The 72,089-nt window shown below is 42.5% G+C and overlaps 3 protein-coding genes and 1 long non-coding RNA gene across 4 annotated transcripts; 3 read left to right on the top strand and 1 right to left on the bottom strand.

The window, feature by feature from the left end:
- The first annotated feature begins 27,931 nt into the window (after window positions 1-27,931).
- LOC120044618 (ras-related protein Rap-2a-like) lies at window positions 27,932-29,287 on the top strand. The gene has a single exon (XM_038989289.1). It carries the CDS (start codon window positions 27,961-27,963, stop codon window positions 28,585-28,587), a length of 627 nt encoding a protein of 208 aa, XP_038845217.1. The 5' UTR covers window positions 27,932-27,960; the 3' UTR covers window positions 28,588-29,287.
- Window positions 29,288-31,467: 2,180 nt separating this feature from the next.
- On the top strand, window positions 31,468-35,517 carry LOC120039142. The gene is made up of 3 exons (XR_005475309.1): window positions 31,468-31,546; window positions 32,826-32,906; window positions 35,209-35,517. It is a non-coding gene; the product is annotated as an uncharacterized LOC120039142 (long non-coding RNA).
- Window positions 32,325-43,448, bottom strand: LOC120039132 (phosphoribosyl pyrophosphate synthase-associated protein 1). The gene is made up of 10 exons (XM_038984656.1): window positions 43,087-43,448; window positions 42,470-42,522; window positions 40,320-40,386; window positions 39,741-39,913; window positions 39,121-39,236; window positions 38,951-39,006; window positions 38,700-38,845; window positions 35,608-35,678; window positions 35,267-35,413; window positions 32,325-34,557 (listed from the first exon to the last, which is right to left on the bottom strand). Exons 1-10 carry the CDS (start codon window positions 43,167-43,169, stop codon window positions 34,399-34,401), a joined length of 1,071 nt encoding a protein of 356 aa, XP_038840584.1. The 5' UTR covers window positions 43,170-43,448; the 3' UTR covers window positions 32,325-34,398.
- A 3,114-nt stretch (window positions 43,449-46,562) lies between these two features.
- LOC120044617 (cytoglobin-1-like) lies at window positions 46,563-54,770 on the top strand. The gene is made up of 3 exons (XM_038989288.1): window positions 46,563-46,761; window positions 53,519-53,750; window positions 53,851-54,770. Exons 1-3 carry the CDS (start codon window positions 46,619-46,621, stop codon window positions 54,007-54,009), a joined length of 534 nt encoding a protein of 177 aa, XP_038845216.1. The 5' UTR covers window positions 46,563-46,618; the 3' UTR covers window positions 54,010-54,770.
- Window positions 54,771-72,089: the final 17,319 nt, after the last annotated feature.

Genomic DNA, 72,089 nt, shown 5'->3' with positions numbered 1-72,089 from the left:
TCATCACACCGTCAATAATTTGACAAAGGCTTCTGAAGTGGTAGTACATGTACAGTTATATCTTGATTCGATAAGTTTGACATGACCCCCTGAGTCAATACATGTTAGAATCACCTTTAGCAGTGATTACAGCTGTGAATGTTTCTGGGTAAGTCTCTAAGAGCTTTTCACACCTGGATTGTGCAACATTTGCCCATTATTCTTCTAAAAATTCTTCAAGCTCTGTCAAATTGGCTGTTGATCATTGCTAGACAACCATTTCCAGGTCTTGCCATAGATTTTCAAGCAGATTTAAGTCAAAACTGTAACTCAGCCACTCAGGAACATTCACTGTCTTCATGGTAAGCAACTCCAGTGTAGATTTAGCCTTGTGTTTAGGTTATTGTCCTGCTGAAAGGTGCATTAATCTCCCAGTGTCTGGTGGAAAGTAGACTAAACCAGGTTTTCTTCTACGATTTTGCCTGTGCTTAGCTCTATTCCATTTCAGAGATGAGGTAGTCATTCAAAAACCATGTTAAACACTTTTGCACACAGAGTGAGTCAATGCAACTTATTATGTGACTTGTTTTTGGGGGGACTATCTGTTGTTCCATGTAGTGAATCTGTTATTCAATGCGTTTGAATGGGCTAATAGCAGTAAGGCCAAAAATACTTTTTCATCAATAATAATATAGATTTTTTTATACTTCAAGGAGTCTTAAAATTCTAAATCAAATAGGTAAAATATCTTAAACAATCCCATATAGCTTAGTAGACACCCCCACCCCTGTCACGCCCTGACCTTAGAGATCCTTTTTATGTCTCTATTTTGGTTGGTCAGGGCGTGAGTTGGGGTGGGCATTCTATGTCTGGTGTTCTATGTTGTCCATGTTTAGTTGCCTGTGAGCACTACGTTGGCTTCACGTTTCGTTTGTTAGTTTGTTATTTTGTTAGTTTGTTTAGTGTTCTTCGTTGAATTAAAAGATGTATTCCAATCGCGCTGCACCTTGGTCCACTCCTTTAAACGGCCGTGACAACCCCCCCTTAGACAGGGCTTAGACTCTTATGGGATAAGCACATTTTTACTCCTGAAGTTATTTAGGCTTGCCATAACAAAGGGGTTGAATATGTATTGACACAAGACATTACAGTGTTTCATTTTTAAATAGTATGTTAAAAAAAATTATAATAACATCATTCTACTTTGACATTATGGGGTAGTAGGGGTGCTGGAAGAGCACCCCCTGATAAATATATATTTTCCCCTGAACAGACATAAATAAAAGCATTCCAAATACTACACCAGAGAGCATAATATAGCCATAGAGGATCATTAGCTTCTAAAACAACAAATTGCTGTGGATTAAAGATTTATCACAAGCACTTACAGTTGGGGAGGCCATAATTTGAGCCGCACACGCGCCAAATATAGAACAGCTTGTTGTGTTGTGGCCAGAGGCATCATGCCCATAATTAATGTTTTATTAATTCATTACTATACAATCACGAGAAAAACATACCATTTGGAAAGCCTACTGCTGAAAAGAGAAGACTAATCTGTCTGAAGAAGCTAACAATGTCACGACTTCCACCGAAGGTGGTTCCTCTCCCTGTTCGGGCGGCGCTCGGCGGTCATCGTCGCCGGTCTACTAGCTGCCACCGATCCCTTTTCTTTTTCGTTTGGTTTTGTCTGTCTTGTTGTTCACCTGTGTCTAGTTTAGGTTAATTAGGTGGTTATTTAATCGCACCCTACCCTCTAGGTTTTTGTGTGGGATTGTTTGTGTAGCTTCTACACCTGCATTGCTTGCTGTTTGGGGTTTTAGGCTGGGTTTCTGTACAGCACTTCGAGATATTAGCTGATGTACGAAGGGCTATATAAAATAAACTTGACTTGACTTGTAGCTGTCATTTTTGGGTTGGGATGCGTTTGGTTTGTTCTGTTGAACAGGTGTTTTTTCTGGACTGCGTTCCTGTTGTTTAGTGGCTGCTGTTGTGGTCTGTGCCTGTTCTTGATGGACTAGTAAATAAACGCCCTTCTTGCAATTCGCTCTCTCCTGCACCTGACTCCACACCCACCTCTCCTAGGGAGAACCTGACAAACAAATGTATCCCCTCCACCCCGGTATATAAGCATTCTCTCCTCTCTATGTCTCCAATGTCTTTAGCACATTCTTATCACTCAGAGCCAGCCGTGTCTTTCATTGTGGGATGGAGGGCATTGTGAATGGCTCCTCCGGAACCTGGCTAGGTGCCCAACAATAAACGGCAACGAAGACCTTATTTAAATGAGCAGACAAACATCATTAAATTCCAAATAACAGCATGTTGATGTACACAACACTAGACTTTCCAGACTTTGGGCGTGAGGGTTTTGAAGGATAAGAGTCCTGCATGGTTATGTGCACAATGTAAGCTTCAAATCTAAGGGCAGAGGTTAATAAAGAGAAAATCTTGCCTAGAACACTTAGCTGCAACTTAACATCCTCTCACATCAGAGGACGACATCCTCTAGCTGCAAAACAGCCGTCACAACGCATGAAAGACTGTATTGCTCACAACAGCAGCACTAAATCTATCATACGTTTTTTTGTGATAATCATCAATCTCTCTTAACTGTGCCCTGGCTACATTATGCATCATGGATGAACAGCATCCATCTCCCCTGTATTAAGCTCTTGGTTGAGATGAGTTTCATTGCCTAAAAGCAGGTCTTAAATACATACACCACACAGTGGATACTGATCCTTGAGGATACTGGATGTCAAAGACAGGAACATAAGGTGATGGATAAGAGCATATACCTGTTAAAGGCCCTGATTAAGCAACACACGTGCATCCCTCTTTTCCATAACAGAGCTGAATATGTAGGTCAGAGGCCCTGACCTCTGTCAACATACTGATCATCACAAAGCCTCATAACCCACACAGGCCATTCAGCTAGGTCTATATTGCAGAGAGCTAAGGTCAAACCACATGCTTTGTTCCTCTGTGTTGAAAATCTTAAACACGTCGGTATTCCATGAGCTTCTACATCTACAGGTTAAACCACTTCAGATTCATGGACATCCTCCACCCTCTCAATCACACACAACACAATATGTCTGGCCAATGTTCTTGCGGTGGGAAGCTTTTATGAGCATGTTACAGTATTAATGACCACGTTGGAATGACACAACATCTAATTCCCCTTGTGTTATGATGGTTAAGTGACACACGTGATGCTCTCATAGCCAAATCCAGCTCCTCTGTCCTAATTGGGTTTTTTGCTGACAGCGCCTAGCTGAGCCATCTGGCTGAGTGGTTGTGAAGAGCACAGCTGGGCCGCTATCAAACGGATGCAGTAAAATGATTTATATACTTGAGCTGTATAAGTGGGGGCAAGAGACATGATAGACAGAGCATTACAACTAATATTATGCCATTTAGCAGACGCTTTTATCCAAAGCCACTTACAGTCATGTGTGTATACATTTTACGTACAGCATGGGTGGCCCGGAATCGAACCCACGACTTGGCGTTGCCAGCGCCATACTCTACCGACTGACTTCATGAAACGAAGGTGACTTTAGAAACGTATGACACCAGAGGGGATAATCCCTAAAACTCTTGATTGAGTCTACCAAGGTTCTTCACAAAAGGATGACATTCCTGCAGTATGGCAAAGAAATAAATCACATTTCTTGTTATTCAATCTAAATCAGTAAACCGCATTCAAAGGATAAGTTCAAGTAACTACAGTACCTTCTTCACACGGAGGAAAGTCTTTTTTCCAGTTATCTGTCCCTACTTTAGAACCATGCAGAAAAGGGCTACATGAGTGTACAACAATAAATCTACAATCTTTGTGGTCATAATGTCCCAACCAAGCCAACGGGCTACTGCTGATAACACAGTGTGTGGCAACAGCAACCCATTGACACATGCAAGTGGCTGACATCACTACAACATGGTTCATTATTTCGCCACATTAGACAGTCAAACAGTATCAGGTGATGTGCCTCGGAATCCAAACAAAGATCAGTTCATTATGTGTGGACAATGCACTGGAACCATAATGCACTTCAGTGTATTAGCAATTTAGTTCAGTGCTTCCAGTCTAGACCTCAACCAGGTCATGCTGACTGTGTGTGTGTGTGTGTGTGTGTGTGCATGCGTGCGTGCGTGCGTGCGTGTATGTGTGTCCGCACAGTAGGCAGCAGGCAGGCAGTCACACAAGGGGCTGCAGGTGAAAGCTCATTAAGTAAGGCTGAACTCATTGACTGCTGAGCAGAGTCAGACATGAATCATCACAGATTCCCTATCACATGACCAGGTGAGTGGGTCACTCTTAGGCCATGCTGTGACCCAGTGGAAATTGTAGAGTGCTGGCAAAATCAGTACCCTACAGCTAAATGACAGATCCTGGAGTCGTTTTTACTTTAGCCTGTGCATTGCATTGTTACACAACTAAACCCTCAAGTGATTATTTGTTAAGCTTATCATTTATATAGGCCTAGATCAAAGTCTTTAAAGTATGAATACAATAACTTGGTAACATTGCCCTCAAACCCAATGGTGCAACACCAGAGGGAGAGAAAGTGACAAGAGTAGAAAGTAGTAGGACAGAACTAACCCTTGATTACAAAACACAGTTGTCCAATGTTTCCAATTGATATTTTCCAAGAGCAAGCAAAGGCAAGGAAGGTGGCAAAGAAAACCTCTTTATGTAGGAAAAAACCTTGAGAGGAAGCAGACATTTGCAGGGGAATCTAGTCCATCCTCTTCTAGTTGACCAGATTGAGCTTTGATTAGAATGTGTTTTTACAGTGAAACTATATTCCCTGCCAATTATTACATTTTATACAAGGCATTATATAGCTATGAATAAATACATAAATATTACTAACAGATACATGGCGATGAGTGCTCATGTGGAATATAAAATATGATAACCATGTTTGTGTACTCAAGCCTAGTCCATCGATCTTGGAAGCCTCTAAAGCAGGACTTTACACTGAGTGTTCAAAATATTAAGAAACTGTGAAAAAACCAGCAACGTTGCAGTTCTTGACACAAACCGTGCCTGGAACCGACTACCATACCCTCGTTCAAAGGCACTTCAAACTTTTGTCTTGTCCATTCACCCTCTGAATGGCACACATACACAATCCATGTCTCAACTGTCTCAAAGCTTAAAAATCCATCTTTAACCTGTCTCCTCCCCTTTATCTACACTGATTGAAGTGGATTTAATCAGGGACCTTAAAAAGGGATCATAGATTTCACCTGGATTCACCTGGTCAGTCTATGTCATGGAAAGAGCAGATGTTCTTAATGTTTTGTACACTCAGTGTATATAGACATATGTATTATTTTGATTCTCGGATGGTACTGTTTGGACCTTACTCCGTAAGTTGTTTGGGTCAAACTAGAATGCTGCTAATGATCTGACCTCCAATAGCTCTCCACATTAAATGTGCCATAGCAGTTTGGCATATGCCTTCATATATCCTGCCAAGCTCTTTCCCTGAGGTTATATCTAGCAGGGAAGGAACATGGAATGGAGTAAGTCCACCGTGACCTGGTAGAACCAGGTATTTCATAACAGAGCATCAAGGGATATAGTGAGTGGATGTTATGTAGAAACAGGTCATGAGGCCTGGAGGAGAAAAACAATCTCTAATGCCCAGCTTTGCCTGCCCTGCTGTAATTCTTGGGAGTCCCTGCAATCAACATTATCCAATGTTTTCTAGTGTGGTTACAAAACATGTTGTAGACTGAGCCTCTTCAGGGCTCTGGGGTGGATCATTAGCCCCACTTCAAACTGAAAGCCAGACGTAGGTAGGTGTTGTTTACTGTATCCTAGGGTCATCTCCATGTTTATTTGTTTTTCCAAGAAATAAAAATGTAGGCCTATAGGGAAGCATCCAACTAGGGCTAGTCAGAGGGACGTGTTTTCTTTGTAAATAAATTTGATCATAAATGTGCTTTCTAGGGTCTCCATGGTGACCAACAGCAGTTGTGAGGTAACCATGCTGTTATGAAAGACCCTACTGTTGAGCCTCATTCAGAATCAGGCTTCACCCAATCAAATCTTGTTCAGTCTCTGAGCCTCAACATTCAATTCCACATACATTACATCATCCTACAAGGTCTTGCTCCACTCGATACTTGTCGAGTGGAATAAATCTTTCTTCTAGATCAACGTGAGCATTAGCGGCTTTGAAACCTAGGTCATTGAAAACTTGATGAGAGATAAGAGGGCTGTCTATAATCTTGTAATAGAAGCTCTTTAAAATATGAAATATACTTTTGTATACTTTTTAGCTAGTAACTCTGAAAGTAGCGCTCACAAGCCAAAAATGGTCCCCGAAAATTGCATACTACCTAACATATGTGCAGATAGGTGCACCATGTCATCGCTCTCTCTATCTCTTGCTCTCTCTGCTGTGTCCACTGAGCCGTTGGGCAACCCTGCAACTTCATTGGATAATGCTGGGCAGGCCTCTTGCTAGCTGTCACTCAAATGGCAAGGGGCTGAACCTCATTGACTGGAACTCAAATTGCTAAAGGGCTGGCACACGTGGTCCAAGCTCGCAGTACTCTAAATGGCGGGCACAGCTTCCAGAACACAGTCACCTTCAAACTAGGGATTTTGTGGCTAATTGAGGTTAAGACAGTAATTCCTCTCATAGAATATGCATGTACGAATGTATGAACAACACATTGAAACATCTACCCCAAAACGGGAGGTTTAAAAAAGACTTACTTAGTCGCCGAAGTACCAGTGCATGTCTTTAATTTAATTAAAACAGCATACTCAATGAACTATGTATGATATGAGGAAGTAATATGATGAGACACAGACAGTCTGGTGGTGAAGTATCCTCCTGACATTGGTCAGAGAGGAAGAGGTAAAGCGAGAGGGATAACTGGGCCCAAAATCTGTCTTCTCGAGTAGGTGGCGTTTTGAGAGTATTGAATGTAATGGCTTATTTCCTACGTGTGGCTTATTTGATCGAATAGACATTTCGTAATGCCTAGGTTGTTACGAGTGTACTGATATAAGTAGGACACGTGACATCCCGGCAACTTTTAGAAAAAAAACGTTATATCGGAGTTGTACCTGTTGTTCACGTGAATATCTGCCCTCTCATTGGCTAGAATAGTCCCACCTGATCTTTGCCTGGTCCCGAATGCCTTCCATTTTTGAAGTCATTTATTTTCATTGTTAGAGCAGCCACTTGAGTATCTGGTAAATATAATAGATAATATGTGCCTTGATTGGCTCTAGTGTTGTGATGATGCTCCTCATATGAGAACAGCCTCATCATACCCTTGTAGTCACTGACGGAACGTCATACTTCAGATAGAACTGTAGCCTGAGATGTGCTGCAGCAGCACGTGTCTGCTTTATAAAGTGGTAAACCTAGATCAGCAGATAAAAGGCCCCTGTCATGCTATAGTGCCTATGCTAACAATAAAGCAAGGATGCAAGGTCATGTTTGTGTACCTTACAGACTAACCTTTTAACAGACAGAGAAAACATGGACCATGTTTTAAAGTACAAACAGAAGAAAAAAGAAAGATCGATCGAAATGCCACCATGCAGATAGTGACATTCTGCTGAAGTGTCAACACATTGCCATTCAACCCACTGACCTTGAAAGGTGAACCTAACCACAGTCCTTTAGTTAGTAATCATAGCAACGCCTGTTTCCCATCCATGCAGAGCCAACACATATAGTAACCTTTTATTTGCTTAGGGAGTAATTCCTTTGGCTGATTTTCATTTCCCTAAAAAAGAACTGATCAAAGTCAGGTCCCGTCCACACGTCTACCTAAAACACATTCTGATCCACTATATCCCTAGTGCTGATGGTCAGTCCATGTCTTAAGACTCTAATAGAATACGGGCGTGCTGAAAACATCTGTTTCTGATAAGCAGGGCAAAATGTAGTCCCAACACCAAATGCAATAAATCGCACTGGGCCTGCAGGAAAATGTATCTCCTACCTAGAAGACTGCAGATTTGGCAGTTCCCACTCATGTTTGATTCATGACATGGACCGTCCTTGCATACCAAGCGCCTGCTGTGTGAGCTTTAGTCTGTTTACCTTTGACATGTAGACATATGCAGGCAGATTTAAACGTGAGGAGATATAAAACATTGATGAAAATCCCTCCGGTCTTTAAAAAGAATGTGGATCTTCAGGGAGTAAGGTGGATAAGGGAACGTTTGATCAAACTTTCCTTTGTCATCTGTTCTGGAGTATAACTGTAAAGGTGACGCATCTGAAATCTGGCAACTCAATACTTTACATTACCATACCTCAGGGCATAGAGCACCTGTATGTCACAAAGTATACACAATTAGAAAAGAGGGTTCCAAAAGGGTTCTGTGGCTGTCCCCATAGGAGAACCCTTTTGGTTTCCACGTACAACTATTTTGGGTTCCATGTATTACCTTCTGTGGAAAGGGTTCTACCTGGAACCAAAAGGGGTTCTTCAAAGGGTTCTCCTATGGAGAGCCAAATAACCCTTTTTGGTTCTAGATAGCACCTTTTTTTCTAAGAGTGTATGCAAGGATGATCCATATGGCTTTCTCATTTTCCCTTTGAAGAGTATGGTTGATCTTACCTGTCTGTTGTTCGTCCAAGACCCAAGGACCACGGTTACGGTGTGTCCATTCTGTTCAACTGCCTAGCCTGCTCTTGATACATTTCCTCTCCCCGTGTTTTCTAAGCAGTGCAGCTGTTGAAACTTAGAGCCTATAGGAATCAGACAAGTGGTGCTGTTATTTCTTTCATCAGCATGCTGTCACCTCCCAGACATTGAAAAATGTAAAAAAACAAGACAGCTTTCTAACTGAGGCCTGCTGTCTGTGGGGGGTGAGGTACACCTACATCAAGTTGTCAGATTAATCCCCCCTGGTCCCATTTGGTCTGTGCAGGCAATCATGGTTCTCATCGCTCAGTGGGACAGCCCATTACACAGGAAGCAGGGGATGCCATCACTCTTGGAGGGTGACCAGCTTTCAAAACACACAAACTACACAGGTTTCATAGGATATTAGAGCATTGGATGTACATAATGTATCACAGTGATATGCCTAACCCTCCTCCCCTGTGCGGTAATCTATGATCCAAGTCAAGAGTTAGCATTCATCAAAGAACATATTAGAGATAAGACTAGTATGTTTGTCAGCCTTTACTTGCCTAGCCTCTTCAAAACATATTCATATGTCAACTAATGAGTGTATTGACGTGTTGGCAGTGAGGATTGAGTCGTCTGTGTTCTTATAAACTGGATAGAAGTGTAAAATGTTGCATGTTTATGATACATCCTGTTAGCCCTTGAATAGCAAAGTTTCACCATCTTTCAAATTTTATCAGCATTCCTTTATCAACAAGGAGAAACTTTCAGAGATACAGAAATGCATTGTGCAATATATTTTCTTTGGCATTGTCAAAATCTTCACATCTATAGCAAGATATTGTAAAAGAAAATAAAGATGAAATGTTGATCCCTGTGGCAAACAGATGTTCAGATGCTGCTGCTGTTGTTCAGGTACCATGGCAACCAGTAGCGTGCCGTGGGCCTGGGGCCTGGGCCTTCAGTGAGGTCCTACACAGTCCCACCCGAATTAATCCACCTCTTATTACAGAAACGCAGTATAACCAGGCGTTGCGTCACCTTGAAATTGACATTTTTATTCAGAGAATTGCAGGGGAATAGTACAATACAGTACAGTTCAACTAATAGGCAAGAACATAGTCGAGTGCAACAGAGTTATATTAATATTCTTCTTCTATCCATTTCTGGTCCACAAACTTTGAGCTTTAAGTCCCCAAAAAAATAAATACAGTGTGTTCACTAAACAGCGCATTGTCGCACCCAAAGCAGTTTCACCGTGATGATAAAGACACATAACTATTCACTGAAAATAAAAGAAAGAAAACAAATATTTTGCAACATAGGCTATTTGCCATTTTATTTTGTTAATATATAGGGTATTTAATATTAACGAAATAAAATGCGAAACATACATACACATTTAATAAAAAATAACATGCATTGTATGCCTACTCACCAAAGACTGATTATTTGAACACAAAATCCTTCCTCCTTTCTTTCCTCAAGAAGACTTCAATGACTCTGTTGTACAGTCTATCTGTGCGTTTTAGTTCCACCAATAAGTCCTTTTCTATCGACATGGAGGCTAATGCTGAAAGCCGAGTCTGTCCAGTAGCATTTCTGGAATACGTTTTGATTCGCTTTAAGGCCGAGAATGACCGCTCGACAGAAGCCGTGGACACAGGGATAGTCACTGTCACACATGCCAATGTGTAAAGTTGCCCCATGTCCTCATTCAGATTTTTCTGCTTAAGGAAATCAAGGAGATCAGAGGGACTTTTCCCTTCAAAATCAGTCATAGCATACATTAGTCAGTTATGTTTTTAGCTTGGATAGGTCGAACAGTGTTCCGTGACTCTCTGTTAAGCTGGAGAAGGCTGTTTGCGGGAATTTTTTCCGGTAGGTCTGAAAGTGCCGGGGGTCCAGGAGGGAGAGAAACATTAATTTTTCGTGGTCTTGAAACCTGTTTCGTATCTGGCAAAGAATGTTGTCCAGAATATTGCTGTGGAGTTGTTGATAGTATGTGCGAGGGTCTCCTTGTGCTGGGCCTCTGCGTGCGTTGGGTGAACTTGAGATGCGCGCTGTGTCATCGTAGATTTGACTGAACCTGCACCTCTCTCGCTCAATTGTGTCACAAAACTCGTTCACCCTTGTCAGGCAGAATTGTACATCCAAAGTTTGTTTCTGTAGAATTCCAAAAAGCACATCCGAATAATTAAAAATCCCATTGAATGTTTCAAGCAAAAAACAAAACTCAAAATCATCCAAACGTGCATTAAATCCATCAGCCATAAGCACAGTATCCCCGTCATGGTCATCATGATGTTCCAGTAAGTGGTTAAACAGCTCCTTTAGGGCAACTCTCTTTTCAAAGACTGCATTGACCAATCTAGATGTATATTGCCACCTCGTTGGTGCAACCTTAGGAAGACGACGCTTGCAGATGTCATCCAGCAGTTGCGTGCGCTTAGGGGATCGTGAGAAAAATGCTGCAAGGCCATTGAGGTTGGCAAAGAAGACCTTGCATTCTTTAAGCTTTGAGGCTCCTTGAGTCAGTACTAAATTTAGTCGATGTGCATAGCAGTGAATGAATAAGGCCATCGGTGCCCTCTCCTTAACTTTAGCCTGCACCCCATTGAGTCCAGATGCCATGACTGCTGCGCCATCAAAACACTGTGCCACAACTTTATCCAGACTACATTCATTTTCCTCCAAGAAACGGAAAATAAGAGCGGCAATGTCATCAGCTCGCTTGCCGCTTGTCACATCTTCAAATCGGATAAATCGCTCCTTGACTCCTGTGTCCGTCACATAACGCAGGACGAGTGAGAGCTGTGCTGCATTTCCCACATCTGTTGTCTCGTCCACCATAACAGCAACAAAGGGAGCTTTTTTAATCTCCATTTTGATCTCTTCTCCCATCACTTCAGCAATAGCATAAATTAGGTCATTTTGTATTTTGCCGGACGTCCCAATGAACACTTTGTTAGTGGACAGGTGGTATTGTAAATCTGTGTTGCTTTCAGAAAGAAAAGAAAGAAGCTCCACGTAGTTCCCTTTGTTTGTGGAGTCAGCACTTTCATCGTGTCCCCTAAAAGAAAGTTCCTGTTTACCCAAAAACATGACACAATCAATGAGTCTTTTCAATATTTCCCTATTTTTCTTCACCTTTTCATTGTGCAGCTCCGTTGCCCTGCGCGATTGTTCATTGAGCTGTAGATCCACTCGGGTGTCCCCAAAAGTTTTCAAAAGCACCATTGCTTGTAAGTGCCCAGCCGTACTTTGGTGTCTCGTTGCTGCCTTGGTTAGACAACTCAAGTTTGCAAAGCCAGTGTGGCTCCAAACACCAAATCGATCACTTGCAAATAATAGGCATTCCCAGCAGTACAGTTTGCAGTGCTTCTCGGAGCCTGTGAGCCATTGGTAGCGCTCGTAGTTGGAACTTTGAAAGTGGCGAACGAACCCCTTTCCCGCCTGTGACAGGCTTTGTAGCATCGGCGTCGGGCGACCTCTCCTTACAATGTCTAACTTTTCTTGAAAAGTTCGTCTTGAGAATGGCGTTATAATTATATCCTCGACCAAATCGATATCTTCTCCTCCTTCCGCCATTGTGGGTTGAAAAAACAGCTTAGTCGTACGCAAATTAATTCGTTTATCAAATTCAGTTTCCTAGTTCTGAGGATCTGCATAGACCTGCCCATAGGACCTGCTTCTCAATATTGGTAATCCAATCAAAAGACGTGCACGCACTACGCCTGCTAGCTGGCTCCTGTGTAACACTGGAGCCAGCCAGCAGGCGTACAATAGCCAACTCTAAAGCTGATTGGTTGACACAAAATTTTCATTTCCATTCACTTTAAGCTACAAGCGCCCGCACTGTTGATTCTGAAGGCCTGAGGGCAGATTTTAGACCCCTGGCAACACATGATGGCTGAATATGATTGGATAAAAGATCTAACATTAAGACCAGCCGTCCAAATCTCAACCTGGGGCTGGAAGCAGTGCAACCAAGAGGAAAGCTATGAAATGAAGAGTATAATTCTTACTCTGGGGAATAATTTAATACATATTTGTGGGAAAATATATTTAAAAAATATATATATTCTGATGATGTTTAGGCCAGCAGAGAAGGCCTTGCTGGCCCTGACGGCCCACCACTGAATTGGCAACACAGTCCTCAGGGTCTGGGCTTGACAATGAAATCAGCCAGCAGGCACTCATTACCGATTAACACATCTCAGCACTTTATATATATATATATATACACACACACACACACACACACACACACACACACACACACACACACACACACACACACACACACACACACACACACACACACACACACACACACACACACACACACACACACAAAGTAGTACCCACATGTGAGCCAGCGTGGTGAGGGCCTGAGGTTCCACAGAGTGAGAGGGACAAAGGAAGGTCATTCATGTCTCAGAGCTCCGGTAGTGCCCTATCAGACACAAACAGACAACAACATACCATTGACATTTATGAAGTCTCTATTCCCTCGTAGGCAGTTTGGAAAAATTATTGCTCATGCCAAATTTTATGTTAAGAACAGTACTGACCCTCACGAGGAGTCAAATCAAAGAGGAGTCACTGTCAGCAAATCTCTAATCAAAAGGGGTTATATTCAGTACAGTACACCATCAACCCAAACTGACATAGTAACCTGGGGCCCATGGCATTTCCTACTGAGCTGGTGTGATGTATTTAACCATCACTGGAATGTTAAAGGGGCAATCTGCAGTTACTGCCTCCATTTTTGTACTAATAAATTAATAATATGTACCCATTGATTATTGAAGAATATAACTTAGTTCAACTGTCGTACCCCATCAGAACCAAAAATATAAGTTTGTTTTACTCCAATGTTTGTAAACAAAGTAAATGTAAACAAACACTATAGCAGGGATTATCGACTAGTTTCAGCCACGGGATGAATTTCTCTTGAGCGGAATGTCAGGGGGCTCGAACTAGCCCTGACTTTACTTTATTGAGGAAAAATATACTTAATATGGCTGTGATATGTGGTTGTCCCACCTAGCTATCTTAAAATGAATGCACTAACTGTAAGTCACTCTGAATAATAGCGTCTTCTAAATGACTAAAATGTACATTTGTATACGATCACATACAGTATATATATCTCTATTATGCGTGGGAATAGTTTGGAACAGATTTCCAAAATTAAAATCACTTGTAGCTGATTTGCTGTTTTTTCCCCCATCTTTTACGTAAAAAAAAATGTTAAAGTATAATTTTGATATCATGGAAGGTCAGTCCTTGCATCCATAGCTATATCTATGAATTTGAATGTTTACATTTCTCCAGCCCCATCCCTGAGCTTTTTACCGAAACAGTGGCAGGAGAATGGTTTGTTATTGTTTCAACTGCTGATTGGCACTGTAAAGACCTGTGTGTTGTCTGTGAGAACTGTATCTGAGCTACTATACTGTAATACTACTATCGTGATTGGGGAAGGTTTGTATGAGGACTAGGAGGGCAGAGGCAAATGGGTTTGGAAGTCCGCACACATACAGTTTTACCACTGTATGTATTTCTGTGGATTGAATAAATGTTTTGAAATGAACAATACAAAGTAATTCAAATGAAAATGGCGATGCTATGACAAACTGCTGGGCGCCATGGACACCACATCAGTTCAGATCATTATCTAAATGAAAGTGAGAGAAGCAGAGGTCACGGCGAGCTTTATCTTACGATGTCGGATCATTTAATGGCTCCTAGTCAGAACAGGCTAATTTAACGGCACAGGCTGAGATCAGTCATAGACGGAGCACTAGATTCTCTCACATTCAGAGGAATAATACTATTCTAAACATTATAATGACCTAATTATAGTGGCTCAGTGGCCACGGGGTCTTAAAGAGAACTGGGCTGCAAGACAACTTTTGATTAAATGGTAGTGAGGTGACTGTGAATTTGTCCACCTTCCGTTTAATCAGAAGTAATCTGCAGCTTTATTTTTATGTAATGATCCCAAAGTTTTGATAGATATTCATTCAAATGTTTGGGCGGAAACTAAACATTTGTCTGGTGTGCTGGAGTAACCTCTCTCAACATGTTCCACAGAAAAACTTGGGTCACAATTTGTTTAATAAAATACAATGGAAAAACAACAGCTCTGACTTTATGTTTTCAGACTTTTCTGAATAATCTCTACATTGAAATAGAGTAGCAAAACAACACAGTATGAAACTGCTGCTGGTCAAACCACAGACATTTCAGTGTAAACTTTGGGCTGCTAGAATACAGACTTTTTCAATATCAATATTTTAGCCCAAGTTCCACCCGATATGACATTCTGTGAATATTGATATAGTTCAAGGAGTCCCGCTAGACTTTACAGATTTTGCAGATGAATGTTGAATAGCCCTTTGCACTCTGTATTCAATATTGAACTAAAATATAAACGCAACATGCAACAATTTTACTGATTTACAGTTCATATAAGGAAATCAATCAATTTAAATAAATTAGGCCCTAATCTAACCTAATCTAATAACGCTGCCGTGTTATCAGGACTCCAGACTGCAACACTTATATCATACAAATCCAATTAAAGCTAGAAGTCTTCACAGGATCCCAAAGTGGGTCAGTCCTAAAGAGAGGAGCGGCTTCACGTGATGGTTCTGACGTTACATTTTGGATGATTCATACTGGGTCAATTCCCTGCCAGCGGAATAGAGAAGATTCCAGATTGTGCTTTATATCATCCCTTGCACCAAAAAGGAGATAACTACTCAGAATCATGGAGCTTCTCAAGTCTGTGACTAATGATGAATGACCTCATTATTGTATATATTCTATAGCAGGCTCTCACGCGCTCCTCATCTCGGAGTCCTGTGTGTGACCTACAGATGTCGGATGTTAATTTGACCCCTTTAATCGCAGGAGGAGAATAATGCCCCAGCAGGAAGATTTGAATATCTGGAGAAATATTTGGAATCGTCACCAGGGGGCAGCTGGAAGTAGTGTTCGTATACAATGCAGTACCATACCTCCATTGTACCTTCTGTAGGCTAGGTGCAGGCTACAGCGCGTCGCTTGTGAATTCTTATGTGGATTATAATAAATTAACATATTTGTTGGAGGTAAATGTATATTTTGGTAAGGAAAATAGTTTTCTTTCGATCAATTGTTTCATTATATGTTGAAGGCAAGCAATAAATGTTATAAATTATTGGTTTCCTCAGTGCCTGTGGGTCCAGTGGTTACAGCAACTGACCCCGGAACACATAGGCCCAAGTCAGCATGGGCTTGAATCTGGCTCACTTCCCTTTGACTTATGGATGAACGTATATTTCTGGCACATTAATTCTGTGTGGTTACAGGGTTAAAACAGAAACAACTCAAAAGGTTAACAGTTTAGGCATTTATTCTGAGTGGTTAAGGTTAGGGCTAAGGTTAGGGCTAGGGTTTGGGGAAGGCTTAAAACTTGAATAATGAATAATGAATAATAATGAATAATGTGTCCTTGAACAAAGTGGGGGTCAAAATCAAAATCAAAAGTAACAGTCAGTATCTGGTGTGGCCACCAGCTGCATTAATTACTGCAGTGCATCTCCTCCTCATGGACTGCACCAGATTTGCCAGTTCTTGCTGTGAGATGTTACCCCACTCTTCCACCAAGGCACCTGCAAGTTCCCGGACATTTCTGGGGGGAATGGCCCTAGCCCTCACCCTCCGATGGAACAGGTCCCAGACGTGCTCAATGGGATTGAGATCCGGGCTCTTCGCTGGCCATGGCAGAACACTGACATTCCTGTCTTGTAGGAAATCACGCACAGGATGTGCAGTATGGCTGGTGGCATTGTCATGCTGGAGGGTCATGTCAGGATGAGCCTGCAGGAAGGATACCACATGAGGGAGGAGGATGTCTTCCCTGTAACGCACAGCATTGAGATAGCCTGCAATGACAACAAGCTCAGTCCGATGATGCTGTAACAAAATGCCCCAGACCATGACGGGCCCTCCATCTCCAAATCGAGTACAGGCCTATCTAGAGTACAGGCCTCGGTGTAACGCTCATTCCTTCGACGATAAACGCAAATCTGACCATCACCCCTGGTGAGACAAAACTGCAACTCGTCAGTGAAGAGCACTTTTTTCCAGTCCTGTCTGGTCCAGCAACGGTGGGTTTGTGCCCATAGGCGACGTTGTTGCAGGTGATGTCTGGTGAGGACCTGCCTTACAACAGGCCTACAAGCCCTCAGTCCAGCCTCTCTCAGTCTATTACAGACAGTCTGAGGAATGATGGAGGGATTGTGCGTTCCTGGTGTAACTTGTTGTTGCCATCCTGTACCTGTCCCACAGGTGTGATGTTCGGATGTACCGATCCTGTGCAGGTGTTGTTACACGTGGTCTGCCACTGCGAGGACGATCAGCTGTCCGTAATGTCTTCCTGTAGTGCTGTCTTAGGCATCTCACAGTACGGACATTGCAATTTATTGCCTTGGCCACATCTACAGTCCTCATACCTCCTTGCAGTATGCCTAAGAAACGTTGACGCAGATGAGCAGGGACCCTGAGCATCTTTCTTTTGGTGTTTTAGAAAGGAGTCAGTAGAAAGGCCTCTTTCGTGTCCTAAGTTTTCATAACTGTGACCTTAATTGCCCACTGTCTGTTAGTGTCTTAACGACCGTTTCAAAGGTGCATGGGAAACAGTGTTTAAACCCTTTACAATGAAGATCTGTGAAGTTATTTGGATTTTTACAAATTATCTTTGAAAGACAGGGTCCTGAAAAGGGACGTTTCTTTTTATGCTAAGTTAGGTATTCTTAGTGCTTGCTAGAGCATTGTAGCACAGTGGTCTAAGCAGCGTGCTCCAGCTCCGAGCCTCATGAGTTTGCGCCCAGTGCTGGGCGATATAGGCTGTATTTACACAGGCAGCCCAATTCTATTATGGGTTTCACACCTTTCATTATGTGACAATGGATAGGCTAACGGGTAGCCGACAGAATGTAGCCTGTTGGCATATAATCAAATAACAAGGGGCCTATTGCAATCATCGATGGCACTAAATTATCATCAGCTGATGCCTCGTTATACCATCAATATCATTATTGGTCACCTCATTACCGCTCGTTAAAAGATGATGTCGGTGTTACCCTTAGTCCTGCTTGCAACCAAATTCTTAAGATATGTTTGCCCTCTGGTTGGTATTGTAATCGGAACTTACTCCTTTTTGAACAGTCTAAGGGTGATTTATCTATTTGACAAGCATTTTGTACAACAGAGCTAACGTAATTAATCGTTTACCATGGCAAATCAAAATGCTATTAAATTATTATAAAACAACGGGTGTTGATGTGTATGGCTGCATTTCATTTTTGTACAATTCAATGTTGCGGTAATAGGACCTAGGCCTAGCGTTTGAGCGAGCGAGAGAGAAAATGATTTGGATAGCAAGAGAACTGCTCTTTTTCAGGCACTCACGGGACTCATTTGAAATTCCTGATGCACCAAGTTAAGATCCGACATATGTAAGTGATCGTCCCAATTTGTTTTAAATAGTCTATTCCAATAAAGACTAAAAATCTGAGAAACATTGTTAGTTTGTCTCTAAAACGATATGTCTCATTCCACTCTTTTCTGAGTGTTCCCCCTGGAAAGGAGGGGTGGAGGTGTCTGAGTAGCAACCTGCATTGCTACTCGGATGAGTTCTGAGTGCACGATTTCTAAGGAAGTCACTAGGTTCTGATCGCCTGAGGTAGAGTATCTCATCATAAGCCGCAAACCACACTATCTACCAAGAGAGTTTTAATCTGTATTTTTTGTAGCTGTCTACATACCACCACAGACCGATGCTGGCACTAAGACCGCACTCAATGAGCTGTGTTCAGCCATACGCAAACAGGAAAATGCTCATCCAGAGGCGGCGCTCCTAGTGGCCGGGGACTTTAATGCAGGGAAACTTAAATCTGTTTTACCAAATTTCTATCAGCATGCTAACCAGCATGTCCAGATGTGCAACCAGATGGAAAAAAACTCTAGACCACCTTTACTCCACACACAGAGATACGTACAAAGCTCTCCCTCGCCCTCCATTTGGCAAATCTGAACATAATTCTATCCTCCTGATTCCTGCTTACAAAAAAAATTAAAGCAGGAAGCACCAGTGACTCGGTCTATAAAAAAGTGGTCAGATGGAGCAGATGCTAAGCTACAGGAATGTTTTGCTAGCACAGACTGGAATATGTTCCCGGATTCTTCTGATGGCATTGAGGAGTACGCCACATCAGTCACCGGCTTCATCAATAAGTGCACTGATGACGTCGTTCCCACAGTGACTGTACGTACATACCCCAACCAGAAGCCATGGATTACAGGTAACATCCGCACTGAGCTAAAGGCTAGAGCTGCCGCTTTCAAGGAGCGGGACTCTAACCCGGAAGCTTATAAGAAATGCCGCTATGCCCACCAACGAACCATCAAACAGGCAAAGCATCAATACAGGACTAAGATCGAATCGTACTACACCGGCTCCGGTGCTGCTCGGATGTGGCAGGGCTTGCAAACCATTACAGACTACAAAGGGAAGCACAGCCGAGAGCAGCCCAGTGACACAAGCCTCCCAAAGGAGCTAAACTACTTCTATGCACGCTTCGAGGCAAATAACGCTGAAACATGCATGAGAGCACCAGCTGCTCCGGACGACTGTGATCAAGCTCTCCGCAGCCGATGTGAGTAAGACCTTAAACAGGTCAACATTCACAAGGCCGCAGGGCCAGATGGAATACCGGGACGTGTACAACGAGCATGTGCTGACCAACTGGTAAGTGTCTTTACTGACATTTTCAACCTCTCCCTGTCCGAGTCTCTAATATCAACATGTTACAAGCAGACCACCATAGTCCCTGTGCCCAAAAACACTAAGGTAACCTGCCTAAATGACTACCGACCAATAGCACTCACGTCTGTAGTCATGAAGTGCTTTGAAAGGCTGGTCATGGCTCACATCAACACCATTATCCCAGAAACCCTACACCCACTCCAATTTGCAAACCGCCCCTAACAGATCCACAGATTATGTAATCTCTATTGTACTCCACACTGCCCTTTCCCACGTGGACAAAAGGAACACCTATGTGAGACTGCTATTTATTGATTACAGCTCAGCGTTCAACACCATAGCGCCCTCAAAGCTCATCACTAAGCTAAGGACCCTGGACTAAACATCTCCCTCTGCAACTGGATCCTGGACTTCCTGACGGGCCGCCCCCAGGTGGTAAGGGTAGGTAACAACACATCCGCTATGCTGATCCTCAACACAGGGGCACCTCATGGGTGCGTGCTCAGTCCCATCCTGTACTCCCTGTTCACTCATGACTGCAGGGCCAGGCACAACTCCAACACCATCATTAAGTTTGCCGTTGACACAAGTATGCCTGATCATCAACAACGACGAGACAGCCTATAGGGAGGAGGTTAGAGACCTGGCCATGTGGTGCCAGGACAACAACCTCTCCCTCAATGTGATCAAGACAAAGGAGCTGATTGTGGACTACAGGAAAAGGAGGACCGAGCACACCCCCATTCTCATCGACGGGGCTGTAGTGGAGCAGATTGAGAGCTTCAAGTTCCTTGGTTTCCACATCACCATCAAACTAACATGGTCCAAGCACACCAAGACAGTCGTGAAGAGGGCACGACAAAACCTTTTCCCCCTCAGGAGACTGAAAAGATTTGGCATGGGACCTCAGATCCTCTAAAGGTTTTACAGCTGCACCATCGAGAGCATCCTGACTGGTTGCATCACTGCCTGGTATGGCAACTGCTCTGCCTCCGACCTACAGAGGGTAGTTCCTTGCGGACCAGGACCTCTATACCAGGACCAGGACCTCTATACCAGGCACTGTCAGAGGAAGGCCCTAGTCATAGACTCCTGAACATCTAATCAAATGGCTACCCAGACTATTGCATTGCAAACACCCTCTTTTACGCCGCTGCTACTATCTATGCATAGTAACTTTAATAACTCTACCTACATGTACATATTACCTCGACTAACCGGTGCCCCCGCACATTGACTCTCTCCATTACCACCTGTATATAGTCTCGCTATTGTTATTTTACTGCTGCCCTTCAATTACTTGTTCCTTTTATTTCTTATTCTTATTCGTATTTTTTAAACTGCATTGTTGGTTAGGGCTTGTAAGTAAGCATTTCACTGTAAGGCTGTTGTATTCGGCGCATGTGGGCCAGCAGGTAGCCTAGTGGTTAGAGCGTTGGACTAGTAACCGAAAGGCTGCAAGATCGAATCCCCAAGCTGACAAGGTAGAAATCTGTCGTTCTACCTCTGAACAAGGTAGTTAACCCACTGTTCCTAGGCCGTCATTGAAAATAAGAATTTGTTCTTAACTGACTTGCCTAGCAGCCGTGCTGCTGCTCCAGTTTCAACTGTTCTGCCTGCGGCTATGGAACCCTGACCTGTTCACCGGACGTGCTACTTGTCCCAGACCTGCTGTTTTCAACTCTCTAGAGACCGCAGGAGCGGTAGAGATACTCTTAATGATCGGCTATGAAAAGCCAACTGACATTTACTCCTGAGGTGCTGACTTGCTGCACCCTTCGACAACTACTGTGATTATTATTATTTGACCATGCTGGTCATTTATGAACATTTGAACATCTTGGCCATGTTCTGTTATAATCTCCACCCGGCACAGCCAGAAGAAGACTGGCCACCCCTCATAGCCTGGTTCCTCTCTAGGTTTCTTCCTAGGTTTTGGCCTTTCTAGGGAGTTTTTCCTAGCCACCGTGCTTCTACACCTGAATTGCTTGCTGTTTGGGGTTTTAGGCTGGGTTTCTGTACAGCACTTTGAGATATCAGCTGATATACAAAGGGCTATATAAATACATTTGATTTGATTTCAAATATATATTTTTAAATGTGACTAATAAAATTTGATTTGATTTGGTAGAGTGGCCAGACAGAAGTCTCTCCTCAGTAAAAGGCACATGACAGCCAGCTTGGAGTTTGCCAGAAGGCACCTAAAGACTCTCAGACCATGAGAAACAAGATTCTCTAGTCTGATGAAACCAAGATTGAACTATTTGGCCTGAATACCAAGCATCACATCTGGAGAAAACCTGGCACCATCCCTACAGTGAAGCATGGTGGTGACAGCATCATGCTGAAGGGATGTTTTTCAGCAGCAGGGACTGGGAGACTAGTCAGGATCGAGGGAAAGATGAATGGAGCAAAGTACAGCGAGATCCTTGATGAAAACCTGCTCCAGAGCACTCAGGACCTCAGACTGGGGCAAAGTTTCACCTTCCAACAGGACAATGACCCTAAGCACACAGCCAAGACAATGTAGGAGTGGCTTCGGGACAAGGATCTGAATGCCCTTGAGTGGCCCAGCCAGAGACCGGACTTGAACCTGATCGAACATCTCTGGAGAGACTTTAAAATAGCTGTGCAGCAACACTCCCCATCCAACCTGACAAAGCTTGAGAGGATCTGCAAAGAAGAACAGGAGAAACTCTACAAATACAGGTGGGCCAAATTTGTAGCGCCATACCCAAGAAGACTCGAGGCTGTAATCGCTGCCAAAGGTGCTTTAACAAAGTACTCTGTAAATGTAATATTTAAGTTTTTCATTCTTAATACATTTGCAACAATTTATAAAAAACAGTTTTTTCTTTGTCATTATGGCGTATTGTGTGTAGATTGATAAGGGAAAAACCTATTTAATCCATTTTGGAATAATGCTGTAACGTAACAAAATGAGGAAAAAGTGAAGGTGTGAATACTTTCTGAATGCACAGTTTAGTGTACGTCTGCTGCAGAGGAACAAGAGAGACCCTTAGAAGTGCTCAAAAGATGTTGCCACACCATTTAAAAAGAAGATGGAGAACAAGCTATAGGATGAGAAATACCAGAGTTTTTACCAATTGATACTTGAAGTCACAGGATCGTTATTAAATCGGCAAAATGAATATTGGTATACTCTACTGTATAGATTTCCCCATCCCTACTTTAAAGCCTGGTCACCTCTGCCAACACAAGTGACAGAGGACCAAGTACCCAAACACAATGGAACAATAAGAGCCGACAGAGCGTGCGACTGATGTGGTGTATTCACATCAACATACATACATCCTGTTAGCACTCAAAATAACATCCTATAACAAAGGCCTATAATCCTACCAGCTAAACATTACTTCACCACCTGTGTATATTGGTATTTTGGCTTACTAGATCGTTTTTTGCACTACATCTTCAGCAAAGGAACAGCTGTTTTTCAATGCCAATTTTCTGTACATGCGAGCATCGTGAGCTACACACACACACGCAGGTAGCCTAGTAGTTAGAGCGTTTCGCCAGTAACCGAAAGGTTGCTAGAGCTGACAAGGTAAAAAATCTGTAGTTCTGCCCCTGAACAAGGCAGTTAACCCACTGTTCCTAGGCCGTTATTGTAAATAAGAATTTGTTCTTAAACTCACTTCCCTAGTTAAATAAAGGTTAAATAAATAAATATAAATCAAATAAATAAATAAAAATGATTTCTTGCTGAATGCTTTGAGAGCCCATCCCCCTTCAACAGTGTGTTCTTAGAACAGCCTGTTCCTAACATCAGCCATTCACACCCATGCATCATCACTTACACCTCTGGGGCCGTGAGAGCAACACATCAGCTCAGTATCACAGCAGCTGGGGGACTATATATTCTCTTTTGCTGTTGTTCTCCTAGTAGTGTTAGACATACAGGGGAATTTAGGGGGAAATTCTAAGTAAACACATACAGTGACAGGACTCTAATATTACTTTCTGGACTCTTTAATAACTGACAGAGTTGAGAGGGAGCTGAATTGCTGGGGGACACCGAGCCATCAGTAAACACAAGTTTCGGTCTGAAAAGGACAGGACTTTTGAAAGGGTCAAAAAGTAACAGAAATGAGGCCAGACTAAGCGAGGCAACGTAGAACATTCAACTAAACAGGAGATTAATTCAACTAGATTTGACCTTCAGGTTGAATGTCTGGAGCCCAGGGAGGACTTTTTTTATTTGACAACTTCCTGTATGTGACAACTCTGCACCAGAAAATATATAAAACATGCCGTTGGATGACAGAGATGATGACTTGAGACAACAGTGCGAAGCAAGGCTGCTAGATTAAGCTAAAGGCATACACTTTCTACCCAACTCCACTCACCATTAGTAATAGGCATCACATCTGCCTTGAGAACCAGCCTGGATGTTTTGTCTAGCTACCAGTTCCTCAACTTCTTCAAAAGATCTTCAAAAAGGAAGGTTTTCACCTAGTAAGTAGCCTGAGGGTTGAACTCTAACGTAGTCATGAAACCTGAGAAACTGTGATAAGACTACTACAGACAGTCTCAATCCCATTTAGCACAATAGTACTCAAATGAGATGGCAATCACTCTAATAACCCCCTCATATCACAATGCTACCATAATGCTACTGAAAATTACAATAATTCAGAGAACAGTACATCAGTAATCAACGCTGTGAATAATGATGAGTTTAATAAGGCACAAATCCCCGCTCATTAAATAACTGTAGCTGTTGTATCATAGCAACATGTTATAATCACAGCACAGTGAGTGAGTGAGCGAGCGAAGCCAGCTAAAGTAGATGGGCAATTCCACGGTAACAGAGATTTTTCACTTTCAAATGTATCCCAAACCAAAACCAATGACTGCAACATTTAAAATAAATAAATAAAGCATTGTAATGAGGCTCTTTCAAGTGAATAATTGAGTATGACAGCTGAGTGCAAATCAAATCAAATGTTATTTCACATACACGTGTTGAGAAGATGTTATTGCGGGTGTAGCGAAATGCTTGTTTCTCTAGCGCCAACAGTGCAGTAATATCTAACAAGTAATATCTAACAATTTCGCAACAATGCACACAATACACACAAATCTAAAGTAAAGGAATGGAATTAAGAATATATAAATATTTCGACGGGTAATGTCAGAGCGGCATAGACTAAGATACAGTAGAATAGGATAGAATACCATATGTACATGAGTAATGAGATGAGTAATGCAAAATATGTCAACATTAAAGTGACTAGTGTTCCATTGCATGTAATATAGCAGGAGGATCCACCCATGAAGATACAAAGACAAACCCCTTAGCTGAGCTTTGAAGACAGAAGTCCTCCAGAAGAGAACTTTAGTGGAAAGAGACTACAAAGCCAGCCGATGAAGGAAAGTAAAGCCCTCTCTGCACAACACACTCATTGTCATTCCATGCAAATTCTCACTCAGTGTCTATGTGGCTTAACGAAAGCCTAAGTGGCCATGAGGGTGATTTGAGAGAAAGCCTCCTACGCCATGGCCAGTCGAGGGCGTACGTAGTGGGGCTCCCAGGTCCAGGCCGCCTCACACAGGACCAAAGGGAGAGATGAAAGAGCCACTCGACTTGGTCCTCAGTGCCAGAGATGTGAGCTGGGCACTGGGATACACCAATCCATGGAATGCCCCCTATGATGAGCAATCCCACTGAGTGATGCAATACCCTCTCAATGTAAGGGGAACTCCCACTGTGACTCTGGCTTAACTGGGACACAGCAGGATGACAGAGACATAGAGATAAATTACATGCAAGACGAATTGCAAAATAATGCATTGGGATTTGACTAAGTCAAAGTCTGGATCCTTCAACAAATTCCTATAAACAGTAATAGCGATTAACACAGACGTTTCCAGGACAGAATCCCTTTTACAGCGCTATTATAACAACCTCCACTTCACCTGTTCAATCAGCTGTTCATTTGGTATGGCTATTAGAAATACGGATGCATTGACAATTCTCTAATGGAGAGGAATTCATGCATATTTAACAACATTTTCTTTCATAGATCTCTATGCCATTTTCTCTGAGATAGTGACACAGTACCGGCATTTCCTTGAGTGGTGTGGTTCATTTGACCACAACCTTTCGAAACGTGCTGACCGTTTGGGTCTGGAGGTTCACAGAACGATGAGCATCAAATAACTAACCGGGATCCTGTGGGAGGTGGAGGGCTGAGCTCGACTGACCACACAGACTGCTGTAGAGGTTTACAGGAAAAGCTGGGGTCTTACTGGAGAATGAGTAGAGCTGCTATATTTAAAAAAAACTGAGCTCCTGAAGGCTCTCTCTCACACTGAGCTGAGGAATGGAGAGCAGAAGAACTGTCGTGGCAATTTCCTGTATTACCAAATGAGGAGAGAGCAAACCACACACCAGTCAGAGTTATACTTAAACTTCACCTTTAATAATAATTAAGATTTTGCAATAGCATTTGACTTTCAACATTTCAGTAGCTCTAATGAAAAGTTGAGAGTGCTCAACATAATGGCAACTGAGATCTTTTATAGCAAAGATCCACCCCCTAGTCAACATGACAAACCACAGATAATAGGAACTGTTCACAAAGAAAGACTTTTACTTGAGAGAGGAGTATCCCATAGCCAGACAGCATTCGCTATAAATAATCGTTCCGTTTGGTCTCTAAGACGAGGTTCTAATCTCGTTCCTGGTACTTCATAGTACAAAAACACCAACTCATCCAATGGCATTTATAAATTGTCAATTCTAGATACTCCCATCTCAAGAACACCCCACTCCTGGACAAGCTCACTGAGGGGAGTGAGCCTCTAGGTCATATACTATCTCAAGATAAGTGCAATATCAGAGGGGACATACAATGGTTCCAGACACTGCCATACTCCTCCCCCCAGTGGGAAAAGGAGGGATTGACTGGCGTGCAGACATTGTTGAGACAACTAACTGGTTCCCCATTAATCACTCCATCCCTTCACATGGTTTAGGAATAGGTAAAGACACATTCCCATAAGAAGACAATGTTCCATTCTGTCCTCCTCCCCTTCTGATATTCTGCATAGCACCAGATGGTTTAACAGATACATTCACATATGAAGACAAGCCTGACCTCTCCCCTCTCTGGGCCCCAAGTGACTGAGCCCTAGCTGAGAAGGGATAAGTGCAACTGCCAACCCTATAATCCAAAGGGAAACATTCTAATGACAAGTATCTCACATAAGCATATTATGAAAATAAAACATCTTATCTATGTTACCCAACTAATTCTGATTCATCCGCAACAGAACACAGAAGCCTGATAACCACTTGATAACCAGGCTGTGGTAAAGAAGTAGCTGTATCCATAGATACACATATGTACTCTTTAGTACGGTATCGATGTCTATCAATAGCTCAGAGCACAGTATGTACTAAGGCAGAAGCCATCCTCACAAAGATATTGGAATGTATCACACAATGCATCAAACATGCAAGCTCCCTTGTCAACACCTTTTGTAGGCATAAAAGCAAGTGAGCTTTTCATAAATTCATTCTGCCGTGCTCACTCAAGGTCCCAAGTGTTGTAAAAGATGAGTGGTTAGTTGCTGGTCCTTTATGATCAGCATGGCATACCAATGATGTCATATAAGAAATTAACATGCAACTTGTGCTATCTTAATTTGATCTCTTGTTGCAGAGAATGTGGAATGCAAAGTTGTACTGTTTGAGGTTTAAAAAGGCTTACAAAGGTTTGTAATTTCCACTTAACAATTTCAAACTTGATTTGCCCTAACAAAAAATGTATCAACCCCTACAAAAATGCCCATTCATTATAATCATTCACATTTCCTGTTGCTGCAGGATTCATTTTCCTACTGTGAGAAACAGGTCAAATTAAGATAATGTATCTGTACATACATATTGCATAAAAGAACAGTCAACATACATTCTATAGTACACAAACACATAGGCTGATTTAACAATCCCATACACAGTACAGACAATTGCTTTTTTGTGTGCAACAGATCTTATGAAAGTATACAATCATGGGTATACAAAAATCATCTCACTGCAAACAATGCATCCTACATACACCCGCTGGTTTGGGCTCACTACTATCCATCACCTCCCTCCTTCGCAATCTGATTCTGTCATTTGCATGAGTCTTTCTGATTGGCTGCTTTGAATTCACTTAAAGAGACACTCCACTCTCCTGATTGGATGAGAGCAGGAGGGGGCATGGAATCTCTGATTGAGAAAGACCATAAATAGCGTGCACAGGCAACCAGACATACACAGATGCAACTGCCAGCTACTCTCAGTGATTTACTACTACAACCTACCACACTGTCCCTGTTCACTGACTAACTCCAGCAGCTTCTGCAGCAGAGTCCAACTTCTCCATCCTCTCAAAAGGTTCAAGGAGAGTTATTTTGTAACAAAATCAGAGTTAAGTCTTCAAAAAGAAGACAGAGGAAGAGAGAGAGACAGTGTTAGAGGAAGTGTGTCAGAGGAAGTTATCATGTCTCTAGAAGTGAAGGAGAAGATGGAGGTGCGTCTGGTGTTCCTGGGGGCGGCCGGCGTGGGGAAGACGGCCCTGATCAGCCGCTTTCTCCAGGACACATTCGAACCCAAGCACCGGCGCACTGTGGAGGAACTGCACAGCAAAGAGTTCGACATCGGAGGGGCCAAGGTCACCATCCACATCATGGATACCAGCGGCAGCTACTCCTTCCCGGCTATGAGGAAGCTCTGCATTCAGAACAGTGACGCGTTCGCCCTTGTGTACGCCATCAATGACCCTGACTCCCTGGAGGCTGTCAAGAGCCTGCGAGACGAGATCCTGGCGGTCAAAGAAGACAAGTTCACACCCATCGTGGTGGTCGGCAACAAGACGGACCGGCATGGCGAGCGGACGGTGTCCAGCGAAGACGTGCTGTCCACTGTGGAGCTGGACTGGAACAACAGCTTCTTGGAGACGTCTGCCAAGGAGAACAACAACGTACTGGAGGTGTTCAGGGAGCTGCTGCAACAAGCCAACCTGCCCAGCCGGCTGAGCCCAGCACTGAGACGACGCAGGGAGACCTTCCCCAAAGATGGCAACAAACGGCCCCCCATGAACAAGACCAACAGCTGCCTCATTTCCTAAGGCAGAGGGGCTGGAGGGGTCTGACAGACAGACAAAGACAGACAGGGGCCAGAGAGGCTGAGGATGGGGACCCGAAGCTGGTTCAGTGTTACAGACAAACACAGTGGTGTTGAATGTGCTACTACTGCTGCTGCTATAGACCGTGCTGCTGAGTTGGAGTCTGACGGCTTCAATTCCCTGTAAGCCTCCTCATCTAACCATCCTAAGTATCTCCACCACAGCATTTCCACTGAGGTAGAGGAAAGGAACACTGACTGTTAAAGGGGAACCGGAACTAATGACATTACACAGGTGCGGGACATTGATAAAGCTGAAACTAAATGAAAGAAGTGCAAGAACACTGAATGTCCTGAATGTGGTGGTGTCATTGTTAAAAAATATACTGTGACAGTGCAAAAGTGGCAATGAGCTTACTTTGTCAAGTTTTCAATCTATGTCCTACTATGTTACTGTTGTGTTTGCCTTTTGTAAGTGTCGACGGTGTTCACTTGCAATAACTGTGAAGATAGACAGTTGTGGCTAATTGGGCAAAAGCTGAATTTGAACATTGTGTCATGAGAGCTTTTTTATTCATCAAGTGAAGTTTCTTTGTGACAAATCTTTATTTTGCTTGTCATTGTCTGAATCAACTCTGGTTGCGTTCCTCATTCTATAATACCAATTTGTTGTTTGGCAATATTCATATGCACTTGGAGTTATTTTGCACAGATATCATTATTTATTAAGAAACGTAAAAAATGTGTTCAAATATAAATTATATAGAGTGTATTGTTTTTCTATGAAAATTTGAAGTACAAGTTGATGATTAAATCATGTTTATTCACCAAAACAGTATAACAAATACGTTATGGTTTTATTACTTGTTGTACATATATTGTCTATTCATGATAAATAAAATATTATTATATATCAAAGTATTAGTCATGGTCATTTTCGGTGGACTCATTTTGACAGGTGCTTATTGGAAACAAAAGTGCAATAAACTAATGGCCAAGTAATAACACATCTGGTATGAGGTGTGACAAGGACTTATTTATCATGCAAACATCAAATCTCTTTACTTAAGTCAAAACTCAACAAGCCAGAGACTGTATAACAGACTAGCCAGAGATGATATTTAGAACAACTTACAAAGCAATACCCCCCAGAAATCTGTCCATTTCTGGTATGATTGTAGCAGAGACCTGGCCAAGCTCTGGAATAAATAAAAAGAACACAAACAAGCATACAATCAAACAAGACACAAATGTGGTTATGCTGACAATAAAATCAGCTTCAGTACCAGGGGTGTAGAATCATCCCAAAACATCATACCAGTATCACAAATCCACTTCCTCCCAAAACCGTCAACAAGTGCCCTACCTCTTCAAGCATCTTCACCATCCTACCCATGCTAGATTACAGAGACGTAATTTGTAGATCGGCAGGTAAAAGTGTTCTCGAGCGGCTAGATGTTCTTTACCATTCGGCTATCAGATTTGCCACCAATGCTTCTTATAGGACACTCTATACTCCTCTGTAAGCTGGTCATCACTGTATACCTGTCGCAAGACCCACTGGTTGAAGCTTATTTATAAAACCCTCTTAGACCTCACTCCCCCCTATCTAAGATATCTACTGCAGCCCTCATCCTCCACATACAACACTCGTTCTGCCAGTCACATTCTGTTAAAGGTTCCCAAAGCACACACATCCCTGGATCGCTCCTCTTTTCAGGTCGCTGCAGCTAGTGACTGGAACGAGCTGCAAAAAACACTCAAACTGTACAATTTTATCTCCATCTCTTCATTCAAAGACTCAATCATGGACACTCTTACTGACAGCTGTGGCTGCTTTGCGTGATGTATTGTTATCTCTACCTTCTTGCCCTTTGTGCTGTTGTCTGTGCCCAATAATGTTTGTACCATGTTTTGTGCTGCTGCCATGTTGTGTTGCTACCAAGTTGTTGTCGTCGTGTTGTGTTGCTACCATGCTGTGTTGTCATGTGTCGCTGCTTTGCTATGTTGTCTTAGGTCTCTCTTTATGTAGTGTTGTGGTGTCTCTTGTCGTGATGTGTGTTTGGTCCTATATTATATTTTTTATCCCAGCCCCTGTCCCCCGCAGGAGGCCTTTTGCCTTTTGGTAGGCCATCATTGTAAATAAGAATGTGTCCTTTAACTGACTTGCCTAGATAAATAAAATGTTAAATAAAAATGTAAAAATGTCACCAGTTACAGTAAGTTGTCTCACATTACCCTCTAGTGGTAGGCCTATATTTTTTGGACACTGCTTGTCTGTCACACAACGCACCTTGAAATATATGGGGAAACCTGTTAGTAAATACAAAACCTGGCCAGAGCAGAAATAAAATACTAGGGAACCTCTCACTGTGCCAGACAAAAGACCATTGTCTGTGCTGCTCGGCAGGATGTCAACTTGTTCCTCCAATGCCCAGATCATTGACATGGCTAGTAACAGAAAACATTCTGCAGGGAATCATGTCTAGGTTCCATATGAAAAGAGTGTGAAATTCTCACATAAGGGTCTACTTTCCTGATCAATGCATCATTAACCTGACACTGCCACAAATAATGTCAGTTATATAATATGGTTGCATGGACATTAGCTATCTATATTAACTTCCTGTAGCTATCTATATCAACAATTACCAGCAGATAATGTTTCCATAGTAACAATCAGAATCCAGTATAAGTGTACTTAATGAAAGTTAAGACTAACAACTGTGCTCTAGTGATAATTCTAATATATAGTACTGTGCACACACATGCACACAGAAATATGTTTCCCCTTTCCAGCCACACACAGAGACACGGTGCATTGTTTCCCTCTACCCAGACGAGGAAGTGACCTATGATCTGTGACACTCTAGTTCCTCTTTGGGTCCTGTTTAAACACACATCTGTCAATGCACCAGCTGGTTCACACTCACCACCGCTCACCGACAGAGACCCACACTCAGGTGCGTACCACTCTCTCCGGGGTTGGAAGGGCTTCCGTTCACCATCTATCAAAACTTAAAGAATGTACACATTATTTTATAGGTGATGGGCTAACTTACAGCTCCTAAATATTATGCATGCAAATTATTTTCTGTGATCCAAGACTTCATAGGGTCAACATCAGAAGTCAGCTCTTCTAGTTAAAAGAGATTCTATTACTAGTCTATAATGTCTTTATCATACCTTTTTACAGTTCTTAGGAGTGGTGGTGAAGTATTTTAGCATGTGCATCCTTACCAATGCCTCCACTGCATGGGATAAGAGTTTTCTAGTCCGTCTCTGCCCCTCGACTTGGTCAAAGCTCCTCAGTGATGAGTAGAAACCTGAGAAGTTTGGAACAAGTAAAGGGTCCCTGACTTCATCTGAAGAAGTTGTCTCACTGTACTGTCCACTCACTGCATTAGGTAGCTATACTACAACAACACAAACCAGAAGTAATGTTCTCTGATCAAAGCGTAGATAAAACTCAGTGGTATTTTCCCCTGATCAAGTATAACAACTGACAATATTGGGATTGTACGATGGTCAAATAATTGTGTAACTACAAATCAATAGTTCTGGGATCTGATGAAGGTTGACCTGAATAATGTGAAGGGTTCATTTTAACAGAAGAGTCAATTGATTGCTAAGACTAGAGATACTAGAATTCTCCAGAATAAAATGTAACTGGTTACATTATTACACACATAACAATTTTGTTCACCAATAAAAAGTCTGGCAAAAACAAATGAAGCCAAAGGTTTATTTTAACTTACAAAAAATTGGATGCAGACACCAATTATTCGATTAAATCATAAACTCACAAATAGGCTACATCAAGATCAGACAATGAGAATGAAGTAACAAATCAACGTGCTATCGGAAGACATGGATATGAGTTGGCATAGCAACAGCTATCTCTCTCCAAGAAGGACCTTTCCTCATGTCTGTACCACACACAGGTATAGTTAGCGGTTTACAATTAGCACATCCTACAGGATAACAAAGGAACGAATGTCAACAACAAAAGTAACAAAGAATGGTAAAGAGAAAGTTCTGCCGAACGGAATGCAACACATTTACATTTGCAGACTTTGCTGTACCAGAGACATAGGCACAAGCATTAAGAGCGTTTTTCCTTCACATACATTATGCATTTGCCTCAGAAGCATATCTCCTAGGGCTTAAAGCTCCAACAGATTGTTCAGACATGACTTCCCTTGAACATCAGTTTGACTATTAGTCCACATCTTTTCACAGGGGACACTAAATGGCATCCATCATGACAGATCTCAGTCCTCCTGATCAGCAAGTTGACACCACAATTCCATACATCATACGGTAAAGGGTCACGATTACAATTTCTATATTCAAAACCATGACCGCAGCATGGACACATAATGCATATATTGTCAGTCTTTCTGAATGCCAATGAGAAGCAACAAGACTATATAGGAAAGTCTACTTCAGAGTCAGGATGTCATATCCCCCTTTAATATAAAAGGTTATATCCATTCAGATATCCAGCTGATGTTATACAGTTTGCCCAACGATCTGTTGCAATCATGACATTTGTTACAGTTACACAGAGAACAGTTGACTGACTGGACCAATACAGTAACAATGACTAGGACAGTGTTTGGGATTCAAACATGGTGGGTCAAAAGTTCCTAATCTGTGGCCTAATGTGTGGTGGTAGACAATACATGTGGTCTTATTAGATGTATTTGGTGAGTCAGCCTGAATTCACGAGGCTTAGGTGTCACACAGAACACAGAACTGGTTGGGAGCTGCTGTACTAGGGTTCCTTTAGCTTTGTTCTCGGTAGGTTTTGCATTAACACACCTGCATCTAAATGCAAAGCAGTCACAGTGCTCGGTAGGCCTGGAGGGCCAGAGGTGGGGGGGAAATGATTCAAGTAATAAGTGATGTTATTGGGAAGATACTTCAACAGAGTGAAATACGGTCACCCTCCTTCATAACGGAGAACTGAAGAAAAAGCCATCATTAGATATGTTGACAGTGGCTAGACCAGGGGTGAGCAATCATTTTGGCTCGAGGGCCACATCGGGATTTCAACATTTATCAGAAGGCCGCACAGATTTTTTTCAAAAGCAATTTGTGGGCCAGAAAAAGGGCAGTTTGAAAAAAATATCGGTCCATTATAATTTCTACATACTTTTTATCTAGCTTCAGACGTTCAAGAGTGGCCTGGAGTTTTTCGACCCAAAATAATTTCCGCCACCCCCCAAACAATACAGATATATTTTTCCCACCCCTGGGCTAGACAAGGAAAGCTAGTTTTCATCATAACACTCACCCTACACCTTTTATTCAGGTGGGAAAAACAGTGAACAATGAACCAACAAAATAACAAATCCCTTCATATCTTGAAGCATGGAGGAATTAAATAAGACATCAAAACTACCATGGAGGTGAGGTACAGTAATTCATGCATTGCTGGTTTGCCAGACCTTAGCATAGTAAGGCAAAAAAAACACAAATGACCTGACAACAAATATGCATGTTAAATCAACCTTTTAGTATTGCTTAACTTTTTGTTTCTTTTATCACTTTTATTGAGCAACTCCATGTTATGTTTCGGGCACTAAAAGCTGATGAAAATGCATTTTATTGGTTTGTAAGAGGGGATATGATGACGGTACTCCCCCTCGTCCTAGTCATCTGAACTAGGCTGTGTGTGAAGGTGCAGACAACAGGGACAGTATGCACTTCTAGGACTGTGGAGAGGGGAGGGGAGCATAGCGTGTATACCACCGGTTTTCTCCTAACACCTCACCTCCAGCACAGACTCAACCCTATGTCTCTGGCCCTAGTCGTCCACCGTGATGTTGCGGAACAGGTAGGCCATGGACTCCCCGTTGTGGATGCGGCGGATGGCCTCGGCCAGGATCATACTGACGTCCACTGTCTTGATCTTGGGACACTGGAGCTTCTGTACCTCGTGAGGGACGGTGTTAGTCACCACCACCTGGGAGGCAGACAGACAGGGATCAGAGGAGGAAACACCATAACGAAGGTCGGCCGTGTGCAGTAGATCACCTGCTGGGTGTCCACGAACAGTGTAGATATTACATGTAGAGTCGCTTGGAAATAAATGATAAATGATGGACGATGTACTGTGGTCAAAGGCGATAGGATGGCCGGGCCACCCGCTGCTTTCAACCGTTCGTCGGCGTGGTCTATTTTGTCTCATTCCCAGACTGAACTGTGCCTGACTACCGTATCTTATAACAGCCTTTATACAGGCGACGAAACATCCTACGAATCAAGTTGCAATATCTTGCACACAGGTGGTACATAGAAAGTGTTGCCACTGCCTTTCTGTTGTAAAGTGACTGAAAAGCTTTTACGATGAGGAACTGAGCACTTCCCCATTCAAGATGTAGTGATAAATTCAGAACACAGGGCTGCTGTTACAGATGGAGGATCTTAATTTGATCACCCTGTTGCAGGAAATGTAATGCAGGAAATCTAAAACTTGTAGTGTAATTGAAGTTTAAAAAGGCTTCTGAAGTTTATCATTTCCACTTGATCTTCCATCATGAAAAATGTATCAACCCCTCAAAAAACATCTATTAATTATAATCCACATAATAATTCACATTTCCTGTTGCTGCAGGATTATTTTCCTGCTGTAGCAGACGGTCTGAAATGAAGATCCTACATCTGTATCTCACCTCGTCGATGGCAGACTCCTCAATAAGACGGGGGGCATCGGCAGACAGCAGCCCATGTGTAGCCATGATGTAGATCTTATAAGCTCCTCTTTCCTTCAGAATCTCAGCTGCCGCCACAAAGTCCTCCACGTCGTCGATGATGTCATCCTGGAAAAGAACGGCAACCACGGGATTGGAAATGATGTACGCCTGTAGTTCCTTCATCCATAATCTAAGGCTGTCATATTGTTATTAAATACAATGTGGCAAAATGTTGCAAATTAATTTCAAGTGGCTCATTTTAGCACAGGCCTTCCAGGACAAAACCACAAATGGCCCAAACAAAGGGGCACATTTCTTACAACAATGATGGCGATTCTTCCTCCCACATCTCCTACAACAGTGATAGGGGGCTTCTCCTTGGCCATCATTACTGAAAAGGAAGAACGAACTGGTCACTGCTTGTCATCACATACAGTATCCATAGGCATAAACAGTAAAACTAATGAGGATACATCTCAGAGTAGATTGGGTAAAATGGGTTAAAAAGTATGAGCTTTCCACAATTACAAAGTCCAATTTCAATCACTGTTATGATTATGTATTCTTCAATTAATAGTTGATGTTCCATGCAATTCCCCCCCTTCTGGGTAACTGACTAACATTCTCTTTTCAAAATGAGATGTAATTGGGAAATTAGATAAATTCTGTCAATTGTCCCAATTATACCCTTATAGATTTAAATGGAATGCCAAACTCATTCCAGCACAAGGATAATCAAAATGACAGGCTTTTTGCCCAGCATACCCAATCAGACGCTGATATTAAATTGCCTCCACAACACAGTGTCTGCTCAGAGCTCAGTGCAGACATTTGGCAACAGTTTGCATATAGCAATATGCACAACCTAATCTTGTTGTTAATCCATCAAAAACGATAGAGGCAGACAAGCACTGATGAGGTAATCACACGCTTACTAATGTTCCAGGTTTGTCTTATTGAACACCACTGTTGTCAGTCAATGGGGGAAGCGCACAATCAGCGGATGGACAATCAGCCAGCCAGAGTGGGGAAGCTGATTGTGGGAGTGGAAGCTAGAGATGAGCAGGGAACACAGGTTCATGCCAGGAACACATTCCTTCCTGGAACACATGCCTTCCTTACAGGGGACCACACACAAGCAATAATAAGCACTGGAACATTTCAGCTTTTCAAAATGCATCAACATCACCACTAGGTCTTAAAACCTTCTGTAGTCTTAAAGAGGTACTACCTAGAATGTTTTCAGGTAGAATATAGAAATTAATCAAAATGATCTAGTAAAAACTATAGTTAGGCCTACACATATGTTAAAGATAAACTTGTCTTGGATATATGTGAGGCAAGAGTTGAAAAGCCTGAAGATCTCAGCAATCCTCTCAATGATGCTAGAAGCCAGCATTGCTGAGTTAAGGAATACATATGCTATAACACAACTAATATGTGATAGTCATGGTTTGAGGTTATAATCAGTTTTGCATATTCACACCCAAACCAGTAGATGTGTTGTTATTGACATGGAGGGTCCACGTTTAGGATTTATAGTTACTTAAATGTGGGAAGGCCCAAGGTGTGTGACACAGCAGCCCACTGGTTTGTATGGGCAGCAGGGAAGAGGGTGAACACAACATAACCCTGACCTACTGTGGTGTACTGTACTGTGTGTTCAGCAGCACACACAAGAACAACATGCTGCCACCCACCCAAAAATCTGGATCTGGAAAAAAAGTATTATCCTGTTTCCTCTACCTATCATGCTGTATTAGGCCTATATATCAAAGGCATGCTTAATTAGTATTCAAAACATGCATTTCTGAAGGCCAGGTGTTAATCAGACTCCTTCGGGCGAGGCTTCAATAGGGAAGCATGATGTGTTGACTGGCAAGATGAGTCCGGATGAAAATAAAAACATGTATCTGGGAGAAATGGTTCCATTTGTCAGATGATTGAAGAGAGTCTCACAAAGCAACTAACGGAGGGCTTTCAGGCCATCTTGCAGAACAATCTGAAGTCTCTGCCTCTGACACCGGCACACTGCTGGAGACCTGACTGTGGATCAAGGAAGACATTGATCCATTCCTGATGAGGATCTCAACAGTATGCAGTGAGGGTACATAGGCGTCAGTACATCCACTATGGATCTGTACCGCTGGACCACATCAACTAACTGATCCAGATCATTTGTAATTGAACCATTGATTGTCTTTTTTATGCTTTCCTCAAATCACAACTGAGGACCTTGCACTTAAGACTGTTTGTTGGCAAGATGATTCGAAAACCCTTGATCACTACATGCACGCATTTAGGAACCATTTGGAGAGGAACCATTTGGTGGTCAAAAGTGAATTAAGTTTACGGTCGTACTTGGGAGCTCTATGCCTGGGAATGGAGCTTGTTGTTTGCTGCCAGCTATTATCAACAAATAAACACCACGTTAACACACATCCACAGAGACTCGACATAACAGACTACGAAGACATGAAGCCAGGACTGGGAAAATCCTCTTACATGAAGCAAAATCTTTAAAGCTAACCCGTGAGGAATCCAAAACCATTCCTCTAAGCTTATTCATTCAAGAAATGTGTAGGACAGTTTGCAACTGACCCAAGCTTACAATAAGAGGATTTTTTAAGTCAAGGATAATAAATTAAGTAAATAATATAAATATTATTACAAACACTAAAGCTGAAGGGGGACACAGCCAGTTGGCATAATAAATACTCTGGAGTCATTTGCCAATGACACAAAGCCCAGACAGAAAGTCTGACCATGTTTTGTCAGACCCAACTGTTTTAACAGCCTTACCGCGAATGTACTGAGAAAATGAGACATATCCAATATCAAGTTATTGTCATTCTCTCAAAATGAAAAACAAAATGTATGTTCTCTTATTCAAAATGTCATTTTTAAACATGCAAACAATTCTAAAACGATTTGGTATGAATGCCTTTACATTTTAGGGAGGCTAAGGTCGCAACATTAGTAGAGGCAGTGTATCTGTGGAATTAGAACGTGCAGTAAATAGGCTACACAACTCAAGATCCTTTAAAAATAATGTCAGGTGTTAAAATGGTTATAGCAGAATCATCACTTATGAAGCTGTTAGTGCTGACATTAAATCCATATGATGAGGATTTTGCCATGGATATTTTGGGGGGGTTGAAATAATTATTCAAATAATTCAGACTTGAACATTTCACACTACACTTAACATGTTTTTGGATGCAACCATTGACGAGTACCGGCATCTATGCATCCTTCTATATCTTACAGACACAGCCTGACCAACACTAAAGAATTGGGGAAGCTACAGACAAAGATACAGTTTCAATTTGATCTGATGGCAGACTGACTATAACTACACCTGGCTAGTTACCAAGCTATAAGCTATATAGGGCTTCTAGAGAGGTCTTACAAGGCAGCTCCAGCCCAGGGTGTCCTGAGGTGTTACGGACACAGGGGGGAGAGTGTCGTCCGTCCGCCATGTCAGACTCTGAACACTGAGCCTCGCCATGCATCACTGCCAGGCCCAAACGCAGTCGCTCTGCATAGGACTGAGCTCTGAAAGACAACAGCAAGAAAACACTGGAGAAATGCAGACACCCTTTTACATTATTTACATTAGATGATCACACTCCAGGCCTCCGTAACTAAATAGTATGTTACCTCTTAGCAGCAGACGGTGACTTTGCAACAATAATGGCGTTTCTGTAATCTGGGACCTGAAGGGAAGTGAGAGGAGCCCACATTTTACATCGAATAGGCTGCTGTGTGTAGTTTACTATCTTACAACTTTACTACCAGGCATTGCACATGAGCTACAGTGAGATGGTTACCTCCTCCTGGATGTACTGAAGCAGGAAGGGGGAGGCACGCAGGTTGTCCACTGGAAAACTGAAGAAGCCCTGAATCTCCTTCTGATGTAAGTCCATGGTGATGATGTGAGTTAAACCTGGAAGGAGAAAAAGAGAGGATGAGAAAAGAGACTGAGGAAACAGCAGACTGCTTTTAAGAAAGGGTGCAGAATGAGAAATCAACCACAGAGGCAAGTTTAAAGGGAAATGTAAAACATTTTCCACTTCGAGTTCTTCTCCAGCACAACACCAACATCAACACATGTGAAAATGGCACGTTTCTGTTTTGTAGTAAAAAAAATAGGTGGATGCGTGCTTCCAATGACATCAACCAACTAGTAGACAATTAGAAGTCAATGCCTACTCATTATTGGTTAAAATCACATGATGCACACCGCTGACGTCTTTGGAAACACTTATCTTCCTCTATATTTTTTTCCACAAAACAAAAAAAGCGCGCCATTTTCACATATATTGATGTTGCGGTGGGGCTGGAGATTACAAATATGAAGTTGAAAAATGTAGACATTTTCCTTTAACACAGATGGTCAAGGGCAATGTAAACAGTAAACTGTTAACACTTGCATACAGGCTGTAATTACCTGCTTTGGCTAGCATGGAAGCCAGCAGCTTGCACACTATGGAACCCCTTTTTCTCATCTTGCACTGCTTGCTGTAGGGGAAATAGGGAATGACCCCAATTATGTTCTTTGCACAGGAGGTCTTAAGGGCGTAGGCCATGACCAGCAGCTCCATGATGGCCGTGTTGACATCTCTGGTTAAAACAAGGGAAAAGTGTCAATAACAAATAATGGTCACATTTATGGTGCGGTCAGTGCAAACTCATGCTGAGCAACTCTCCAGCAGAGGGCAACAACATATGCTCAGTACAGCTTGTGCACGCCAAGTCAGATGACAGATAAAAGGATGGCTATTAATAACACTGGTAGCTATTCATATTATGGTAGATGAGCTTGTGCCTGATTTATAGTGTGTGAATCAAACAGGTTTGAATATGGGTAATGCAACCTAACACGTGATGTGACTGTGTGAATACCCCTCCTACAACATAGATTGATATGCATAGTCCTAAAGGCTGCACCATATTACACACACAGTATAGGTGTGTGTGTGTCCTAGAACAGAAGTGTGGAGGAGATGACATATTTCAGTCTACTCACCTGGGTATGGTCTGGATGATGAAGATAGTTTGGCCGCGAACAGATTCCTTCACGTCTACTCTGGTCTCTATCAAGGGTCACAAAGTTGAATCAACAGCAAGTGTGGGTAAAATGCTAACTTTACACTTACAGCTCCCCAAATGTGCCTAGACTTGTTTATGTCAACTAGGGCATAACACTCAGTTCAGACATAATTATCAAGCCATTGTAAACACTCATCTGTAACATGTCATGTTTTCCAAAAAGAGAAAAATGCTTTGTATCAGGCCAAACAAATAAGTTGTCCTTTGTATTAGCAGAGTAGGCAGAGTGACTGGATTTCAACTAGGAGTTGGAACTGGTTCAGGGAACAGAACCAATGTTTTTTTTGTTGATGTAAATAGCTTGGCCGCTCCATAGCAAGCTATTCTATCCGCACTAATTGGTGGTGATTTAATGTCGAACTAAATGTTTTTAAAAAATCTTCAATTTCAGAGGTTTAAAAAGGAACAGAAAGGAATGATATAAACTGTTTTTGGGGTTAGAAACGGTTCACAAATTAATTTTGCTGTCTGAACACTGCAACAGAATGAAAAATAAAATTGATGGTTCTGTTCAGAACGAAACGATTAGAAAATCATTTTGGTTCCAACCAATGATTTATACAGTGCATTCGGAAAGTATTCAGACCCCTTCACTTTTTCCACATTTGTTACGTTACAACCATCTAAAATGTATTACATTCCCCCCCCCCATCTACCCCGTAATGACAAAGCAAAAAAAAAGTTTACAAATTATTTCAAATTTATTACAAATAAAAAACAGAAATATCACATTTACATAAGTATTCAGACCCTTTACTCAGTAATTTATTGAAGCACCTTTGGCAGCAATTACAGCCCTGAGTCTTCTTGGGTATGACGCTACAAGCATGGCACACCTGTATTTGGGCAGTTTTGCCCATTCTTCTCTGCAGATCCTCTCAAGCTCTGTCAGGTTGGATGGGGAACGTTGCTGCACAGCTATTTTCAGGTCTCTCCAGAGATGTTTGATCAGGTTCAAATCCAGGCTCTGGCTGGGCCACTCAAGGACACTTGTCCCGAAGCCACTCCTGCATTGTATTGGCTTTGTGCTATGGGTCGTTGTCCTGTTGGAAGGTGAATCTTCACCCCTGTGGTTCCAGGTTTCCTCCAAACGTGACGCTTGGCATTCAGGCCAAAGAGTTCAATCTTGGTTGTCTGAGAGTCTTTAGGTGCCTTTCGGCAAACTCCAAGCGGGCTGTCATGTGCCTTTTACTGAGGACTGGCTTCCGTCTGGCCACTCTACCATAAAGGCCTGATTGGTGGAGTGCTGCAGAGATGGTTGTCCTTCTGGAAGGTTCTCCCATCTCCACAGAGGAACTCTGGTGCTCTGTCAGAGTGACCATTGGGTTCTTGGTCACCTCCCTGACTAAGGCCCTTCAACCTGATTGCTCAGTTTGGCTGGGTGGCCAGCTCTATGTCAAGTCTTGGTGGTTACAAACTTCTTCCATTTAAGAATGATAGAGGCCACCGTGTTCTTGGGGACCTTCAATGCTGCAGAAATGTTTTGGTACCCTTCCCCAAATCTGTACCTCAAGACAATCCTGTCTCGGAACTATACGGACAATTCCTTCGACCTCATGGCTTGGTTTTTGCTCTGACATGCACTGTCAACTGTGGGACCTTACATAGACAGGTGTGTGCCATTCCATGTCTAATCAACTGAATTTACCACAGGTGGACTCCAATCAAGTTTTAGAACATTTGAGTCTCATAGCAAAGGGTCTGAATACTTATGTAAATAAGTGATTTCAGTTTCAAAATTGCAATACAGTTACAAACATTTCTAAAAACCTGTTTTCGCTTTGTCATTATGGGATATTGTGTGTAGATTAATGAGGATTTCAAAAAAAATGTAATCAATTTTAGAATATTGGCTGTAACGTAACAAAGTGAAGGGGTATGGATACTTTCCAAATGCACTGTATACCAGTGGAGGCTGCTGAGAGGAGGACGGCTCATAATAATGTCTGGAATTGAGTCAATGGAAAGGTATCAAACACATGGTTTCCATGTTATTATTTCAATTATTATGAGCTGTCCTCCCCTCAGCAGCCTCCCCTGTTATATACATAATTGGTTTCAACTCACCTCTATTGGACTCTTGATAGACCACCGACTTGCCCAATTCAACTCCTAGTCGTCTGTGAAAAAACACACCAGACAAATCAGTACAAGAGGTATGACACTGTGATGTGTCTTATTCAGACAGGACAGAGGCCCTGCATGGAAACTGGTCCCACTCTAACTAAGCCTGCTGTACCGCTACCATTTGAAACCCAAGCAAACAAGCAACATGTTGTAATGTGTTACATTGTAATTCAGAGACAGTGGGCCCATTAACTTGCATATCTAGACATGGAAAGTGTTCAGCTAGATCACAGGCACTCGCTCCCTGTTTCAATGTCACTAACGTTAATAACAGACATTCCCAGTTTCACACAGCCGAGACACCCAACATTGTCTCACATTAAATCAATTCCCTTAAGCCTCTGAATGTCATTGTCAACATCTAGCAAATGACCAACTCATTAACCCAATAGATTAATGACAGTAAGCAAGACCCTTGGATAATTCAAATGACTTCATCTGTGGCCATGCACCTGCAAACACCAGCATACACATTTTAGCGAGCTAGCTAGCAACATTATCTGGTTAGCTATCTATCATAACACGTACATTTAGCTAGAACAATAAAATATACATACTCAGTTATCTTCTTGGCTAGTTCTGTACATGCTGCAGTAGAATTGGCAGAGAAGACCCGATAACCACTTTTTGCGACATTCATTCTGGCAGCTGGTTAGCTAGCTAACGTTAGCACCTGTGTAAACCGCTAGCAGGCTTCTTCTCAAACTAACGTTACCACACTTGCAGCTTGCTAGCAAGCTAAGCTAACTGTTAGGTAGTCATACGAAGAAAGATACAAAAACGTGCGACGTTGATGTTAAAATGCACTTTGTTATTATTAGACCTTATTAAATCCAGTATAAATATAATCTCCCAAGACAGTTATGCTAGTTGAGCGAAATAAATTGCTTGCGGCTAGCTCCTCTTTAGATTTGCTGTCTGTCTGACTGTGTGTGGCTGGCTGGCTGTGCAAGAGATGAACAACACCAAAAAAAAGAATCCTGAACCGAATCAAAATACCAATCTGGTGAAGGTATTTTTTGTTTATTTGACAGACCTGCCGCCTGTTATTAGTTGTATGTATTTTTAGTTGGTAACGGGAGTGTTTTTGAAACAATTGGTTATATAGATTCCTGCACTGGGAGTCAAATAGCACAAAGCCCGGCAGACAGCGATATTGAGTCGTTTCATTTCACCGTCCATATTATTCTAATGTTGTATTTTTTTTACCCAGGCAAGTCGGTTAAGAACAAATTCTTATTTAGAATAATGGCCCACCCCAGCCAAACCCAGACGACACTGGGCCAATTGTGCACCACCCTATGGGACTCCCAATCACAGCCAGATGTGATACAGCCTGGATTTGAACCAGGGAATGTAGTGACACCTCTTGCACTGACATGCAGATGAGATGTGAATGAGAGGCTTGTAAGAAGCATGACTCTTTGGAGTTTTTAGTTCATCATTTGCTGGTCGGTAGTCCTGCGTGCTCTGGGCATTACTTACTCAAATGAACAAAATTAGTCAAAAGATTTGTTATTTTGACTGAATGAGTCGAAAAGATCAGTCAGGAGCTTTGACAACTCCACTGTGGGGCTCTATTAGGTTAGGGGTGAAAAAACAGACTGCTGCAACCTGATTGGCTGAACGCGATATACAACATCCGGGATTAACATTTAGCCACTCTAGCAGGGCGGTGGAAAACGTTTTTAAGGAAAGTACGCATATTTTCCCAATTTTTTCCACCTTCTCTCCATTAAATAAAGCTAATGAGGAAGGTGAAGCCTATGCAGCCTTAATGGAAAATGTTTCAGGTACAAAAAAGGTCCACTACGGATACGAATGTGTTGCCGGCTACATACAATGCGTTTGGACGGTAAAATGAAATGATTCAATATCTCCATCAGCCGAACTTTGGGCTTGAAGTCAAGAGTTTAGTTGAACATCTGATTTGCTTCTTGCAGCAATCATCATGCGGATAGTGCTGATGTGATGCACTACTGCTGTGTTGACAGGACATCTCTGATCTATCTATCCTACAAAGGATACCCAAAAACAATACATTCATGTTTTCCTTTAGGCTATGTATAAAATAAGCATGGAAACATTTTAGCACCTGTGATGTCTGTGTGTGTGTGGGGGGGGGTGGGTGGTTCCTGTTCATTTGGTTTCTTCTTGCAATTGCTCAAAATAACCTCAAGAGGTAAACAACTGTCAAGTTTTAATCAGACCCATGCGTCAATCTAAGTAACACAATAAAAAAATGCCCATCAAAATCCGTCACCCCCTAAGGTTGATGTCAGCGCCCCTGTGGAAATCTAATTAGCATAATAATAAATAAATAAACATCAAAAGCTGTCAGTTTAAGCTAGAGATCTGCTTTTTTTTTCATTGGATGTGTCTCAATCCACCGCATTTGCCTATGTCGCACTTCCGCATCTGCGGTGAAAGGTGACCAAGCTAGAGCGGTGTTTGTCAGACCAGGAGATATCGCTACAGAAATCGTCTGTAGCGTCCAAACGGTTTGGCCTAGAAAACAATTAGAACCCCTCTATGGGAAGATGAGACTCTCATGAACACGATGGTGTTCTCAAGCGTTTTGGGCGATCTGCCAACCTTTGTCTGTAGTGTCCAAACAGTTTGGCCTACACACTAATATGCCAGGACATAAGGAGAAAGATCCGTGCTGTAACAAATATATTTTTTATGTGAAACACTTTGCAAGCCGTGTCTTGTGAGTGTAAGCTAAAGCCTACTGAAGACCCTGGAAGATCATTAACATCATGTGGAAAGCAGTCCAGTGTATCAAATTCACAATATCAATTGCAGAGTCACAGTGGCACATGTTCCAGCTTGCACTGCTCACCGCTTGACTAACCTATTCCCCATATATTTTTAATTGACAAGACAACGTCCACACCCAGCAAACCTGCCCTTAATCCTTGGGTATGTGTTCAAGTTCACACTACTTTATTGAGATGACAAATCCCTTCAAGTTTATATCTTGCAAAACATCGATCCCTCTCATATGAAAAAGTACAAGTGAAAAACTGTCCTCTCTATGGACATCTTTCATGTTTTACATAGATTTCCTTGTTGGAAAAGTTTAGAAAAACTCTTACAGGAATTGGACCTCACAAAGCAAGGTGTTGAACATGTATCAGCTCAAGCTTGTAACCCGTATACTGTATAATAGTGATTTTTTGACTCCCATGTAACCTACTTTCTGCTTACACATCCAATCCACAAGTCTCTTGTTGATTAGGTCCCCAACCCCCTCTGTTGTTACTGTATCTATTATTACCAAACCACAAGGATGGAAAGAAGGAGATTGTGAGATAATAAGGTAACTTCTACAACAATGTCAAAGCACAATCTCAAAAGAAAAAGGAGGATCAAACTTAATTCATAACAAGACATGTCTGGAGATAACACTGCCAACAGTAAACAGGCCATGAAATGTCGAGGTTTGTAAATGTGCAACTTGATACTTCAGGGAGTGTACCTGTGGACAACAGAAATAACATTCTAGTTACTGATATGATCTTTCCTTTTTTATGGAGGAAAACTAAACCAACAAAAGACTGCTCCATTTCTAGCATACCAGATCATTTTCACAATGCCATATAGCTGCTAACTGTTTTTCACATATTACTCTTAAAAAAACTGAATGCCTTTCCTCTCAATATCCCCTCCCATACACACACACACACTCACACACAAACATGAAGCATTTCGTTACACCCACAATAACATCTGCAGAACATCTGTATGTGACCTATAAAATTTGATTTGATGAACACATAAAAACAGAAAATAGGCAAGTACCAAATTGGGTGTGGAGGGAGAGGGGAGAGAGAGGGGGGAGAGGTGTGTGGCTCCTCCTCACTCTGTGTGCGCTCTCTTCTTCTCGCTTTTTAGTGTGTTCCTCATTCACTCACTCAGAAAAGGTTGAGAGAGGATCTCTCAGCAAGAGAAGGGTAATAAAAAGGGTATTGTTTGAACGAGAGAGACTGTGTAAACAAAGGGAACTGGGTGGGGGTTGTGTTCTTGGGGACTCTTATCACCTGTCTTCAACACACCGCTCCTGCAGCACTATAGGACTCCTGGATGGAGAGGCAGCAGGGAGAGGTAAAGGCAGATCGCCTGGAGCGCCTAGAACCACTCTGTGACTCAGAGAGAGAGATGATCAAGGACACCTGGTCCAAAGTCTACCAGAACTGTGATGATGTCGGGGTGGCCATTCTCATCAGGTAAACTTTACCTATACTCTCTTTCCCTTTTTTCTTGCCTATAACATCTTGAAATTGTCAGTCTAAAGACACTGAAAAACTTGCCTAGGTGCACCCATTTCCATTTGGGGAGTTGTGGAGGGCTGATGACAGAAGAGCTGTAACTTACTGAATGCTGACTGTTTCAACACAGCACACACATATTGTATTGTTCTTGCTGAACAATATGTGTGCACACACACAAACAAACACTCACACACACACACAAACAGAGCTGGTGATTGCAGTCCCCTGACCAGTGGCAACAGCTTCTGCCACCACAGGGAGCAAAACTCTCAGCAGCATCTTGTTATCATAGAGATGTTCAGGGTCTCAACCAAGGCTGATTTTAGAACCAGGCTAAAGTTTGCTTCTCCTTAATTATTACATTGGCAACATGGCAATTGCACATGGCTCCTTATCTTGCTCACTGGTTGTTTTACCAAATCGTGTTGCAATAGTTGAGTGTAATAAATAACAATGTTCTTGCAACCTAGATTACAATCTCTCCATGACCCTTGCATGATCCCCACTATAAGTGAAGGGAACTGAAAGTCATTTTAACAACGTGTGAAGATTGTAACATGACGATTGACTTGACTTGCATGCTCTCAGTCTGTTAGAGAGAGCGCCATCACTCATATCTGAGCTATTGCATCTGAAATTGGCTCCCTTCCTATCAGTTGGCAGAATCAGAAGGGAAAGCGTGCAGCTCAATCCATCTTGCTGCTTATTCCAATCTGACATATTTGGCTCTGCAGGTGCTCCCTCTCTGAGGGCAGATCATGTTTCACATATGTGCAGACCAGGGATTTCTGACCTGACTCACTGAACCCTCATAACCTGTCTCTGTCTAATCCCTCATTGAGCCCCGTGAAGATCAGTGATCAGGAGCACTCCCTCCATTCATCATTACATGGACAGGAGGTCATTATACTGTATCAAACCATTAGAAGTCAGATAGCTGGGCCTCCTGGGTGGTGCAGTGGTCTAAGGCTGTGCCACCAGAGATTCTGGGTTCGAGCCCAGGCAATGCCGCAGCCGGCCGCGACCGGAAGGCTCGTGGGGCGATGCACAATTGGCCCAGCGTTGTCCGGGTTTGGCAAGCAACACTGAACCATGCCTGAGAGCACCAGCTGTTCCAGATGACTGTGCGATCACTCTCTCCGTAGCCGATGTGAGTAAAAACTTTAAACAGGTTAACATTCACAAGGCCACAAGACGGATTACCAGGACGTGTACTCAGCGCAAGCGCTGACCAGCTGGCAAGTGTCTTCACTGCCATTTTGAACCTCTCCCTGAAACAGTCTGTAATACCTACATGTTTCAAGCAGACCACCATAGTCCCTGTGCACAAGAATACCAAGGTAACCTGTGTAAATGACTAGCACTCACATCTGTAGCCATGAAATGCATTGAAAGGCTGGTCATGGCTCACATCCACACCATCATCCCAGACAGCCTGGACCGACTCAAATTCGCATACCTCCCCAACAGATCCACAGATGACGCAACCTCTATTGCCCTTTCCCACTTGGACAAAAGGAACACTTACGTTAGAATGCTGTTCATTTACTATAGCTCAGCGTTCAATACCATAGTGCCCTCCAAGCTCATCACTAAGCTAAGGACCCTGGGACTGAACACCTACCTTTGCAACTGGATCCTTGACTTCCTGCCGGGACATCCCCAGGTGGTGAGGGCAGGCAACAACACATCCACCACACTGACTCTCAACACAGGGACCCTCAGGGTTGCGTGCTTAGTCCCCTCCTGTACTCCCTGTTCACCCATGACTGCGTGGCCGTGCACGACTCCAACACCATCATTAAGTTTGCTGCACACCACTTGGTATGGCAACTACTTGGCATCCGACCGCAAGGCACTACAGAAGGTAGTGCGGACAGCCAAGTACATCACTGGTGCCGAGCTCCCTGCCATCCAGTACCTCTATACTAGGCTGTGTCAAAGGCAGGCCATAAAAATTGTCTAAGACTCCAGCCACCGAAGTCATAGACTGTTCTCTCTGCTACTGCACGACAAGCGGTACCAATGCACCAATTCTGGAACCAGCAGGACCCTGAACAGCTTCCACCCCAAGTCATAAAACTGCTAAATAGTTAGTTAAATAGATAAAAGGACATAAACTGGGTCATAAATTGCAATGCTTTCATTTGATGCAATACTTGAATACCGGTACTTAAAACATCTTAAGCCTCAAATTGCTCTGAGGCATTCCAAATGCCTGTAGTATTATATGGTGACATGGAGCACTTACAAGGAGCAAACTTTAGCTGTCAAGGGGTCTTTGAATCTTTGGCATCTTTGGAGATTTGAAGACATGTTCAAGTATAATGTCAAACCTCAAACCTCAACTGCTCTCTCTCTCTCTGTCAGTTTAATACTAAAAGCTATGCTTGGTTAATTTAGCTATCTAAATAACTAAAATATCCAATGTGAAATAGCCATAGCTCTCTGAAAGTGTTGCATCAGTGATGCATCTCATTGTAACACATTCCAGGGTATCCATATGTAGTTGTATTTGCATTTATCAAATACCTATACAATTTCCACTCAGGGCAAGTATGTCACATTTAGAAGAGCCATGCAACTATCTCAGAAATGAGCCCTATCCCAGAGTAGGATTAACAGGCTGATGATTATAAAACACTAATGAGGCTATTTATATGCAGCCACCATAGGTCAAGGGAGAGATTAAACACCACTGTCTTCACTACTTATGAGTGAAACAGAGGATATGGCTTTACAATTGAATGTCATTGCATAGACCCTCCATTTTAAGCAGAAGAGAATGAGACACCCCCTCCTCTGTCTTCCTTGTCTGCTTCCTCCCAACACTTGATTTCACAGGTGATGGTAGTGGAAGCCATGTGCTTTCATCGAAACACAATGGCTTCCCCATAAAGCTTCCATTTTCTGTTATGGGTTTCAAAAGGAAAGAGGTATGGGACATCTGGAACAGATACACACAGACAGCTGTATTGTATCTGTCCTGGTCACTGTTGGCTGTAGTTTATTGCTCAATACTATTCTCTTTCACAATGTGTTCTCCAGTGTTCAAACCAGTTTATTCCACAAAGAAAACCTATATCATCATTGGAGTTATTCTGTTTTTATATGGTGGAGAAATAGATGTGTGGTACGTAAGGTCTTATCCTAATACATTGTTTGGGTGTTTACAAGAGCTGACAGGAATACACAAATACTGTAGCACACCAATGTTGAACATGAGTGTGGGTGTAGGTGCATCCGTCCAAACCAACCATATGGTATATCCCTATGATGTAGAGCTAATTGTCTCCAACCCCGACAGTAACACAGTGAGAGGGAAGCAGCAGATGAAGGCACTGCTGCCTGAGTACACACAGCCATTCTGACCGTTTATTTCAGTGTGTAATTACACAAGCAACCAACTAACCATCTCAATTTCATTAGCGCACTTCACTGTTGGTCTGCTAATCCTATGGCCAGACATGGAGATGATGAAACACCAGCTTTGTGAGTTTTAGGGGAGAGCTGTGCAGCTTGTATACAGTCACTGTCAGCCACTGAGACCAGACATCAGGGACCACATTGGAAACAAGTGGAATCGTTATACCGTGTTATCGCCTGGGTTGTACCCAGTGCATCTTTTTCCAAATAAATAAATCACTTGGACCAACAGGTCTCCTAGACTCAGGAGAACATAGCAGTAGCCACCGAAATGCCAGGATGTACATAGACCACAATTCTATCCTCCTGATTCCTGCTTACAAGCAAAAATTAAAGCAGGAAGCACCAGTGACTCGGTCTATAAAAAAGTGGTCAGGTGAAGCAGATGCTAAACTACAGAACTGTTTTGCTATCACAGACTGGAACATGTTCCGAGATTCTTCCGATGGCATTGAGAAGTACACCACATCAGTCACTGGCTTTATCAATAAGTGCATCGAGGACGTCGTCCCCACAGTGACTGTACGTACATACCCCAACCAGAAACCATGGATTACAGGCAACATTCGCACTGAGCTAAAGGGTAGAGCTGCCGCTTTCAAGGTGCGGGACTAACCCGGAAGCTTACAAGAAATCCTGCTATGCCCTGCGATGAACCATCAAACAGGCAAAGCGGAAATACAGGGCTAAGATTGAATCATACTACACCGGCTCCGACGCTCGTCTTATGTGGCAGGGCTTGCAAACTATTACAGACTACAAAGGGAAGCACAGCCGCGAGCTGCCCAGTGACACGAGCCTACCAGACGAGCTAAATCACTTCTATGGTCGCTTCGAGGCAAGCAACACTGAGGCATGCATGAGAGCATCAGCTGTTCCAGACGACTGTGTGATCACGCTCTCCGTAGCCGATGTGAGTAAGACCTTTAAACAGGTCAACATACACAAGGCTGCAGGGCCAGACGGATTACCAGGACGTGTGCTCCAGGCATGTGCTGACCAACTGGCAAGTGTCTTCACTGACATTTTCAACATGTCCCTGATTGAGTCTGTAATACCAACATGTTTCAGGCAGACCACCATAGTCCCTGTGCCCAAGAACACAAAGGCAGCCTGCCTAAATGACTACAGACCCGTAGCACTCACGTCCGTAGCCATGAAGTACTTTGAAAGGTTGGTAATGGCTCACATCAACACCATTATCCCAGAAACCCTAGACCCACTCCAATTTGCATACCGCCTAAACAGATCCACAGATGATGCAATCTCTATTGCACTCCACACTGCCCTTTCCCACCTGGACAAAAGGAACACTTATGTGAGAATGCTATTCATTGACTACAGCTCAGCGTTCAACACCATAGTACCCTCAAAGCTCATCACTAAGCTAAGGATCCTGGGACTAAACATCTCCCTCTGCAACTGGATCCTGGACTTCCTGATGGGCAGCTCCCAGGTGGTGAGGGTAGGTAGCAACACATCGGCCACGCTGATCCTCAACACTGGAGCTCCACAGGGGCGCGTGCTCAGTCCCCTCCTGTACTCCCTGTTCACCCACAACTGCATGGCCAGGCACGACTCCAACACCATCATTAAGTTTGCAGACGACACAACACTGGTAGGCCTGATCACCGACAATGACGAGACAGCCTATAGGGAGGAGGTCAGAGACCTGGCCGGGTGGTGCCAGAATAACAACCTATCCCTCAACGTAACTAAGACTAAGGAGATGATTGTGGACTACAGGAAAAGGAGGACCGAGCACACCCCCATTCTCATCGACGGGGCTGTAGAGGAGCAGGTTGAGAGCTTCAAGTTCCTTGGTGTCCACATCAACAACAAACTAACATGGTTCAAACACACCAAGACAGTCGTGAAGAGGGCACGACAAAGCCTATTCCCCCTCAGGAAACTAAAAAGATTTGGCATGGGTCCTGAGATCCTCAAAGGGTTCTACAGCTGCCACATCGAGAGCATCCTGGCTGGTTGCATCACTGCCTGGTACGGCAATTGCTCGGCCTCCGACCGCAAGGCACTACAGAGGGTAGTGCGTACGGCCCAGTACATCACTGGGGCTAAGCTGCCTGCCATCCAGGACCTCTACACCAGGCGGTGTCAGAAGAAGGCCCTAAAAATTGTCAAAGACCCAGCCATCCCAGTCATAGACTGTTCTCTCTACTACCGCATGGCAAGCGGTACCGGAGTGCCAAGTCTAGGACAAAAAGGCTTCTCAACAGTTTTTAGCCCAAGCCATAAGACTCCTGAACAGGTAATCAAATGGCTACCCGGACTATTTGCATTGTGTTCCCCCCCAACCCCTCTTTTTACGCTGCTACTACTCTCTGTTTATCATATATGCATAGTCACTTTAACTATACATTCATGTACATACTACCTCAATTGGGCCGACCAACCAGTGCTCCCGCACATTGGCTAACCGGGCTATCTGCATTGTGTCCCACCACCCACCACCCGCCAACCCCTCTTTTACGCTACTGCTACTCTCTGTTCATCATATATGCATAGTCACTTTAATCATATCTACATGTACATACTACCTCAATCAGCCTGAGTAACCGGTGTCTGTATGTAGCCTCGCTACTTTTATAGCCTTGCTACTGTATATAGCCTGTCTTTTTACTGCTGTTTTTATTTCATTGTTCACCTAACACCTTTTTTGCACTATTGGTTAGAGCCTGTAAGTAAGCATTTCACTGTAAGGTCTACAATACCTGTTGTATTCGGCGCATGTGACAAATAAACTTTGATTTGACGTGTAGCCTGATGACAGGCTGGGTGTGATACTGTATAGATTATTACCAATGCCAGGATGTACACAGACCTGTAGCATGATGACAGGCTGGGTGTGATACTGTATAGATTATTACCAATGCCAGGATGTACACAGACCTGTAGCATGATGACAGGCTGGGTGTGATACTGTATAGATTATTACCAATGCCTTGCTCTACAGTGTGGTACATGATATAATTGTGCTTGTTTTGCTTTTTTCTTCACTCAGTTTTTTTGTTAACTGACAAACATTTCTTCTGCCTCATCAGCTAGAAGAAATGTATGTTTTTACAAACACAGTTATCTTGTATTTGAATAGCACATGCTTGTGCTCAGGCCATGGTTGAGTAAATGAAGCATAACCTGTACAGAACCTGGAAAGTGGTTAAACTTTAAAAGGGAAAACATGCTCTGCAGCTGTGTCAACACGCTCCAACTATGTTTACTTATAATATCTCACTGGGCCAAGTAATGCACCTCCTTTCTTCTACAGGCTCTTTGTGAACTTCCCCTCCTCCAAGCAGTACTTTAGCCAGTTCCAACAGGTGGAGGACCCTGAGGAGCTGGAGAGGAGTGCCCAGCTCAGGAAGCACTCACGCAGGGTGATGAACGCCATCAACACCCTGGTGGAGAACCTCCATGACGGGGACAAGATGGTGTCTGTTCTGAAGCTGGTGGGCAAGGCCCATGCACTCAGACACAAGGTGGAGCCTGTCTACTTCAAGGTGAGGAAGAACCAGGCAACATGTTTTCACATAACCATTATCCACAGGCACACCAAAGCAAATGTATCACTCATTCCATTTTCCTCTCTCTCTTTCTCAGATCCTGTGTGGGGTGATTCTGGAGGTGCTGGTTGAAGACTTTCCTGATTACATCACTCCAGAGGTGGCAGGGGCGTGGACCAAACTGCTGGATGCTGTCTACTGGCACGTGAAAGGCGTGTATGAGGAGGTGGGCTGGGCCTCCAGCTCTGCTGTGTGAACCATCTGTCTGTCTGGGTCAAAGTAACCGTCAGTGACTACTGTTGACTCCCGGAGACTGACTACTACTGGGCCTTGGATTAGGAGGAGGACGATCTACGTCTGACCATTCAAGGGAAGAAATGTATCTTTCCAGAGCTCATAGAATCGTCCTATGTATTATCATGGCTCCCTCCTTGTATCTTTCCCATGCCCCACTGTGGGGTGTGTTCTTCTGATGGACTCTCTTATGAACGATGGGGTGGTGGTTTGTGCTGACTTTGGTTGGAATGTGTGTGAATGGCCATATGTGTGTATGCATTTATGTTTGAGGTAGAGAATAAGCCCTACACAGACTGATAGAATCTTGGATGTCTCTTCAGTTACATTGCCATGAGATTATGTTGAAGATTGAGGATTGGCAGACATAAGAACTGTATTATGTCATAGAGACAGTCTAAACGTACACTCTCATACACATGTTTTTATCTTTACACCAAAAACAGATATACAGGGGAGAGTATGTCTTCTGCTAATCACTCAGTTGTTAACCTGGGTTGTGCCTTTCTTTATCCCTGACACTGACATCAAGATTTTTGTTCATTTCATGTGATGCTTTGCTGGTGTTTCCTGGGCAGTATATTGTATTTCAGAATCAGTCACCCTTCAGAATCAGATCCACTTCACTGTCTCACAAAATGAGAAATAACTTGTGAGGTGTGGTGTCCACAGTTAAGCAATGTAAATGTTTTTTATCAATCCCTGTATCTGCATAATAACATAATAAACCAAAACAATGATTATATCTATAATGAAATCATGACATGCATATTATTCTTAATCCCTTGTTTTTCACTGTGAGGTATTAGCACTCTCTTTCCTCCTGCTGTGGCCTACTCCCTGTGAGTCAGCAGTCCTAACAATAGGTGGATTAGCAGGAGGCCTAAAGGTATTTATACCTCCCATGTCACGAGACACTCAGAGAGAGTTGCTCAGTTCTGAATCCAGCCACCTCTCCCTGCACATCATTGATTGTTGTGGGAACACAAGTGCACATGTGGCCTTTCACACCAGCATCAATAAAGACTTGTGTGCCGTATGTGCTCCCCCATACCAACCTACTGTATATAGATATCATTACACAATAGAAGGTGCAGTAACAATACATTAGTATAATGAGTCTGGATTACTTAATGACTTCTATGAAGGTGCAATAGAACTAGTAGTGATATGTTATTTACATATATGCCGAATCTGATACTGAAAACAATGACATGAACATGAACACACACAAACATTAAGACAGCTATGCTTTGTCCCCAAAATAAAGGCTTAATCTAGGTTTTCATTACATAAATGATTTTACACAAGATCAAGTTCAAGTAAACTCAAGAATTCTAGTAGCCTATAAGTGCATGCATTCTTTGTTTAATATAGGCTACACGCGCTACTCTATCAAAGCCCTGAGACATTACACAATAAAGACAAAACACTCATTCTGACTTTAAGCATGAGAGTATGCTACTACAGCAAAATCAGGGTCCATGACAGCCCTGCAGTGCTAGTTCAACCCACACCACATGAATGGCCACAGCACATAGTACCCCTGTAAAGCTACACTAGTGGCGATGGAGGATTAAAAGGTTGAGCTCAGAACACAAACACTACTTTCTGTTTACCTCCTGCCCCTGCAACAAGGCCCCCTGATCTGAGCTAATCCCACAGGCTAATCTTGCCACTAGTTTGAGAGCCACAGGAATCATTCTACTCTCCCTCAATGGGAGGAATAGTCCCAGTGTTCTAACCCAGCTGCAGTCCCAAAACGGGATACATGTGATAGGACCATGTGCACCACTACGATGGTCCTCACCACTATTGCTGTCATCCTATACAGAAAGTTTTCCAACCGAGTCGAACCGTAAGTACTCTTGTTTTTACTCTTTCTCATCCTCTGCCTCTTGCTCTGGTCACGTTCACTTCTTGAGGGAAAACCTAGTTGATAATACACAGAGCCACGTGTATCTGGTCACATGTACAGGTAAGGTTGACAGATTTTGTGAAATGTATCTTGGTTGGTTCGATATTTTTATTTTTTTTATCGTTTTTGGTTGCTTTGCACTTACCTCTTACATCACGGTGTTATGTCACACAGTGCATCATAACTGTTAACGGTAGTGTATTTTGATACTGCCATGGAATTCTCTCATGGGATTTGTGTACTGTTTGTAAGTGTTCTCATGCCCTTCATAGAAAATTACAGCAAATGTCTCAATAGCACTGAATGTTAATTATTTGAACAGATATCTAATTACCAATCAAACATGAAATCAAACATTGATCAAAATGTGATTACTCTAAGGGGCAATCATCTAAATGCTAGATAAATTATGCTATATCACTGAAACTATCCTGAAAGTCATGGCTCATCTTCCTCAAATAATACACAATCTTGATCTAACATCAAGTGGAAAGTTTCCAGGTTAGCGCTGCAGCTGCAGCTGCAACCTGGACTCAGGGGTAGACGTAACATAGTAAAGAAACAATCTTTGACACTCACATTAGTATGATATGCACGTTTGGTATGGTATGTATTAATTTGTGGTGCTAAGTAGTTGCAAAGTTGTTAATTACCTAAAATGCTAAAGTTGTCCATGATGAAATTCGAACACGCAACCTTTGGGTTGGTAGACGTTCATGTTATACCTCCCTCCTTAAATAACCTTCTGTCTTATGTAACCACACAAAACGCAACATATCATACTAATTTGAGTGTCCCGGACAGAGTGACTATACATTAACAAAATTTCATCTAATGTAGGGATGAATAAAGAAAAATGCATCTGAGCTCTTGAGCAGAGGGCTGCTAATTGACTCTCAGCCCCCTTGGCTCTGCATGACCACTAACACGGCAACGGCACATAATGTTATGTGGCTGCAGCAACATACCAAGCTCAAAAGCATGGACACATATTCATTATCTGATCATATCAAATTAGGATTCACAGTTTTATCAGTCTTACTGACAAGTCAAGGATTGTAATGAAGCTGCAATATATGCTAACATCAACAACACTGGATTTGTTACGAATTCCAATTTGTTGTGGCTAATGTTAGCTAGGTGGCTAACGTTAGCTAGGCTAGGGGTTACGGTTAAGGATAAGGTTATGGTTACTGTTAGGGTTAAGGTTAGGGTTAATCTTAGGGTTAGGAGTTGGGCTAAAGGATTATGGTTGAGGTTAGCTAATATGCTAAGTAGTTGCAAATTAGCTAAAATGCTAAAGTTGTCCATGATGAGATTCAAACACGCAACCTTTGGGTTCCTAGACATTCGCATTATACAGCCCTCCTTTCATTTTTTTTGCCTTCAGTAACCTGCTGTATTATGTAACCATACCAAACATAACATACAGTATTATACTCATTTGAATGTCTCGGACAGAGTGACTATATATTAACAAATTGTATCAGTCTTACTGGCAAGTCAAGAATTATAATGAAGCTTCAATATGTGCTAATATCATCTCCCATTTCAGGCACAATGTTGATGATGCCAATGAGGTGCCCTACATGAAGAGCAATGGAGTCGACCCTAAGAAATAACAACCCTCACAGCAGATGTAGCTCTAGTCTACAGTCTACATGGTACATAAAAGTAAAATAACAAGTAGCCTACAGAACTGAATGCTGTCTGATATTTCAAGATGTGGAAAGGAATGCAAGAGGAGGAGGGGAAGAGAGAGGGAGGGAAAATGGAACATGTGGCAGAAGTAGAGATGCATGAAGTGAGAAGATGTATGCCCGTTCCATGTTTAGCTTTCAAGTACTCACCACTACGCTGCTCCCACTAAATGATTTAGTGGCAGAACAACAATCCATCAGCTCTGTGGAAGGTTATTATAAATGCATTACCTCCCCAAGCCTACCAGTTCAATGGAGTCGTGCAGGGCCTCATAAATATGGGTCAATAAAGGGACACACAAAAGACTCAGGATGAATGAAATAGGCTTTATTGTATTAGTGTGAACTTTCACCCTACCTGTGCGTAGAAGCTCTCAGATCTGAGGTGGGTCTTTTCAAATGAAGAGACGTGAGTTTATTCATTTATTCATAGCATGATATCTCCCTAAATGATTAATGTCCCCCCGCATGTAAGCTTTTATGCACCCTCTTTTCTCTCTTTTCTTCCAGACACGAACTGAAGACAGGTCTTCACCTTGATGGCTACACATCTGGTGAGTTCTCTCAATGCCTGCATTCTATGTCTCAAACTTAAAACACCAGAAATGGAAAAGTACTACTGAATTACTACTCATTACTACTACCTGAGATCTACACAAAACCTACTGGTTTTACTACTTGATTGCTATTGAGATGTGTAGTAAACCAGTAGTGATTTATGTAGTAATTTAAGTAGTAATGAGGGATAGATTGAGACGTTTCACTACTGGTGAACACTACATATTTCCTATTCAAGTCAATATATAATTCTTCCTTGATGACTACTGAGCTTTTGGGTATCTGCTACTTAAACTTCTTCGGGATCGGTGTCCCTTCCACAGGACGGTTGAGCTAACGTAGGCTAATGCAATTAGCATGAGGTTGTAAGTAACAAGAAAATTTCCCAGGACATAGACATATCTGATATTGTCAGAAAGCTTAAATTCTTGTTAATCTAACTGCACTGTCCAATTTACAGTAGCGATTACAGTGAAATAATGCCACACTATTGTTTGAGGAGAGTGCACAGTTTTGAACTTGAAAAGTTATTAATAAACAAATTAGGCACATTTGGGCAGTCTTGATCCAAAAATTGTACATACATACAATGGTTCATTGGATCCGTCTAAAACTTTGCACATACACTGCTGCCATCTAGTGGCCAAAATCTAAATTGCACCTGGGATGCAGTTCAAAGATGATGGTACCAGATCTAATGTGTTACATTCTCCTATATTCCTTTTACATTTCCACAAACGTCAAAGTGTTTCCTTTCAGATGGTATCAAGAATATGCATATCCTTGCTTCAGGGCCTGAACTACAGGCAGTTAGATTTGGGTATGTCATTTAAGGTGAAAATTGAAAAAAAGTGTCCGATCCTTGAGAGGTTTTTTAACTATCTTCAGATCCTCTTTTTTTGTTGCAGCCACGTTTCTCCACCACGTAATCTTTTAGAAAATAAAGACAAGCACCAGAGACAACAAAATATAAGCCATTATCAATAATTTGCTATCAGAGGTCATATAAGACAACACAGAAAAACATTTGCATACAAACACACATACTTATTAGCTAGCATGATGAAAACAGAGGCTACATAGCTACATTCCAATGGGGCTAGCAAACAACTAGGCTAAACACAACACCGTTTTGGCTAGCATTCTTTTTGATGTGGTAAAAAGTTATTTAAACTGCTAAACAACAACATGAAACTATTCAGAAAACATAAACAAGAGTTAAACTTACAGATGGTGCCAGCATAAAGGCTATGAAAGACAGGATGATGAAGGATGGAAGATGATTACATTCGGAATTGTCAAAAACAGTAGCTAGCCAACAACAACCAACTACTTCCTGTTTTGCCTTCATCTGTGGTTGCGAAAAGCCTGTGTAATCTGGCAATAGTGTTGAAATGACTTATTTCCTACCAACATCAAGTAGTAAAAACTATACCTGATTACTATTGAAAAGCCTGTGTAGAAAAGCTGTAGAATTTTGACTACATATTTACTACCTGCATCATGTAATAAAAAGCTCTACCTGATTACTACTGTAATCACTACTGTTTTCATGCTGAACACTACAAAACTCTACTTGTGTATCTTGAGTAGTGCATAATCTACACAATCCTTACAAGTCTCTACATAGTCACTACTGCACGAATAGGTTTTGTGTAATAATTCAGTAGTACTTTTTCATGAGGGCTAATTTACCCAGTGATGTAAAGTAGTTACAGTAAGTAAAAATACTTTTAAGTACTACTTAAGTAGTTTTTTTGGGTATCTGTACTTTACTTTACTATTTATATTTTTGACAACGTTTACTTTTATTTCACTACATTCCTTATGAAAATAATATACTTTTTACTCCATACATTTTCCTTGACACCCAAAATTACTCATTACAATTTGAATGCTTAGCGGTACAGGAAAATGGTCCAATTCACAGACTTATCAAGAGAACGTCCCTGGTCATCCCTACCGCCTCTGATCTGGCAGACTCACTAAACACAAATGCTTAGTTTGTAAGTTATGTCTGAGTGGCGGAGTGTGCCTCTGGCTGTCAAAAAAAATCAAAAAATAATAAGGAAATTGTGTCGTCTGGTTTGCTTAATATAAGGAATTTGATGTATCTTTACTTTTACTCAAGTATGACAAGTATACTTTTTCCACCACTGTACTTAAGTACATTTAAACCCAGATACTTTTAGACTTTTACTCAAGTAGTATTTTACTGGGTGTCTCACTTTTACTTGAGTCAATTTCTATGAAGGTATCTTTACTTTTACTCAAGTATGACAATTGAGTAGTTTTCCACCTCTGAATATACCATTGCTGATTGAAGCTCCTTGCTAACATGTTAACTCCTGTGCTTTGGGTATTTTTCCAGTCTAGTTTGACAGGCAAACATCCTATAACCTAAACCCCAAAATGGATATGTTACAGACAACAGCAGCAGCTCCATCCCCTGGAATTGATGCAGCTGGCGCCATTGTCTCTCCAGTGTTCAGAGACTGTGCATTGCCATGTGAAAAGCATCTTGAATTAATAACAGGCCAGGGCAGGCCAGCACAACAAGGATCTTTTTTTATCACATCTCCAATCCCCCATCTGTCCTGCAGATCCCTCTAATGTTATTTAAGCAGAGGACAGTCCCAGGAGGCCTCCCTCCTCCTTCTTGAGGCAGGAGAATTCCATTTCTGGAAATGAAACCTCAACCAATCACATCTTGGTGGAGCTGAATCTACAGTACAACATCTTGGTTTATTTTGGGTATCTTGTTTTGTAGAGTTGGATGTTTTCTTAAGGCTTAAAGTAGGCCAATGGTCAATGTAAACTGTTGTAAAGTGTTCCGTGCCTCAACAAACAGTTGTTTTCTTTGATTGTCATTTTTTGTCTTTGAGCAAGTAGGGCTATACAGATTTGTGTCCATTGAGTAAATTATAATGGCTTTTAAAGAAGAGGTAGAACTTTAAAATTATGCACTTTAAATGGTAGGATGTTTTGGTAATCTTTCACATTCCTAAAGTGACCTAAATCTTGTTTTGACTGAAACAAGGAGCTATGAATAAGCAATATGTTTAAAATGAATCGCTTGAACCCATAAATATTTGACCAAATGTAAAAGAACATAAATGTCTTGTAGTGAAGATGTGTGTGCCATGGCTACTCAATCTAAAGAGCAATGGAAAGAGGCATCTGCTTTGTACCTCTCTGTCAACCCTCTCCAGTCACAATGCATTGCTATGTGATGAAAGAAAGCCTGCAATGAATCACCTCTTTCCCTACACCTTTAGCATCCCGTTGGTCCCATTGAAGGAGCAACAGTCAGAAAGAGGTGTGTTACTAGTCTGCCTATGTTCAAAACACAGCTCCAACTTTACTTTACATTTTTAAAAGCAGCTTGGTGTCACCTTAGTAAACGTTTGCCTTGAGTCAGAGCTTGGTTATGATTGTAGTTACTGGTAGGACGGTTTGTTACAGAATCGACTTTCCTTTGACATGTCATCTTACAACCTGCTTCTTCTCTCTAAAGCAAAAATGATGTCTGTTCTTTGCTCTCCCCACCTGATCAAATAAAGAGATTGGAAAAAATGTATTTAATTTGTACATATTTTTATGGCCTTGGTTTTAATTTCCCCTTGTTGTAGAATACCTACTCCCAAATGTTGCATTGTATGTACTGCATGATGACCGTTACTGTATTACCACTTATAAGACACCCTTCAACATGTAAAATACACAGTCTGAGATATTGAATCTGTTCATGGCTTGTTTTTTTAACCACTCCAAACAAGAAGAATTAAGCAGATACCTCAGGAAGACGTCACCTGGCCTCATAAGGATAAAACAGTGATCATTCCACTCCACAGTATTAATCCACAAACGTGAGCAGGTAAATATAGCTCTGCTGCTGACACAACAGCCTTGTGTTATTTACTTCCAATCTCACCAGCCGTCAACATGACAGTGGTTACTATCAAATCATTAGACTGGCAAATGACCCCACAAATTGATTGAAGGACCTTGAAAAAGGTCCATAAAGAAGCCAAACGAGTCGTGTTTTGGAAGACGCACGGCTCTCGACCTTCGCCTCTCCCGAGTCCATACGGGAGCTGCAGCGATGGGAAAAGACTGTAACTACCAATTAGATACCACAAAATTGGGGAGAAAAATGGGTAAAAAAAAACAACAACAAAAACAAGAAGAAGCCAAAGGAAAACACCTATGGTGTTACAGGCAACACAATATTATCTTTGCTAATAACACCAGCTTCATGACAATAACAAGATGTTCCTGAATAAATAGTTTGCAAATGCAGACATTGGAAGAGGGTATAGAAGACTTTCATTACCTCTGATCTCCCCACCTCCCTCAAAACTACAAAGGGATGGCAATACCCACTAGAGATAAATGGAACAGTCGCTGTTACAACAACCATGAAAACCCCCAAAAATGTGAAGTGGTGGTTAGAGGTCCCTCCATCTTTTACAAGCCTCCTCAGAGTAAGGCCTGGAGTGGAGACATCTGAAAGGGCAATTGAGTGCTGGGGAAGTGATGGCGAAGGGGGGGGGGGGGGGGGGGGGGGGTTGTTAGTGGGGCTGTTACTGTCCCACTAGACACACTCTAGTTGAATCAATGTTGTTTCCATTATTTCAATGAAATTACGTTGAACCAACCGCCACACCGGCAGTCACGAGTCATGACCACAGTCAAATTCCACGTGACTGTTGAGGTGTATAGGCTTCTCCAAAACTGCGTGCTGATGGTCATTAGCAGCCTACCAAACAGAGTTTTGATGGCCTATACTAAAAAGAGCAGGATCCCATAAGCTTTCTATAGGCGAGGCCTACTACATTGTACAAAAATATAAATGCAACAAATGTTTTGGTCCCATGTCTCATGAGCTGAAATAAAATATCCCAGAAATGTTCCATATTCACAAAAAGCTTATTTCTCTCAAATGTTGTGCACAAATTTGTTTACATCCCTGTTAGTGAGCATTTCTCCTTGGCCAAGATAATCCATCCATCTGACAGGTGTGGCATATCTAGAAGCTACTTAAACAGCATGATCATTACACAGGTGCACCTTGTGCTGGGGACAATAAAAGGCCACTCTAAAATGTGCAGTTTTGCCACACAACAGAATGCCACAAATGTCTCAAGTTTTCCAGGAATGTGCAATTGGCATACTAACTGCAGGAATGTCCACCAGAGCCGTTGCCAGAGAATTGAATGTTAATTTCTCTACCATAAGCCGCCTCCAATGTTGTTTTAGAGAATGTGCTGTACGTCCAACTGGCCTCTCAACCGCAGCCCACGTGTATAGTGTCGTGTGAGCAAGTGGTTTGCCGATGTCAACGTTGTGAACAGAGTGCCCCATGGTGGGGTTATGGTATGGGCAGGCATAAGCTACAGACGATGAATACAATTGCATTTTATTGATGGCATTTGAATGCACAGAGATACTGTCCGTGATGAGATCCTGAGGCCCATTGTCATGCCATTCATCTGCCGCCATCACCTCATGTTTCAGCATGATAATGCATGGCCCAATGTCGCAAGGATTTGAACACAATTCCTGGAAACTGAAAATATCCCAGTTCTTCCATGGCCTGCATACTCACCAGACATGTCACCCATTGAGCATGTTTGGGATGCTCTGCATGTTGCGTTTATATTTTTGCTCAGTAAATAATTACTACTGTCTAAATACAAATATTCAAAATACTTTACCAGAGAGCATGACTTAGCAACACAGGATCATTAGCTTGTTTTAAAAAAAAATAGCTATGGATAGTTTCAAATCACAGGTGTGTATCGGGAATCACGGAATTTGGCAACATGAACGGCAATATGTCTAGCTGATTGAGTTGCGTCTGTCAGTGACAAGCATCTAAAATATGTGTGAAGATAATATGTCTTGAGTATAATTTAAAATGTTGCAACAAGAAGGAGAAGAAGGGTGGGTGGAGAAGATGTCTCTCTCCAGAATGCATGCACTCAGCTCTCTAGAATGCGCTCAGTGGTCTCCTAACAATTATTGCGCATTCGTTGTTTCATTATGTGAATTGTTTGCCCTTTGATTGTTAATTTTTTTATCAATTCCCCATTACATACAGTTGAAGTCGGAAGTTTACATACACCTCAGCCAAATACATTTAAATTCCGTTTTTCACAATTCCTGACATTTAATCCTAGTAAAAATTCCCTGTCTTAGGTCAGTTAGGATCACCACTTTATTTTAAGAATGTGAAATGTCAGAATAATACTAGAGAGATTTATGATTTATTTCAGCCTTTATTTCTTTCATCACATTCCCAGTGGGTCAGAAGTTTACATACACTCAATTAGTATTTGGTAGCATTGCCTTTAAATTGTTTAACTTGGGACAAATGTTTTGGGTAGCCTTCCACAAGCTTCCCACAATAAGTTGGGTGAATTTTGGCCCATTCCTCCTGACAGAGCTGGTGTAACTGAGTCAGGTTTGTAGGCCTCCTTGCTCGCACACGCTTTTTCAGTTCTGCCCACACATTTTATATAGGATTGAGGTCAGGGCTTTGTGATGGCCACTCCAATACCTTGACTTTGTTGTCCTTCAGCCATTTTGCCACAACTTTGGAAGTCTGCTTGGGGTCATTGTCCATTTGGAAGACCCATTTGCGACCAAGCTTTAACTTCCTGACTGATGTCTTGAGATGTTGCTTCAATATATCCACATAATTTTCCTGCCTCATGATGCCATCTATTTTGTGAAGTGCATGAGTCCCTCCTGCAGCAAAGCACCCCCACAACATGATGCTGCTTCACGGTTGGGATGGTGTTCTTTGGCTTGCAAACAGTTATATTTTTGTTTCATCAGACCAGAGGACATTTTTCCAAAAAGTACGATCTTTGTCCCCATGTGCAGTTGCAAACCATAGTCTGGCTTTTTTTATGGCGGTTTTGGAGCAGTGGCTTCTTCCTTGCTGAGCGGCCTTTCAGGTTATGTCGATATTGGACTCGTTTTACTGTGGATATAGATACTTTTGTACCTGTTTCCTCCAGCATCTTCACAAGGTCCTTTGCTGTTGTTCTGGGATTGATTTGCACTTTTCGCACCAAAGTACATCCATATCTAGGAGACAGAACGTGTCTCCTTCCTGAGCGGTATGAAGGCTGTGTGGTCCCATGGTGTTTATACTTGCATACTATTGTTTGTACAGATGAACGTGGTACCTTCAGGCGTTTGGAAATTGTGGAGGTCAAACAAAAAGAAATCAGAGGTCTTGGCTGATTTCTTTTGATTTTCCCATGATGTCAAGCAAAGAGGCACTGAGTTTGAATGTAGGCATTGAAATAAATCCACAGGTACACCTCCAATTGATTCAAATGATGTCAATTAGTCTATCAGAAGCTTCTAAAGCCATGACATAATTTTCTGTAATTTTCCAAGCTGTTTAAAGGCACAGTCAACTTAGTGTATGTACACTTCTGACCCACTGGAATTGTGATGCAGTGAATTATAAGTGAAATAATCTGTCTGTAAACAATTGTTGGAAAAATTACTTCTGTCATGCACAAAGTAGATGTCCTAACCGACTTGCCAAAACTATAGTTTGTTAACAAGAAATTTGTGGAGTGGTTGAAAAACGAGTTTTAATGACTCCAACCTAAGTGTATGTAAACTTCCGACTTCAACTGTATGTCACCAGTAGGCCTAGAAAATGTACCGTTAATCTCCAATCATTTTGTTACATTAATTTCTGTTAATGCATGTATTAATTACAGTAATTTACCGTCCTCATTCTCGGAATGGAAACGTTGTTTGCAAAGTTCACAACCTCCTACACTTGTGAGAAACAAGTTCATGTAGGAAAGTGCCCATTTGGCAATGTCTGATTTCTGATTGTCTTAACTCACCACGTCCACCCACAAATAAAATGAGATTCTCAGTAATTTTTTCTTCACCTCACACAGTAAGTCAACAGTCTGTTTTTTTAACATCCATTGCGAATGATTTGAAATGTTTTTGTTGAAACATCATTCCAACACTTCCAGCCTTCATAATCACCAAACCATGGTGTGAAAGACCATAATATCATGATCTGATGATACCATATACAGTGCATTCGGAAAGTATTCAGACCCTTTGACTTTTTCCACATTTTGTTACGTTGCAGCCTTATTCTAAAATAGATTAAATTGCTTTTTTCCTCATAAATCTACACACAATAACCCAAAATGACAAAGCAAAAACAGGTTTTTAGAAAAACGGAAATAACACATTTACGTAAGTATTTAGAACCTTTACTCAGTACTTTGTTGAAGCACCTTTGGCAGCGATTACAGCCTTGAGTCTTCTTGGGTATGGCGCTACAAGCTTGGCACATCTGTATTTGGGGAGTTTCTCCCATTCTTCTCTACAGATCCTCTTAAGCTCTGTCAGGTTGGATGAGGAACATCGCTGCACAGCTATTTTCAGGTCTCTCCAGAGATGTTTGACCAGGTTCAAGTCCGGGCTCTTGTTTGGCCCCTCAAGGACATTCAGAGACTTGTCCCGAAGCCACTCCTGCGTTGTCTTGGCTGTGTGCTTAGGGTTGTTGTCCTGTTGGAAAGTGAACATTGACCCTGAGGTCCTGAGCGCTCTGGAGCAGGTTTTCATCAAGGATCTCTCTGTACTTTGCTCTGTTAATCTTTCCCTCGATCCTGACTAGTCTCCCAGTCCCTGCAGCTGAAAAACATCCCCACAGCATGATGCTCACACCACCATGCTTCACCGTAGGGATGGTGCCAGGTTTCCTCCAGACGTGACGCTTGGCATTCAGGCCAAAGAGTTCAATCTTGGTTTCATCAGACCAGAGAATCTTGTTTCTCATGGTCTGAGAGTCTTTAGGTGCCTTTCAGCAAACTCCAAGTGGGCTGTCATGTGCCTTTTACTGAGGAGTGGCTTCCGTCTGGCCACTCTACCATAAAGGCCTGATTGGTGGAGGGCAGCAGAGATGGTTGTCCTTCTGGAAGTTTCTCCCATCTCCACAGAGGAACTCTGGTGCTCTGTCAGAATGACCATCGGGTTCTTGATCACCTCCCTCACCAAGGCCTTTTCTCCCGATTGCTCAGTTTGGCCGGGCGGCCAGTTCTAGCAAGAGTCTTAGTGGTTTCAAACTTCTTCCATTTAAGAATGATGGAGGCCACTGTGTTCTTCGGGACCTTCAATGCTGCAGAATATTTTTTTGGTGCCCTTCACCAGATCTGTGCTTTGACACAATCCTGTCTCGGACAATTCCTTCGACCTCATGACTTGGTTTTTGCTCTGACATGCACTGTCAACTGTGGGACCTTATATAGTCAGGTGTGTGCCTTTCCAAATCATGTCCAATCAATTGAATTTACCACAGGTGGACTCCAATCAAGTTGTAGAACATCTCAAGGATGATCAATGGAAACAGGATGTACCTGAGCTCAATTTTGAGTCTCATAGCAAAGGGACCCGTTGTCATTATGGGGTATTGTGTGTAGAATGATGAGGATTTTTTGTATTTAATCCATTTTAGAATAAGGCTGTAATGTAACAAAATTTGGAAAAAGTCAAGGGGTCTGAATACTTTCCGAATGCACTGTATCTAGTGGAAGAGTCATTAAAGCAGATGTATGTCCCGAGCTCACTGGTGTGTAGGAAACTCTGAGGCCCTGGAACAGGCTAGTTGATAAAATGTTGCAAGTTCGGTACAGCTTCGGGCCACACCAAGTTGATGTTTTGATACAATGTGGCACTTCACTAGCAAGATAGATAGAAAGGGAGGCAGAAAGTCGGAATAGACAGATGAATGTGATTGAAAGAAACAGAATTTTCATCAAGATATTTTCTTCTGTTTTTATTTGTCGGCTTTAGGCCTATGTATTTTACTTAGTTGACATGGAAGTTATAGGTCTACTGCTGCATTGGGCTATAGGCTATCTCTGAGTTCTACGCGCTAATTTCTCTAGCCGCCAATGGACCACAGTGTATCAATTTGCCCATATTTTAACTTTTTGATTTTTATCATTTTACTTCAGATTTTATGATTAACCACGTGAGAATGATTTTGAATAAAGAAAACGTTATTATTGAAATGAAACTGTTCCACAAAAATGCGCATATAAAAATAATCATAACCGTCACGCAGATAGAAATGGTAGGATAGAAATGGTAGAAATGGTAGGATAAATTGTAAGCTTCCCCAAACTTGAAACTCAGGAGCTGCCAATGGTCTTTACTATAACATCCATAAAAAATTATGAACGCGCAAGCACGTGCACACACAGAATGTCCTGTGAAAAAACGTGCCCACCTATGAAAATCAAAGGCCTGTTCAACGGATTAATTCTGGCAACGGCCCTGGTGTGCAGTCTAAAGAAACAGTGCATGCATTTTTTTGCGACTTGTATCCTAGCCCATAGGCTAATATGTTTTGATAATGTTTGTATCACACCTAAAGTGTCCAAATAACCCCTGGAACAGGGTTGGAGAGCCCATAGCCTACATAGCTTGGTGAAACAAGACCCCTGGAACAGGGTTGGAGAGCCTATAGCCTACAGAGCTTGGTGAAACAAGACCCCTGGAAGAGGGTTGGAGAGCCCATAGCCTACAGAGCTTGGTGAAACAAGACCCCTGGAACAGGGTTGGAGAGCCCATAACCTACAGAGCTTGGTGAAACAAGACCCCTGGAACAGGGTTGGAGAGCCCATAGCCTACAGAGCTTGGTGAAACAAGACCCCTGGAACAGGGTTGGAGAGCCCATAGCCTACAGAGCTTGGTGAAACAAGACCCCTGGAACAGGGTTGGAGAGCCCATAGCCTACAGAGCTTGGTGAAACAAGACCCCTGGAACAGGGTTGGAGAGCCCATAGCCTACAGAGCTTGGTGAAACAAGACCCCTGGAACAGGGTTGGAGAGCCCATAGCCTACAGAGCTTGTTGAAACAAGACCCCTGGAACAGGGTTGGAGAGCCCATAGCCTACAGAGCTTGGTGAAACAAGACCCCTGGAACAGGGTTGGAGAGCCCATAGCCTACAGAGCTTGTTGAAACAAGACCCCTGGAACAGGGTTGGAGAGCCCATAGCCTACAGAGCTTGGTGAAACAAGACCCCTGGAACAGGGTTGGAGAGCCCATAGCCTACAGAGCTTGGTGAAACATGTATTCTTATAAACCCAGTCATTGCGCAATCTCATCTGAAAACAGAGTTTTGACTGGCCACTAATTATGTTATATGTTTTAGGAAAACAGCTAACTTCCTGCATTTCAACACGGTTTGCCATGGGGCAGAGAGATCTGCAGTTTTATAATGCTATTCTACACATCTTTTCATGAGTCTGAGAAAAATGTACAGTTAAGTCACTGCTTTAGCACACTCTGCCAACCCGGATGTCTTAGCCGTGTCTGAATCCTGGCTTAGGAAGACCACCAATAACTCTGAAATCTCCATCCCTAACTACAACATTTTCAGACAAGATAGAATGGCCAAAGAGGGCGGTGTTGCAATCTACTGCAGAGATAGCCTGCAGAGTTCTGTCCTACTATTCACGTCTGTACCCAAACAATTTGAACTTCTACTTTTAAAAATCCACCTCTCTAAAAACAAGTCTCTCACCGTTGCCACCTGCTATAGACCACCCTCTGCCCCCAGCTGTGCTCTGGATACCATATGTGAACTGATTGCCCCCTATCTATCTTCAGAGCTCGTGCTGCTAGGTGACCTAAACGGTGACATGCTTAACACCCCGGCCATCCTACAATCTAAGCTTGATGCCCTCAATCTCACACAAATGATCAATGAACCTACCAGGTACAACCCCAAAGCCGTAAACACGGACACCCTCATAGATATCATCCTAACCAACTTGCCCTCTAAATTCACCTCTGCTGTTTTCAACCAAGATCTCAGCGATCACTGCCTCATTGCCTGCATCCGTAATGGGTCAGCGGTCAAACGACCTCCACTCATCACTATCAAACACTCCCTGAAACACTTCAGCGAGCAGGCCTTTCTAATCGACCTGGCCCGGGTATCCTAGAAGGATAGTGACCTCATCCCGTCAGTAGAGGATGCCTGGTTATTCTTTAAAAATGCCTTCCTCACCATCTTAAATAAGCATGCCCCATTCAAGAACGTTAGAACCAGGAACAGATACAGCCCTTGGTTCTCTCCAGACCTGACTGCCCTTAACCAACACAAAAACATCCTGTGGCGTTCTGCATTAGCATCGAACAGCCCCCGTGAAATGCAACTTTTCATGGAAGTTAGAAACCAATATACACAGGCAGTTAGAAAAGTTTTTTCAAGCAGAAATTTGCTTCCTGCAACACAAACTCAAAAAAGTTCTGGGACACTGTAAAGTCCATGGAGAATAAGAACACCTCCTCCCAGCTACCCACTGTACTGAGGATAGGAAACTCTGTCACCACCGATAAATCCACTATAATTGAGAATTTCAATAAGCATTTTTCTACGGCTGGCCATGCTTTCCACCTGGCTACCCCTACCCCGGTCAACAGCACTGCACCCCCCACAGCAACTCGCCCAAGCCTTCCCCCATTTCTCCTTCTCCCAAATCCAGTCAGCTGATGTTCTGAAAGAGCTGCAAAATCTGGACACCCACAAATCAGCCGGGCTAGACAATCTGGACCCTTTCTTTCTAAAATTATCTGCCGAAATTGTTGCAACCCCTATTACTAGCCTGTTCAATCTCTCTTTCGTGTCGTCTGAGATTCCCAAAGATTGGAAAGCAGCTGCGGTCATCCCCCTCTTCAAAGGGGGGGACACTCTTGACAGAAACTGCTACAGACCTATATCTATCCTACCCTGCCTTTCTAAGGTCTTCGAAAGCTTAACAAACAAATCACCGACCATTTCGAATCCCACCGTACCTTCTCTGCTATGCAATCTGGTTTCAGAGCTGGTCATGGGTGCACCTCAGCCACGCTCAAGGTCCTAAACGATATCTTAACCGCCATTGATAAGAAACAATACTGTGCAGCCGTATTCATTGACCTGGCCAAGGCTTTCGACTCTGTCAATCACCACATCCTCATCGGCAGACTCAACAGCCTTGGTTTCTCAAATGATTGCCTCGCCTGGTTCACCAACTACTTCTCTGACAGAGTTCAGTGTGTCAAATCTGAGGGCCTGTTGTCCGGGCCTCTGGCAGTCTCTATGGGGGTGCCACAGGGTTCAATTCTTGGGCCGACTCTCTTCTCTGCATACATCAATGATGTCGCTCTTGCTGCTGGTGAGTCTCTGATCCACCTCTACGCAGACGACACCATTCTGTATACTTCTGGCCCTTCTCTGGACACTGTGTTAACAACCCTCCAGATGAGCTTCAATGCCATACAACTCTCCTTCCGTGGCCTCCAACTGCTCTTAAATACAAGTAAAACTAAATGCATGCTCTTCAACCGATCGCTGCCTGCACCTGCCCGCCCGTCCAGCATCACTACTCTGGACGGTTCTGACTTGTGGACAACTACAAATACCTAGGTGTCTAGTTAGACTGTAAACTCTCCTTCCAGACTCATATAAAACATCTCCAATCCAAAGTTAAATCTAGAATTGGCTTCCTATTTCGCAACAAAGCATCCTTCACCCATGCTGCCAATCATACCCTCGTAAAACTGACCATCTTACCAATCCCCGACTTCGGCGATGTCATTTACAAAATAGCATCCAACACCCTACTCAACAAATTGGATGCAGTCTATCACAGTGCCATCCGTTTTGTCACCAAAGCCCCATATACTACCCACCACTGCGACCTGTACGCTCTCGTTGGCTGGCCCTCGCTTCATACTCGTCGCCAAACCCACTGGCTCCAGGTCATCTACAAGACCCTGCTAGGTAAAGTCCAGCCTTATCTCTGCTCG

Source organism: Salvelinus namaycush, chromosome 3 (assembly GCF_016432855.1).
Source record: "Salvelinus namaycush isolate Seneca chromosome 3, SaNama_1.0, whole genome shotgun sequence".
NCBI classification, from domain to species: Eukaryota; Metazoa; Chordata; class Actinopteri; order Salmoniformes; family Salmonidae; genus Salvelinus; species Salvelinus namaycush.
Note: the sequence above shows the minus strand (reverse complement) of the source record. Positions and strands in the feature narration are given on the sequence as shown.

Bases quoted from the DNA above. Each gene is read 5' to 3' on its own strand.
- LOC120044617 (XM_038989288.1), top strand. From the start codon at position 46,619: ATGGAGAGGCAGCAGGGAGAGGTAAAGGCAGATCGCCTGGAGCGCCTA. The intron at 46,762-53,518 runs GTAAACTTTACC...TTTCTTCTACAG, and splicing joins GGGGTGGCCATTCTCATCAG to GCTCTTTGTGAACTTCCCCT. The intron at 53,751-53,850 runs GTGAGGAAGAAC...TCTCTTTCTCAG, and splicing joins TGGAGCCTGTCTACTTCAAG to ATCCTGTGTGGGGTGATTCT.
- LOC120039132 (XM_038984656.1), bottom strand. From the start codon at position 43,169: ATGAATGTCGCAAAAAGTGGTTATCGGGTCTTCTCTGCCAATTCTACT. The intron at 42,523-43,086 runs GTATGTATATTT...GTTTTTTCACAG, and splicing joins CTAGCCAAGAAGATAACTGA to ACGACTAGGAGTTGAATTGG. The intron at 39,007-39,120 runs GTAACCATCTCA...ACTTCCCTTCAG, and splicing joins TTCAGTACATCCAGGAGGAG to GTCCCAGATTACAGAAACGC.
- LOC120044618 (XM_038989289.1), top strand. From the start codon at position 27,961: ATGTCTCTAGAAGTGAAGGAGAAGATGGAGGTGCGTCTGGTGTTCCTG.